This window comes from Diospyros lotus, chromosome 15 (genome assembly GCF_014633365.1).
Source record: "Diospyros lotus cultivar Yz01 chromosome 15, ASM1463336v1, whole genome shotgun sequence".
Taxonomy (NCBI): domain Eukaryota; kingdom Viridiplantae; phylum Streptophyta; class Magnoliopsida; order Ericales; family Ebenaceae; genus Diospyros; species Diospyros lotus.
In genome coordinates this window covers 5428915-5501003 of record NC_068352.1, presented here as the reverse complement: position 1 = coordinate 5501003, position 72089 = coordinate 5428915, and the positions used below count along the sequence as shown (strand labels likewise).

Here is a 72089-nt window from a genome sequence, read left to right as displayed (position 1 = left end):
ATATTTTTACATTTTTTGATTTGATTAAATTTATAATTCATAAGAAATAACAATGGAATGATAATAAAACACAACCAATACATGATTAAGTGTTCTAACTACTAACAACATTGGATTAAATTGATGTAATGATTATAAAATTTACCCAAAAATACAAGTATAAATTTTAAAGAATAATTTATTTTTGGGACTATTGGATAACTTGGAAAAATCCCATGGCCAAGAAAAGAAAAAAAAAAGTATCAAAAAATCCATTTAATAAAAGAAATCGGGCTTTGTGGGGCTATAAAAGCTGATTTTTTAATAAAAATGGATTTTTTGATATTTTTTTTTTGGCCATGGGATTTTTTAAAGTTACCCAATAAAAAATGATGTCTTTTTACATTTTTTGGCTTGATTGAATTTATAATTCACAATAAATAATAATGGAACGATAATAAAACACATACAACTAATACATGCTTAAGTGTTCTAATTACTAACAACATTGGATTAAATTGATGTGGTGATTATAAAATTTATCTAAAAATATAAGTATAATTTTTAAACATTAATTTATTTTTGGGACTGTTGCATAACTTGAAAAAATCCCATGGCCAAGAAAAGAAAAAAATAGATGAAAAAACTATTTTAATAAAAGAAATTAGGCTTTGTGAGGCCACAAAGCTTGACCCAAGTTTTGTAGGGTTACAAAACCTAATTTTTTAATGAAAATTGATTTTTTGATTTTTTTTTTTTTTTGGTCCATGGGATTTTTTATAGTTCCCCAATAAAAAATTATGAATTTTTACATTTTTTGGCTTAATTGGATTTATAATTCACAATAAACAACAATGGAATGATAATAAAACACAACCAATACATGATTAAGTGTTCTAACCACTAATAACATTGGATTAAATTGATATAATGATTATAAAATTTATCCAAAAATACAAGTATAATTTTTAAACAATAATTTATTTTTTGGACTATTGGATAACTTTAAAAAATCCCATGGCCAAGAAAAGAAAAAAAAAGATTAAAAAAATTATTTTAAGAATAATTGAATCACAATTTTTTAATTTTTTGATAATACATATATTTTTTTAATTTTTCAATTATTTTTATTTAATCCATTTTATTTATTGTATATGTAATATTATTACATATATATTTAATAATAAAAAAATAAAGGGAAGGAACTGAGCGTGGGTTAGAGACTCAACTAGTTATTAAATTTTTTAAAAAATAATAATTATTAAAAATAATAGTATTTATTTGAAAATATTAATAATTTAATAGTTGAAAATTTATTATTATAATTAAGATTTGTAATTATTATTACAATTGAAAAATAATATAAGAATCATTTAATAACAATTTTCAGTTATTTATTTAATAATACATATATATATATTTAAAATTTTCAATTATTATTATTTAATTAATTTTATTTATATATAACAATACATATATATTTAATAATAAAAAAGAGATAGGGGACTCACCGTGGGTTCAAAATTCACCCAGTTATTAAATTATTAAAAAATAAGAATTCATGTTGAGAAATAATAATAATATTTTAATAATTAAAATTTTATTATTATAATTATGAGGGGTTTCTCGGGGTAAAATAGAAATTCAATCATTTTGTTTGTTTTGTATTGAGGATAGTTTGGTAATATATTGTCTTTATTTTTATTCTTAATTTTTAATTAAAGTGGGGAGTTGAAAAGTCAAAGATTGGGGTGAAAAGTGATAAAGTGGCTATTTTTTGCAACTATTTGTTTGTAGGGGGTAAAAATGTTTTTTTGTCAAAAAGAGGCTAAAAATGAATTTTCTATTTGTGGAGGAATTATTTTTTCAATTTCCACTTTTAAAAAATCATAGTAAAATTTAAAATTTTTAAATTTTAAAATTAAATTTTACGACGATTTTCCAAAAATCATCGATAAATTTAAAAAATAATTTAAAAATTAAAAATTAAATTAAATTACGACGATTTTGAAGAATCACAGCTAAATTCATTTAAAAATTAAATTTGCGATTGATATTTTACTCTTGGTAATAAAATAGTTTTGACAATAACTATATGAAAATCAATCTCTATGGATTATATGAATGAGAAAACAAATTTGTAATATATGATTTTTGAAGCAAGGTATGAAATCTTATGAAAGAAATATTGAGTATGGTTGAGTGAGGTTTTATTTCAAAATATACTTTTGATAATCTCAACTTGCTTTCAAAAGATCAAAATGAGGATTTATTAAGTTTTCAATGTTTTCAAAAGAATAGTCGACTATGTGGTTTAATGTTGTTGACTATGCCTAAAAATAGTCGACTATGTTATAAGGATAGTCGACTATGCATAAGGATAGTCGACTATGCTGATTTGATCTGTCGACTATTTAAGGCATCTGTCGACTATTTTTGAATCTATCGACTATCATATAAGGATAATAGATTATGGCTTTTCATCTGTCAACTATTTTTGTTCATAAAATTTAAAATTTTCTTCACATTTTTACAATAGTCGACTGTGCATATGTTCTGTCGACTATGGGATTTTTTGTGTTAGAAATAGTTGACTATCACTTTCTGTCTGTCGACTATGTGGCACCGTATTTTAATGGCTCTTATTATGATTTTTGGAGAAAAAGAATTTGTATTTTCATGACATCCATCGACTGTTATTTGTGGCATATTGTGGAAAATGGTTTTGTTTCAAAACTAAAGATGGAATGGGATGATCGTGATAAAATGATTTTTTCGTTAAATATTAGAGCTATGCATATTTTACAGCATGCCCTAAGTGATGATATTTATGTTAAAGTTTCTAAGTGTTCAAATGCTAAAGATATTTGAAAACTTTGATTCCGTTTATCTGTCTAACAAATGTTGCAAGCATGTTGATGAAAATGTCCAGGTTGAAAATTTATTGAATCATCAACAAAGAGAGAAGGAAGAAAATTCAAAACCTATCCCGTGCTTCATAGCAAATGAAGAAGATGAGGTAACCTCTACTTCTACTGTTGATTTTGATGATTGTAGTGATAGTGAAAATGATCATGAGTCTAGTTCTTTGAATGCTAAAAATAATGACCATGATCCTTTTACAAATAAAGAGTTGTTGAATGCTTTAAATGAATTATATGTCATTTTTGAAAAACTTTGCTCAAAGAACAAATCTCGTCAAAAGCAATTAGATTTATTGTCAAATGAATTGGAAGTTTTGAGATCAAAGAATGAATATTTGCTTGCTTTCAATAAAGAATTTTCAAAGGAAAAAGTTTTGGAAGAGTTTGAATTGAAATCCTCGAATAGTGCTTTAAATGAGAAATTCATTTTAAAAGAAGAGATTTCAAATTCTTGTGATCATGACAAAGGTGTTGAAATTTTTCATTGTTCAAGAGCAAAAGCCAAGAGCTGACATTTACACACCTATCATGAAATTAAATGCTTTTATTGTGGTAAATTAGGTCACATTGCATACAACTGTCCTTTAAAAAGGAAATCATATTTTGGACCTAAAATGAAATGGATTCCTAAGGAAACTAAGCCTTCTAATGTTTTTCATTTTAATCCTCAAGGATCCAAGAATGTTTTGATACTTAAGAATTCTCATTTTAAGAGGAATGTGGATAAGGATAAGAAGGAAACAATTGTCATAAAAAGGAAACAAAAATCCTTTGCTTCACATCCTAACTATTGGTATCATTTTAGAAACAAAGCTTTTGTAAGAAACAATCCACATAAGGTTAAACAAATTTGGGTTCCTAAGAAGGAGCTCTATGCTAACAATGGTAAACCCAAAGTGGTTTGGGCACCAAAAGCTTGTGGATGATTTATTTTTGCAGGTTGCTTGACATCCAAATGAAACTTAAAGTAAAATCTTTGTGGATGAATCAAGCATGAAAGAAAATGGGATGAAAAAGAAATTCAACCCCAAATGATGTATTGCCAACCAAGTGTAAGAAAGATTTTATTAATTAAAATCTTGGTGGTATATTTCTTTCCCTAAACTCTCTGTTTATAAGTTTTGATGATCTTGAGTTATAAGTTTGACTTTATGATTTTGTTAAAAACTTATATTGATTTCTAAAATTAAGGGAGAGTTATAGTGTTTTGATATATGCATTGATTAAGGGGGAGAATAACATTTGTTGATATGTGCTGAAAATTGTGTTTGTGATAAATGGCCTTAAACATAACTTGATTAGTGTTACCGATTATGTGATATGAATCATAATGTATGCTTATTGAGCTAATTAGTATTTACTCTTGTGTATTGCTTGAGTAAGAAATTATTCTAATTCATGCTCTATCTTTAAAAATTAAAGGATCATCTTGCTTCTTCTATACATCTATATGTAATGATCCTATGTTATAATCCTAAGTTTAGGATATGGTTCCTATGGCTTGATCTTTTATAAAGGCATTAAATATATTAAATGTCATACTTTTGGGTACTGTAAATTAAAAATAGAATATTTTGCTACTGTTTTGTGATTACAAGTATGGCTATGATTATCAAAAATTGAACGTATGATCTTAAAGCTTATCTTTAATGTCTTTTGCATGAAATCTGCCATAACTTGTTTAGATTTATATTTTTGGATAACCACTTATTTTTTTTGAATATATGGAAAGTTCATGTGGTTCATTTCTCAAATTTATGGCCATTGATATTTTTGTGAAAATCGTTGAATTGAGTCAATTACTATTTTTTTTGAAAAATGTTTCTATGGCTAAGACCTCCCGTGTGAGTTTAAGGGGGAGTTTTTCAAAGAGAGTCTTTCTATTTGCTTGAAATGATTTATTTCACTCATATATTAATCATTTAATGTATATGCCTCTTATATGATGAATGGCTATGCATTTGATCTAATGCTTTGATTGTTTAAATATGAGTGATTATTTTGAAAGATATAGATCGGCTTTGATGTGATCATGAGTATGCAATATGTATGAAATTTTTTTTGGCATCTCATGAGAAAGGTTTATGTATATGGCATGTGCTCAAATTTTCTTTTATTAATAATGTCATCTTAAGGGGGAGCTATCTTTAGTTCTTAAAATTATCTTTACTTAGTTATGTTTATCTCCAATTTAGTTCTATTGAAAAAATTTGGTTTAAGGGGGTGTTTCTTTTTTATGCTCTCAGTGTATTCCAAAAAGGGGGGGTAGTTAATCTTTTTGATTTTGACAAAAAGGGGGAGATAAAGTGATGAATTCATTGATTTTCATACTTGTTTTGTCATCATCAAAAATGGGGAGATTGATATTTTACTCTTGGATAATAAAATAGTGGTTTTGATAATAACTATATGAAAATCAATCTCTAAATCTTTATGAGTAAATCTTTATGGATAAGTTTATTTTTAATCAATTTACATGAATGTGAAAAACAATTTTTAAATCTCCTTGAAGCAAAGTTATGAAAATTTATATAGGAGAAATGTTGAAGTGTGGTTGAGTGTGTTTAGATTCAAAATAAATATGTTTTTAATAATCTCAACTTGCTTTCAAAAGAATCGAAATAAGGATTTGTTAAGTTTTCATTTTTTTAAAATGGATAGTCGACTATGTGGTTCATTCTGTTGATTATGCCTGAAAATAGTCGACTATGCATAAGGATAGTCGACTATACTGGTTTGATCTGTCAACTATTTTTGCATCTGTCGACTATCAGGTAAGGATAATCGACTATGGCTTTTCATCTGTCGACTATTTTTGTTCATAAAATTCAAAATTCTCTTCATATTTTTACATCTGTCGACTATGTTTATGTGTCTATCAACTATGAAAAATTTGTGTTATAAGATAGTCGACTATGCGTTTTCTTCTGTCAACTATGTCTTGTTTTACTTGTAAAAATAGTCAACTATGCATTTTCTTTTGTCGACTATATCTTTTGCAGAAACTTATAACGACTAGTTTTTGGCGCATTTAATGCTCGCCCAACCACCACAACGGTCAGATTTTTGGATCTATCTACCATCTACTATAAATATGGGTTGGGAGAATCGATTGAAGGCTGTTGGAAAACATTTAATATCTTCAACCACTGAGCTTTCATTTTTACATCGAGCGATCAATATCTTCTCTCACTGTATTTACATTTCTGAGACTTTGTATACACTGTTACATTCATTGTAAGCCTAAATTTATGAGTTGGAGAGAGCTTGTAACTAAGAGTTTGTACTCTTAGACTCTCATTTTCACGATTACTGTAATTGTCCTAGCATAATCTAGAGGGCCCATTATATTGGGAGGTTTGTAAGTTTTTCCTAGTCACGAACTAGAGGACCTACTCAGGTTGAGTAGGGGGTGAGTAGGGGGTTGACAGTGAATTTGCTTCAAAATCCTTAGTGGGTAGCTAAGGTAGTGGACTAGACTTGGAAAGCCGAACCACTATAAATCTTTTATCTTCTGTGCTTCCTGTTTTTATTTGTTCATGTTAGCATTTTTATCCCTACTTAATTCATTCATTTATTCATAAGATTTCATATTTACTTTTTAAAAAACAAGATTGTTTTTTACACGGTTGATATCTCTATTTCTCAAAAGAATTTTTTAATATAACCAATTCACCCCCCCTCTTGGTGTGTGCCATAGCACTTCCCGGTCTAACAATTAGTATCAGAGCCTCAGTGTGTTTCAAAAAAGCGGAGTTTTCATTTTTTTTGATTTTGACAAAAATGGGGAGATAAAATGAATGAATTGATTTTCATATTTGTTTTTGTCATCATCAAAAAGGGGGAGATTGATATTTTACTCTTGGTAATAAAATAATTTTGATAATGATTATATGAAAATCAATCTCTATGGATTATATGAATGAGAAAACAAATTTGTAATATATGATTTTTGAAGCAAGGTATGAAATCCTATGGAAAAAATATTGAGTATGGTTGAGTGAGGTTTTGTTTCAAAAATATACTTTTGATAATCTTAACTTGCTTTCAAAAGATCAAAATGAGGATTTATTAAGTTTTCAATGTTTTCAAAAGAATAGTCGACTATGTAGTTTAATGCTGTTGACTATGCCTAAAAATAGTTGACTATGTTATAAGGATAGTCGACTATGCATAAGGATAGTCGACTATGCTGATTTGATTTGTCGACTATTTAAGGCATCTGTCGACTATTTTTGAATCTGTCGACTATCATATAAGGATAGTTGACTATGGCTTTTCATCTGTCGACTATTTTTGTTCATAAAATTTAAATTTTTCTTCACATTTTTACAATAGTTGACTGTGCATTTGTATCTGTCGACTATGGGATTTTTGTGTTAGAAATAGTCAACTATCACTTTTTGTCTGTCAACTATATTTGGTTTTATTTGATAAAATAGTCGACTAACCTATTTTCTCTGTCGACTATATCTTTTACAGAAAGTTTCCAACGGCTAGTTTTTCAATCCCAACGGTCACAAACGGTTACATTTCTCTTCAATCTCTTGGAAAGTTTATAAATACAAGTCATGGATCATCAAGAGAATGCTAATGGATGGGAACGAGTTGATCTAAAGAGTTCAAATCATATTTACTCTAGCTTATAATATTTGCGCTTTCACTGTTGTATTTTCTCTCCAAGGCTTTGTTGTTCTATCATTGTAAATTTATTATTAAGTCTTGTTTTCATTGTGAGATAGCTTGTAACTAAGAGTGTCAACTCTTAGCTTCTCTCTTTACATTTGTATCATTCTTTTTTTTTTAGCTTTGTGCTAGAGGACTTGCTCGTTGAAGCAAGGGGCTATTTTCCTAGCTTGTGTAGCTAGAGGGCCTACTTGGTTTAAGTAGGAGGTTGTATTTCCTAGCTTGTGTAGCTAGAGGGCCTACTTGTGTAAGTAGGAGATTTTAGTGAATTGGTTTAAAATCCTTAGTAGGAGCTAAGGTAGTAGATTAGGCTTGGTATAAGCCGAACCACTATAAATCCTTTGTCTCATTTATTCTTCTTGCTTTACATTTGTCATTTTATATATTCTATGTTTTAAATCACTAAAACCTCAATTGGGTCAAAAAGTTTTCAAGTTCTATCAAGATTTTTAAAATATCCAATTCACCCCCCTTCTTGGTGTGTGCCATAGCACCTCCCGTTCTAACAGCGATGATTATTGTAAAATCGCGGTAAAATTTAAAAAATAATTTAATAATTAAAAAATTAAATTAAATTAACATTTGTGAAGATTTTGAATAACTGTCACAAAATTTTAAAAAATAAATTAATATTTACATTAAAAATATATAAAATTTTGATAATTTATAAAAAAAATATGTTAACTCTTCTTTTTATTTTTAATCAATTAATTGATTTTAATTTAATTTAATTTAATTAATTTATTCCATTATTCTTTTAAAAAATATATTTTTAATTTAATCAATTAATTTATTTTTAATTTATATTAAAAAAATATAAAATGTAATTTTGAAAAATAGTGATTGGATTAGTATATGATTAATATGTGCAGGTCTATAACAATGAGGCTTTGCAGATCGGATGGCTTAGCGCATGCATACACGTATAGGAGGTCTCGAGTTCAAAACTAGGGAAGGGGAAGGCAGTTGGAATTAAATTCTAGCATTGCCATGTGGCGAGCAAGCATACGACCATGCGGTTAGGCGCGAGCGCGTGCAGCTGAAAGTAATGTGTGCACGGGAAACAGCGGCAGTTTCAGAATCGCTCCTAAAGTTAAATGATTTTAGCATTTTTTAACGATAGTTCTGAAATCTCTACTAAATGTTTTAAAAATCGTTGCAAAATCTATTATTTCGCCACAATGGTTCCTAACCATCGTAAAAATATAATTTGCGACAGTTATTCCAGCAGTTGTTGAAATCGTCGCTAAATGTTCCGTGACGACTGTATCTACGACGATTTTCAAAATCGTCGCTAAATCACTGTGTAGCTATTAACACTGTCGCAAAGTGTAAAAAAAATGACCATTAAATGTCAATTCTTTTGTAGTGTCGCTCCAAAAAAGATTTGAAGGTATTGCTTGAATCAAGGTCCCATGAAAAAAGAGTAAAATGTAATATGCAAACATAACATAAGCATAACCATACCTAACATTTCATGTCTCTAATGGCATTGAAAGGGTCAACTTGGGAGTGATATCTCAAATTCACTGAAGCACCTACATCACAAGCACAAATAGATATGGATATAGGTTTTGAGTGTTTGAATGTCCTTTATGACTTTGAGGATCTCCTTTATATCTTCTTTTTTCTAGGTCATTGATTCTTATCATTTTATTGTTATTATTATTATTTTCAATTAATTCCTTCCTAAATTATGGAAGTACGCCTTGTATGCTAATATATATTATAATTCCTTAATCCCAGCCTAATTATTTTGAATTAATTGTTATAGCCTAATTTTCAATTATTTCAAATTAAACCCTACGACTATTTTTTTGCCTTCCAATGTGAACATGTCTCTTCATATTTATTATCCCTTTTGCACACGAGTACATAAAGTTTCTTGTGATCTATGGTTTACTTTATTTGAATGATCGTCTTTACATGACTCCTGGTACTCGTGCATTCGATTACGTTAGAGGAGGTAAATCACAGATTGAGTTTTTAGTCCTTGCGTAGAGCGATGAACAAACTTGCAACCCACCGAATTGGCACAGACCAGGGTTGCAATCGAGTCGAGCCGAGTTTTGGAAAGCTCAGACTTGGCTCATTTATAAACGAGCATGTTCATTTATAATCAAGTCGAGTATCTTGTGGATCGCATTAAGGTTACAAGTCTAAATGAGTCTTATCGATCTTTAATTTTATTTAATAAATTAAACTAACAATAAATTTATTCAAGAATTTCAATATTTAGTATATAATTATATAAATTCATGAAGTATTATAATTTTTTTATACATATTTTTCAATAAAATTACTTAAAATATATGATTTTGTAAATATTCTAAATAAATATATAAAAAATTCAAAATACATATTAAATTATTCATGAATTTTTATACAAACTAACTCACGAACCTATAATCGAGTAGCTCACGAGCCTTATTGAGCCGAACTTTGCCTAACTCAAGCTTGGCTTATTTATTAAATGAGCTCAAACAAACTTTTATTAAGTCAAGTCTCGAGTAGCTCACAAGTGACTTGGTTCATTTACAGTCTTAGCACTGACATATTGCTCATCCAACCACTCAAGTTATGCCTTGAGCCATGGTTTTCACTTCCTTCCTTGTTACTCTTGTGTTTTCTTTAAATTTCTACTTTCTGTTATACTTTTAAATCACTTTTAGAGCACTCGTGGCCTCTTTTGAAACTAACCCTACCCTTGGCTCCTAGATCGACTTTCCCAATCATCTTGCCAATGCCACTGCTCCACGCTCCCATTTGGCTGAGGGATGCAAGAAATTTCTCATACATTATTACATACCCAATGAGTAGGTTACTAATTTCGATTCTTCGAACCCTCTCCTTGTAGTTCAATTATCGAATACTTTGGATATTCCATTGTGTAATGCCCCAAGTTCTAGTGCATTATTTTTGAAAGATTTATAAAAAAATTGTATTACCATGATGAAATAACAATACTTTCTATGATTTTTCTCAAAATTAAAATAAATAATTAAATGATATGGATCAAACCTAAATTAAATATTTATTGGAAAAATAAAGCAAATAATATCGTTCAAATACAATTAGGGATGTGCAATTAGTTATAACCGAACCGAATCGAACCATATGTAATAACCGAACGATTAACCCTAACAATCTGAACTGATCAAAATCGAACTAACCGACACCTAAACTATGATAACCGAACCGAACCAAAAATCGAACTGAAACACAAAATAACCAAGAGATAGAACATTAGTCTGGCCTTGTTGTTGCTATCGGCCACCTAACCGGTCTGTTATTCCGATGATCGGAATCAATCATCGGATTTTTTCAACCACAGTGACCCACATACCCAAAAATGAAAAGCATATAATGGTTGAATTTTAGTAGATCTAGATTTTAATGTAAAATAAAATTACCCAGAAAACTTACCGAATGGGCCATCGACGTTGTCTTCATTTTTTTTTCATCTCTGGCCTTTGTCTTTGTCATCGGTAAGGGATGGTGCAGGGAAAAAGAAGGGACAAAGAGATGAGGAGGTAATCAACACCGTCAGAAAAGGCGAAGAGAAGAGTTGGCAGATATACATCGCATTATCGCAGGGAGGCAAGGGATGGAGATTGGAAAAGGCTATCGGGATTCGAGTTCAGCGTGGGGGGGGGGGGAAGTGCACGGTTTGGTTAGGGTGCAGTGCCCACGTGGGGGGGTCGATTCGATTCGGTTGGGGGGTTATGACTATATGGTTTGGTTTGATTTTTCGGTTATTTATACCAAAATAATCGAATCGAATCGAATCGAACCGAATAATCGATTTTTAGGGAAAGAGAAAATCGAACCGAACCTTTCATTTTGAACAACCGAATTGAACTGACCGAACTTGTTGGTTCGGTTTACTCGAACTCTTGCTCACCCCTAAATATAATACCCTTAAACATGGACTCACAATGTTATTTTGTTTACACACATACGAGTGAATAATCATAAATAAACGTTCAAATCTCTACTAGTCATTCATATTCTCTTTTCCTTTTTAAAGAGCTCGGATCACCTATCACCTATTGGCACATTAGAATATGTTGAATAGGTGATAAACACCCAGTGACACCTTAAAAATATTTTATACATATGAACAACAACCAATATGAAAATACATTATGATAATTAACCCATAATGACTAACAAGAGAATAATCACCAACTATTGAAATACCAACTAAACCCATACTATGAATCAGGACAAAAACACCAATCACACATTCTTTAACCTATCCATCCACTTGTTGTCCACCAAGTTCTATGGGTGCTCAATGCAAAAGTGTCATGACTTTTGGTTTCAAATATAATAAATCAAACATTTCAACATGTGCGTATTTCATTACCAAAGTGCATATTATGCAAAATAGCTCAAGATATTTGCAATAATAATTAACTTCTAAGGGGCACATGAAATTTTATTGAAATCAAAATTTAAAATGTATATTTTTCATAAAATCATGGATCCAAGTCCAATAACCCAAAAAATCTAGGTAAAAAGGTCACCTTGGTAAAAAGTCTAACTTTTTAGAAATTTCACGTAGGCCCGTTATCCTCTCCAAGCTTTCTTCCCAGGGATCCCCCAGTGTTGATAATGATCTTCTTAACATATTGTTCGAATAGTTTGTTGATAGGTTCTCCCATCTTCATGGCTAAGAAATATGTTGATTTCATTAATTGATCCACAACTACCCATATTACATCATTGTCGTTAGAGCTTTTAAGAAGAGCTGTTATGATATCCTTTGCTAGATGTTCTCATTTCTATTCAGGAATGTTTAATGGTTGTAAGCTTCATATAAGTCTCTAAATGTTCAATCTTGCCTCTCTAAAAAGTGTCACACATGTCCATGTATCCAGCCACATTTTTCTTCATTCCTTGCCACTAATATACTTCCTTAAGATCCTTATATATCTTTGTAGCTCCAGGGTGTATTGTATATTTAGTTTTGTGTGCCTCATTTAAAATTTTCTATATGAGATTCCCCTTGTTTGGCACATACACTTAGTTATGAAAAATGAAGTATTCCATCCTAAAATTTAAAATCGGGTCTCTCTGCCTGCCTTTACTCATCAACCCATCAACTGTATCTTGGATCTTTTGCAAAAGCTTGTCTAATTTGTTCCCTTAATTTTAGTTGAATTGTTATAGCAACGACATAGACAATCGTTCTATTTAGAGCTACTCCTATAGTCAACAAACTAAAGGCTTCTACTACTTTCCACTTATTGCTTACCATTCTAGCCATTAGAGCAAGCTACCTTTTAATCAAAGCATCTGCCACGATGTTAGCCCGCTTTGGGTGATATTGTATAATCATAGTCCTTTAAGAACTCCACCATTGTTATTGCCTCATATTCATCTCCTTATAAGAAAATCCCAAACTTTTTCCTATATAAATAGTGTTGTTATAGTTTCAAAGCATGTATCACTATTGCTAACTCCAAATCCTATGTCAAGCAATGTTGTCCGTGCCGCTTTAGCTATTGAGATCCATATGCTATCATTCTTCTATTTTGCATTAGCATGCATCCGAAACTAACTCCCAACGCATTATTGTACACCACAAATTCCCTTGAGCCATTAAACGTGGCTAAAATATGTACAGAGGTCAACCTATGCTTAAGTTCCTAGAAACTCTTCTTGTACTTGTTACTCCATTCAAACTTAACTCATTTTTATGATAGTTGAGTTAAGGGAGCTACAATTTTGGAGAAGCCCTCCATGAACCTTCAATAGTACCCTACCAATTCGAGGAAACTTTGGACTTCAATCATCGATTTAGGTTGTCACCAATTCGTCATATTTTCAACTTTAGCCGGATCTATCGCCACTCCTCCGCTAATATAACACGCCCTAAGAACGTCACTTAGGTAAGGTAAAACTCTCACTTTGAAAATTTTGCATATAACTCATGCTCGATGAGGGTTTGTAGGAGCATATAACTCTCATTAGGATCAACACATGCTATAGCTCAAAATATTAAGGGGTTTTGTTTTTGATAATGCTCAACAATGTCCGATCTCTAGTTTAGAGGTTGGAGTCCATGCATATCCCCCAACATGTTTCCATTAACACTTCCATGCCATCCATTCTCCTTCCTTTGTTGTTGAGATTACTCTGCACGAGTTATCTTCATGTTCAAACCATTTGTGGTTATTACGATTATGTCAAGTATACTCATAGTGCAATTTCAAATGAACATTTGTACATAAGGGATTATTTTCTTTCCTTGAGTATACCATAAGTTATACTAATTGATCACAAAATGATTCTTGGTTTTTAAAGGTCAAAATTCCATTCTTGATCATTCTCCATACTATTCTCAAGATTTTTTTCCCTCGAAGCCCTTACCAATATACTTTTTAGGTTTTCCATTGAGTGGCTTCTTAGGGTTTAACTAATCTATATTGTCAGTTTAGAAGTCCATCTAATTCTCCCTATTCCTTGAGTTCAACTCGATTCGATTATTTCTCAACCAATCTCTTACAGGTTTTTAACCGAACAAGTATAAAATTTCTCGAATTTGGGTTTGCTTCTATCCATGATATGACCTTTAAGGTTTCACTTTTAGATAATCCTTCATTTTTTATAAATTCACTCTAATACCAACTATATTGCCCCATTTCTCCGGTTCATTATTTTCTTAGAAATTCAAAAAAAAAAAAAAGTTCCATTCCATTCATTTTTTAATTACCTTTACACCCAATAATTATCATGAATTCCCCTTTTAGTCATTTAATCATTATTCTACACAAAACATAATCTAAATCAAACATAAATAATATGTGAACATTAAACAATTTCATTGAAATAGAATTTATTACATGCCCAAATTGAGTTCTTACTGTTTAGGAAAATTTAATAAAATTTATAAGAGGTACAATATCCCAACAAAAATAAGATAATAATCTCCTCTACCCCATCTTTTGTTTTCCCTCCAACACCTTCGGATTATCTATTGACACATGAGAATATGTTCATTAAGTAATGAACCACCTACTGACATCTCTAAAATATTTTTATAAAGGAAAGAAAATTCAAATCCTGCTTTCTTGCTCCTAACGCCAGGGAGAAAATTGAGGCAACTTCAGGAGGTGACATCATATTTGTATGAATGGTACCATCATACCATGTCTATTGTTTTCTCCAAATCTACTAAGATAGATTAAGATATTTTATTAAAGCTAACTCCATGTATGTGCATTTTGGGGGCAATTTGACTATTGTATTTTAAAAAATAGTCAAATAAATTACTATAGTTTCAAACTCAAGATCAATTTAATTATTATATTTAAAAAATGTTAATTAAACAATTATACTTTCAAACACAAAATCATATTAGTGTTTATGGTAAATGTCTTCTTAATGTTCTTTGATAATATTTTAATTTTATTAATAATATTAATTTTATCCTCATCTAAAATAATACCCACACAATCACAAGTGAACAAGTCGGGTTTGACTCAAGTTATTATCAAACCACAATCTGTTAAAGTTCAAGCTGAATCTAATATGTTAATTTATTGGGTAAAAAACCCTTAACTCTGTTAAAGTTTAATCTATTTAACTACCTATTTAAATTTAAATACTAATCAAAATATTAAAAATAAAAATAAAATAACCAACAAATTAATAATTAAGTGAATAAATTTATATTAATTTTTCTAAATAATCCAAAATAATTAAGACATAAATCATAAATAGTACATCATCCATCCATTATACAACTTGATAAATAATTAAAATCCTGCCTTATTAATTTTTTTTTTTTTCAAATTAACCTGCTATTAACTCAAATCCATTAAACTATTATTGAATTGATTTAACAATAGGCTAAACCTATTAAAAGTCAACCTAAACACACCAATTTCGTGTCAAGCTCCAGTTAAATCATCACATCAGCTAATAATTTATTAACAACTCTTAATATGATAGCCAATTACAATTTTGACCATTTTTATAGTATTACATAGGCTTATTTGACACTTAGCCAATAAAAATAATATAATTTAATTATAATTAATTAATTTAATTTTAATTTAGTTAAAATCCTTAATAATAGGAGCTGTGTCCAAGAATTAAAAAAAAAAAAAAAAGGAACTAAGCTTTCTTAAATCCATGGGTCTCAATGTAAATTTAGGTGCATTTTATCGTATATTGTAAAATTGAAACCAAATCACAAAATTTGATAAATGGCCAAAACCCATATTTTTTTTTTTTTCAAAACTTTACATTAAATGCTTATCACCTCCCTAAACTTTAAATTTAATATATTAAATACTTAACATTTATAATTTACACCTATTGATTACTAATCTAATTTAAAATAATATGCGAGTTACACGCGAGGTAAACTAATGTAAAAGAGAAAAACAAGAGAAAGAAAGAACAAAAGAATAATTGACCAATCCAATCCTTTCTTCTGCTTTTTCTTTTACCTTCAACCATCGTCTTTGCCCTCGTCTCTTGTCGACCCAAACGGAAGAATTGAGTCTCCCGCTGGCCGTTGTTGTCTCGATCGATCAATGAGAAAGCAATGAGTATGTACTAAGTTTTTAAAAAAATCTTTATTGTAGTAAGTATGTACTATGTAAGTCTTTGAAAAAATCTTCATATTCTATTGATCGCTCGATATATGGCCTTAACTTCAAACATACTGGTAGCTTTGCATGAGGGTATGCATCATGTAAGTCTTTGAAAAAATCTTCATGTTCTAGAGGTCGCTCTATGGCCTTGACCTTCAAACGTAGTGATAGCTTTGCTAATCATGCAAAAAGGTACATATTAATTAGAACAACATGAAATGGAACTTCAATAGAAAACCAAAATAGGATCCAGAAATGGTTACATAAAAGGCTCAAATAACCAACACCGACCAGCTGCATATCTGTGCCCCATCATACATTTGCATCATAGTTGACAACGGCTTGCAGAAGCGCAAAGGGTATTTGGAGCCGTCGCTCAAGGCTCAAGGTGCAGGTGCATGCCTCATGGACAGTATTGCAAGGTGATCTCTGAGGTTCGTAACCCTAATTGGTAAATTTTATCCAAAAGATCTTTGGAATCATATATACTAGTGTCTCCCCATCTCAACAAGAACATCACTCAAACATTAAGCAACAGGAAGGGAACATTTCCTCTTGAACCTAGCAGTAATACCATTACATTGCAAATACATGCCCACAGCTTTATTTTCCACTTAATGGTAAGGGAACTTATTCCCCAATAGGAAAGGTGAATGAGCCCATCAACTAGAAAAGGAAGAATTGATGGGGTGATACTCTTTAGGCCCTTAGATTCCGTGTTCGAATCTTAATTAGAGGAGAAAACTCAGCAGTCAAGAACTATCTTAAAAATTGAAAAAATGTCAGACCGCCCTCATATTAGCGGAGAGAAGCTAGAGATAGAAATTGGCTGTTGGGTTTCTTGATTTACATTTCTTGCTAAAATCGTGGGATCGAGTAGCAAGGGTGCTCATTATGGTACATTAACCAAAAAAAAAATAAAAATGAATGAGATAAGAATTACATAATATGCTTTTACATTTTGAGTCCCACGTGCCTACCATTTCACTACTAAGGTATCTTGAAAATGAATCATATTTCATAAATATAATATCTATCTAGTGTGATGTATAGAATAGATGATAAAGGTAAGGTGTATTGCTATTGATTGGTCACATATTGCTTTGATTTAAATTATCTGGAGGATGCCTTATGTATAAAAAAGATGAACAATCAAATCGATTTCTCAATTTAATAGAAGCCAAAAGAGGTGAATAAGGTCTCCAATAAGGAGAGATATGTAAAAGGTAAGTTTGATTACGTATACTCTTAATCTTAAATGGAATCTAAAGATTCATGAAAACAAAATATCTATTTAGATACACTCAAATAATGTCTTCTCATAATGAGAATGTATATCCCTATTTCGATCTGATTCGGTATGAAATGAACTTATAATCATGAAATTCTTTTCAACAGGGGAAATGAGATGGGAAATCGATAAACGACTTTTAAAATTAAGGAAAAATTAGTAATATAATTTTTAATTATATATATATTTTTTCTTGGGCAAGTGAGATGAAGTGAGAAACTGGTATGTAATTTTTAAAAATAAAGAACAAACCAGTAACATGGTATTTAAAAAAAAATAAAATAATGAAATCCTAGGAGTTAAAATAATAAATATTTTGATTGTAGTCTTAAGTTGATAAATTTTGTTAAGAGAGTTTAAAAAGTTAAAAAACTCCTTCGACGGTTGTAACTAAAAATGAATATGAATATATTCTGGGCCATGGCCCATGGGCCCATTTTTGCAACTTGCTACTAATGGGCCACCTAATGTAAACCATGTCAATTTACTAACTCACCCCCGAGATCCAGGGCAATTTGGTCATTTAATATACAACAGTGGACTTGTCACGCTACAATCGATTAGCGTGGGGGAGGGGGAGGAAATCATTCTAGGGTTAGGGTTTTTCAGAGTCCGTTCGTTTTGGGAAATTTCCAGCCTAAAAGCTATAGCTTTTCGATTCAACCGGTCGATTCATTTATTTTGGAGTTTGAGGCGGTTTTGGCAGTGGCGTAGACTCGTCTGAGCAGCGGGCTATTACTGCCCTGTGGCCATTCAAATCCATGATCAACTGCATTCGATGGACCCTTCTTCAGTGCAAGCCGCTTCTTCCGTCGTTGAAGAAGACGAGTGGGGTAAGCCATTTTATCATCTCATTCATCTCTCTATTTCATTGCCCGGAAAATTGCATAAAATCGATTCCTGTTGGTTTATGCGTCGAAGGATGGATGAATGTCGATTTTCGCATCCTGAAGTGCTTCACTGTTTGGAACAGCTTCTTATCTAGTTTTTCAACTAGTGGTTTTTGGTCATTTTTACTAGTTTCCACTAATTCAGGTTTGGCTCTGGCCAGAAACTCGTCGGATAACTGGAAGTTCTGAAAAATTGGAAATTGGTTCATCAAAAGCAATATAGATGAATTAATCTACTGAAAGAGCTGATAAATATGCTGCATCCAAAGTTCCTAGAAAAACCCGAGGCCACTCTTCATCTTAATGAAGGGCAAATATTATGTTCTGCTGCTTCTTTGATCGCTAACTTCACATGGAGAACTTTATGGTATCTCATTACTGGTTCCATGAACCCTATTCTGAGAACCATTGGTTTCCAGGTTGTTCTTTCATTATTAAATTGCGCAACAGCCAATATATTGGTCCAGTGATGTTCCTTTCTGTTTGAGTTTTATCCTTGAAATGACACACACACACACAGATATTACCTTGATACCTTGATTTTGCAGAATGGTTCACATCATTCTGAGTATCATTTTTCTTTATTCAATTATGCCTGTTCTATGGGTATGATTTGCATGATGCTTTTTTAATGATAATTATCAGAATTGGACCAGACAATGGGCTTGTGAGACTGCTAGTTCACAGTTCACTGGTTCAACCGTATTATAAACACATTGATACTTAATTTATTTCACATTTGTTTGTTTGTTACTTGTAATCCTTAGGCTTTAATTGGATAAGGGGTGGGGTCGGGGATGGAACAATACATAATGAAATGGGATGCAAGAGTAAGGGATAACATAAAGGTTGTTAATTTGCACTTGTTTGGAAAGAATGGAGCATAACTTATTGTAATATAATTTTAATTTTTTTGGATGGAGAATAGAAAGTGACAAAATGGTGAAGTAATAGCAAATACCTGTCATTTTGGAAATAAGTTACAAGCTAAAAATATTTTTTTTTTCTTTTTTTGTGGGCACTGCATGGGGACAACTTAAATTTAGATGAGTTTTGGATTGTGTTATTATCTATGAAGCATGTACACAGACATGAGGGACGAGGGACATGCCATTTTGCAAAAAAGTAGGACATGACATGATTGGGATACGTTAATTAATAAACAAAATATAGATTGGTTGAAGAATCCATCTCCAAGTAATCTATACAAAATACAAAATATATATCAAGCAATCTATATAAAATATTTTTTAGATATCAAGAAGAATCATGACTAGCAACTCACTGGGCGGCAACCAAAACGTCCAGTTGTCTAGTTGCAAGTCACCACTCGCCACTCGCCGCTTGCCAAACCTAAGCAGCAGTAATTGCAGTTGCAGGTTCCCCATCGCAGTCATTCCAATCCTCGTTGTCATTGCAGTCGCTGCTTGCCAACAGGATTTTGATGTGAAGACTGAAGGTGAAGAGTCATGCAACTCACCTACAGGGTTTCAACATTCAAAGAGGAGAGACCTAAAGATTCAAGCAACCAAAATGCTGAAACCCTAGTCTCTTGTGAGGAAATTGAAATGGCGAAGTTCCCTAGAGGGGACACATTTCTCATGTTGATTTAAAACAAAATAAAAGTTGCCATATTTGACACGTGTCACCATGTCAGATGGGCTGACGACATCGGCACAACAACCCTAGGGGTGCATTTGTGCTTTATAGGTTATTAGGGGTATGCTCAGTCCAGTTTGGAAGAATCTGGAAACCAAATTACGGTTTGATATTGGGTTAGACTGCAATTTGTACAATATAAGAGTTATATGTATATATTATAACTAGGGATGGCAATGGGTCTGGTATAAGGGTTAATTGCATTAACTCAACCTAACCGAATTAAAAAGCCCTCATTCTATAAGCCACACCCACCTACCTACTAACCCACTTACCCACCCCCATATATACCCCCTGCTCTCATATATTCATTTACCCCTAATTACCCATTTACGCCTCCTATTAAGATGAATCAGAATGTCTTGAGCACTAATCACTCATTACAAAATGAAAATACGTACACGTACATGAATGATACGTATACGTCTATAAACATATATGTATATATATATATGTATAGCAGTGTTATTAAAAGCTCAAGGCACACTAAGGCGCAAAAGCGTGTTGGAGCCTGAGACGCAAGGCGTAAGGTGAGGCGCCCGCCTGATAAAACTAGGCGCATGCTTACTAAAAATATATATATATATATATCCTACTTGAAAAATAATGTATAAAATAAGTCATAACTCCTAATGATATATTTACAAGTATGTTATCAAGGAAATTAAAAAATTCAAGATATACTAATGAAAAGAACAATAAAAAATGCCAAAAGATATAATCTAAAAGTCTTTAAATCAACTTAAATTAAATCTTGAAAAAATTTATAGGTCTTAAATCTTAATCAAGATTAACTAATTATGCATTTTAAATAATCTAAAAATCATCCTCATCATCAAGATCAAATATTTCTATATTTTCATCATTAGAAGCATCATCTCTAATATCTTCTTCCACGTCATCTACTCCTCTTGTTGGATGATTTCTATGGTTTAGAAGCGTGATGATAGTTTCATACATTTTTTTGGTAGGTAATATATTAGACTTGAATTTGCATCTTTCTTTTTTTTGGTGACTTAATGTTGCATTTTGTTATTGCATGCCTTGAATTTGTTCAATTCTCCCTATCCATCTTCATCTAGTTCAAATTCAATTGGAGCATTTGAAGTAGTGACCTTTTTACTTATTGTCAAATTTGTAGTTGAAGCAATAAATTTAAACCCTAAACAATCAAAAATTAAATAAAGTAACAAAATAGTGAAATAAAAACCTTGAAAAACAGTTAAAAAGCCCGAGGCGCACGCCTTTGCCTAAGGCGCCTTGGGCTGAGGCGCACCTTGCCGCGTCTTTTGGTTTGCGTCCGCCTGGAATGTTTTCAAGTGCCCAGGGTGTGCCTTGTGCCTAGGTACGCCTTTAATAACACTGATGTATAGGTATACATATAATACACAAATGTATAAAACATATGCATGTATATGTATACACACATGCATAATACATAATATGTATATTATGTATATACATATACATACATATGTAAACATATATATTCACGTATATATCTGTAAATATGTGCCTATAGTCTTCAGGGAAAAATGTGCGCACGTGCTTATATAAATGTATACCTACATACATATGTAAATATATAAAGATTGAATGTATACATATACACATGTACGTACATGTATTTATATGTACAACATATGCATACAGATATACTGTATATGTGTATACATATTTGCATGTATGCTTATATGTACATATATGTAATTCGGATATGTGTATATACATGTATACATATGTGTTAATATTTCAACAAATGTATGTATATAAATATTTGTTATTAATGAATGAAAATAAAATATTTTAAAGCTAATATGTAATTGAATATTTTAAGGGTAGAGTGGGCAATACCCATTTACCCACTAGCATTAATGGGTGACCCATTTAGTATGCTTAAATGGGTGGTGTAGGTTGGGTCGGATTGGATCGGGCCAACTTGACCCAAATTGCCATCTCTAATTATAAACAACATACTTTATTAATAATAATCCTATTGCAATATTTTTTTTGTGTGAAAGGCGTGCAACAATTTTATTAATTAATGTGGATGAAACCAATTATATATGGTATCGAAAAACTATGCAAAGGGGTGGGTTTTAGTTTGGATTTGTTACGGATAAAGAAGCCTATCATCTAGAAGATAAGGAGTGGCAGTTAATGATAAGAAGATAAGGAAGCATGAAGCCTAAGAAGATAAATCAAGTTTAAGTTTTAATATTTTGTATAAATCTGTAAATTATAAAAGATTATTGTTCCTACTTATTAGGTTGTTATCCATTCCTAGTTTTTTGGAGATTTATTAGCATACTTCTTATATATATAGGGTTTCATACGCATGGAATATATATGAGAGAATTTCTATTCTACCTAAACTCTCTCAACATGGTATCAAAGCCTGGTTTCTAGGGAATTCTGTTTAGGCCTTCATTGCCCTTTTTTCCTTTTTGGTTTCTTGAAGTGATCAAAGTCAGTTGTGACTTTCTTCTTCACCCGATATTCTCTCATCGGTTTTTCCCTTCATCTGTTTGGTTCATCACTCGATAAGTGAGTCCAAGTTTTTCCTAAGATGTCTATCGTCTCCAACATCAATCCTACATCAGAGGCGGTTGAAACAAGCAGCCCGCCAGAAGCTCCATTCACTGGACCTAGCAACTCAAGTAATGGAGGAGAACTACAAAATCTCCAGGCGGCCTACTGGTTGAATGGGAGAAACTACCTAAAGTGGTCCCAGCTTATTCGGACCTTTCTCAAAGGTAAAGGTAAGATAAGTCATCTCTTAGGGACCGGTTCTAAAGAAGGAGATCCCATGTTTGCTGCATGGGATGAGGAGGACTCTTTAGTTATGTCTTCGCTTTGGAATTCGATGATGCCCGAGATAAGTGATACGGTGATGTTTTTAACAACTGCTAAGGATATATGGGAGGCTATCAACCTCACCTATTCTAAAGTCTTATTCTAAAGTGAAGGATGCAGCACAAATATATGGAGTCCAAACTAAGATTGCAGAAACCAAACAAGGGGTAAGATCTGTTACTGAGTACTCTAATGTGCTGCAAACCTATGGCAAGAATTAGATCATTATCAATGCCTAAAGATGAAATGTAGTGAAGATGCAGCCTTACATAAAAGATTTGTGGAAAATGAGAGAACTTATGACTTCTTGGCAAGTCTTAATATGGAGTTTGATGCAGTCAGGGTTCAAATACTTGGCAAAGATGATATATCTTCCCTAAATGAGGTAATTTCTCTAATCCGGGCTGAAGAAGGGAGAAGAGGAGTAATGCTAGACATTGCTCCTATAGAAAAGTCAGCATTAATAGCATTGAGAGGTCCTAACCAGGGTCCTAAGGAGGAAAGGAAGGCTGCTGGAGATAAAACTTCCAGCGATAAAGATTCTCGAGACTCTCCATGGTGTACCTTTTGCAAGAAACCAAGGCATACCATAGAGAGATGTTGGAAGTTACATGGAAAACCATCTAAATGAGGACAACTTGGGGTAAAAAATCAAGCCTATATGGCCAGCAGTCAACAACAAGCAGAGCACAAGCAAGGGGAACAAAAGGAGCAGGCAGATGGCTTGGATTTCAACCGGGCAGAAATTGAAAAGCTAAGAAACTTTCTAGACTCTCTTGAAAAGAAAGAAAAAGGTACTTGTTCTCTTGCACTTACAGGTATGTCCTCTCATTCTCTTATCCCCACATGCTTCGAAAATAACCCAATCGAATTCTTGGATTCTTGATCCCGGGGCAACAGATCACATGCCCCCTTTATCCCATTGTTTGATTACCTATAGCCCTTGTTCAAGCTCTAAAAAGATAACCTTGGCAGATGGCTCCTTGACCACTGTTGTTGGCCAAGGAAATATTATCCTTAATAACCATCTAACTCTCAAGGATGTTCTCCATGTCCCTAAACTCTTCACCAACCTCATCTCCATTTAAAAGCTTACCCCAGACAACAATTGCAGTGTTAATTTTTTTTCTACTTGCTGTGAAATTTAGGGACAGGGGTTGAAGAAGAGGATTGGGCTTGCTAAAGCTAGGACTGGCCTATACTACTTTGATGGATCAAATGGGAAAGAAAACAAGGTGAATCTTGTGTCTTGTTTGGTGCAATCTAATAAGGACCAAATCTGGTTACATCACCATCGTTTTGGTCATCCTTCATTTTTTACTCTTAGAGTTATGTTTCCAGCTTTGTTTAGGAGTTGTGATATTCAAAACTTTCATTGCCCTATTTGTGAATTCGCTAAACATAAAAGGGTGTCTTACCCTTCATCCAATAAAAGAACCTCTAGTCCATTTTCTCTTCTTCATAGTGATGTTTGGGGCCCTACAATTGTTCCCAATCTTTCTGGGGCACGGTGGTTCATAATATTTGTAGATGATTGCGCTAGGGTAATGTGGTTCTTTCTTATGAAAAACAAATCTGAAGTAAGCTCTATTTTTCCTAACTTCTATAACATGATTAGTACTCAATTTGGAGTGCCAATCAAGAGGCTAAGGACTGATAATGCCAAAGATTTTTTCAATCAATCCCTCGCACAATTTTTCCAACAAAAAGGAATTATTCATGAATCATCTTGTCCATATACACCCCAACAAAATGGGGTGGCTAAGAGGAAAAATGGGCATCTATTGGCTGTGACTAGGGCACTACTTTTCCACCATAATGTTCCAAAAAGTTATTGGGGAAAGGCTGTCCTAACAACCACTACCCTTATTAATAGACTGTCATCTCAAACTCTTGGATCCTATAGCCCTTTTCAACTCTTAAGCAATCATTGTTTTGATTTACAAATATCTAGCTGCTGAAAACCAAAAATATTTGAGTGTGTATCCTTTGTGCATGTTCACAACCCTAATAGAGGCAAATTAAATCCCTGCGCTTTGAAATGCATTTTTATTGGATATTCCTCCAGCCAAAAGGGCTATAAGTGTTACCACCCTCCTTCCAAAAGATTCTTTGTCTCGGCTGATGTTACTTTTGTGGAAAATTCTCCCTATTTTGATCACTCTCATGATAGTAAAAAAACTGTTGAGGGAAATCCAGTCATATCTCTACCTCAAACTACCTCCTCACCAGATCCGATTACTATAGAGGACACACCAGACAAGGCTCTAGAGGAAACCTCACCAAGTACTCCTCCCCTACAGGTCTACTCAAGGTGGCATAAGCTAGCTACTAGCCCAGTGCAGATCCAAGAATCTAATTCCTCCCCCGCACCTGTTACCAGCACTAACACCAGCAGCTCTCTTGTGACACTAGCAGGTAGCAATTCTATCACTTCTATTGACTCCACTGCATCTATAACTGAACATCATACACCTCAAAGTACTCATACTTTTTCCCCCAGTGATCTGGAATGGCCTATAGCCCTCAGAAAAAGTACCAGGACCTGCACTCAGCATCCTTTACACTTGGTCCTATCCTAGTCCAAACTATCTACCCAACACAAAACCTTCCTAACCAGCCTACATACCATTCCAATTCCTCACCATTTTTCTGAAGCAATAAGGCATGAGAATTGGAGGACTACTATGGAAGTCGAGATGGCAACCCTTGAAAAAAACAACACTTGGGAGTTGGTTCAATTACCCAAAGGAAAACAACCGGTAGGATGCAAGTGGGTGTATACAATCAAATACAAATCCGATGGGACCCTAGACCAGTATAAGGCAAGGCTAGTAGCAAAGGGATACATCCAAGTATATGGTGTCAACTATTTAGACATCTTTACCCCAGTTGCAAAGCTAAATACAGTGAGAGTTCTCCTATCCCCTGCTGCTAACCTAGGCTGGCCATTAATGCAATATGATGTAAAAAATGCCTTCTTGCATGGAGACCTAGAGGAGGAAGTTTACATGGACTTATCACCGGGCTATAGTACAGATACTCACGAGAAGGTAGTGTGGAGACTAAAAAAAGCATTGTATGGTCTTAAACAGTCTCTTAGGGCCTGGTTTGGCCAGTTTACCCATGTGATGCTTACCTTAGGGTATAAACAAGGTCAAGGAGACCATACCCTCTTCATCCATCACTCGGCCATAGGGGGAGTAATAGTCCTACTAGTATATGTGGATGATATTGTTGTGACCGGAAATGATGAAGAAGGTATGACTAGATTAAAAGAATGCCTAATTAAAGAGTTTGAAATTAAAGACTTGTGGAGGTTGAAATACTTCTTGGGCATAGAAGTTGCACACTCAAAAGAGGGCATCTTTATTTCTCAACAAAAGTATATTGTGGACTTGCTAACAGAAACCGGGCTGCTAGGTTGTAAGGCTACTACTACTCCAATCGAATTCAACCACAAATTGAGAGAGGTTCTAAAAGATAAAGAAGTGAATAAAGAATCCTACCAAAGGCTAGCAGGGAAACTAATTTATCTAGCTCACACTTGGTCAGATATTGCATATGCAGTGGGGGTGGTCAGTCAATTGATGCATAGTCCAAAAGAAACTCACCTTAGAGCAGTTTTTAGAATGCTCCATTACTTGAAAGGGACACTAGGGAAAGGCATTATGTTCAAAATGGGACAGAGTATGATATTTGAAGCTTATACTGATGCAGATTATGCAGGGTCAATGGTGGCCCGGTCAAGTGTAGAGGTAGAGTTCAGATCCATGGCGTTAGGGGTATGTGAGTTACTTTGGTTGAAAATTTTGTTAGATGATTTGAAGATCACTTTGGTAGAACCTATGAGACTTTATTGTGACAACAAATCAGTAATCAGTATTGCTCACAATCCGGTACAACAAGATAAAACCAAGCATGTTGAGGTAGACTGATACTTCATTAAGAAAAAATTGGATAGTGGTCTAATATGTATTCCATATATATTATCTTGTGAACAACTTGCAGATATTCTCACTAAAGGGTTGCCTACAATTGTGCATCAAAAGTTGACTAGCAAGTTTGGAATGGATGATATCCATTCTCAATCTTGAGGGGGAGTGTTACGGATAAAGAAGCTTATCATCTAGAAGATAAGGAGTGACGGTTAATGATAAGAAGATAAGGAAGCATGAAGCTTAAGAAGATAAATCAAGTTTAAGTTTTAATATTTTGTATAAATCTATAAATTATAGAAGATTATTGTTCCTATTTATTAGGCTGTTATCCATTTCTAGTTTTTAGGAGATTTATTAGCATACTTCTTGTATATACAGGGTTTCATACGCATGGAATATATATGAGAGAATTTCTATTCTACCTAAACTCTCTCAACATGATTTTTACTTAATTTGACTTTTTGCCCTTACTATTTTTTTGCTTAATACTTTTTACTTGTAGTTAGTAATTAGGTTGTTGATTTGTTTAGATTAGTTTTTTTATATAAATTTATATGAAAAGTTATTTTTATAATTTATTCATATAAATTTTATACAAAAAATTTTACGCAAATAAATTGGTTAAACATTTTGTTATTAAAATAATTTTTGGTACAAGATATATTTTTAAGTAAATATTATATGGTAATATAAGATATAAAACTGTTTACAGTTTGGTTTGGTTTGCTTTGTTTTGTGACACAAAGTGAAATTGAACTGCAAGATGTTTTTCTCAAAAATTCTAAACCAAATTGTTTAGTGAAAAAAGTTTAAACCAAAGCAAACCAACTGGTTTGGTTTCATTTAACAGTTTGGACCAAATTATTGACATTCCTAGCAGTGTTCGAAAAATCGTCCTAGGCGTCGTGATTTTGGCCTAGTCGGTCCCCCTAGGCGCCGGTCTGCCTAACCGGCCTTCGGTAGCGCCTAGGCGTCCCAGGCGGCCCCTAACTGCCTGGGCCACCTAATTTTAAATTTTTAGGGTTTTAAAGAGAGGAGACAAAACAGAATAGCCTCTCCTCGCCTGCCCCGATTGCTCTCTCCCAATTGCAACCGCCTCTCTCTTTGAAAGCTCATTCTCATCGCTGTCGCTGCCACCGCCGCCGACCATTGTCTCTCTTGGCCTCAATTTTTCGATTTCCTTTGGCCTCCACCAGTCATCTCTCTCGCTCGCTGACGTTGCTCTTCCTTCGGCCACTGGTATCTCTCTCTCTCTTGCCGTTCTTCCTGATTTGCAGTAGCCATCTTGCACTCGTATTTCTATTTGCTATATAGTATATATATAATATATATTATTACAATATTACTCAGTCACAGACTCACACAGTCACAAAATGCTATTGCTATATGTATTGCTATATAGTATATATATAATATAATATGCTATTGCTATGTATATACATATATTACTAACAGTTATAGATTATATATATACTATAAAGCAGTATGCTACAGCAGCATGCTGTTAATATTGCTATATAGCATATATAGATATAGATTATACTGTTATTGTTAAACAACCATATATATGTAGTATATATACACACGTGCAAGCTGCAACAGTCCATCTGATTTGTTTATGTTGCAGGATTCTTCGATTAAATTAAAAGTGTCGGATGGGACTAAGAGTACGGGAGCATCGTTCGATGCCGTCTCAATTTTTAAAAGGAAGTCAAATGATATCGGATGGGAGTGTGGAATGTTTGTTGATCCAAAGAATATGGACAAAGTTAAATGTAAGCTGTGTGGCAAATTTATGTTTGGAGGAGTTTATAGAGTTAAAGAACGCATCGGCCACATTTTCGAAAATGTTTCTGTATGTCCAAAATCTTCTCCGGATGATAAAACCAAATGTAAGAATGCTATTGTCGAGGTAAAGAGTAAGAAGAAGAATAAGAGGAAAGAGGAAGATTTGATGAGATCCTCTGTTAATATTTTTGAAAGGGAGGAAGGGGATGCTGAAGATGAATTGCTAGAGTTAGGGAGCAAAAAAGCACCCCGTACACTTGGCCCTATGGATAAGTTTACAAGCTCCATCACCCCTGAAACGAGTGCAAGAATGACACAAAGGCAACAAAATATTAGCGAAACACTCTTTAAAGAGAGAACACAGTCTGTTCGTCAATATTGTGCTAGATGGCTATACGAAGCCGGCATTCCTTTCAACGCTATTGATAATGATAGGTTCAAATTGTTTGTTGAGGCCGTTGGTCAATTTGGGCCGGGCTTCAAACCTCCTAGTCAATACCAGTTGAGGGAAGCATTGTTAAGGGGAGAAGTTGACAGAACTAAAGAGTTATTGAAAAAGCATGAAGAAGAGCGGGCACGAAATGGATGCTCCATTATGATAGATGTTTGGACAGATAGAAAAAGGAGGAGTATCATGAATTTATGTGTTAATTCTAACGCAGGTACTGTTTTTCTTTCTTCCACAGAGTCTTCAAATGAAGCACATACCAGTGAACTAATTTTTGAATATGTGGACAAATGCATTGAGCAAGTTGGGCCACAAAATGTCATTCAAGTAGTAAATGACAATGCTGCTAACAATATGGGAGCGGCAAAATTATTGAAGTTGAAGAGGCCAAATATATTTTGGACATCATGTGCTACTCACACTATCAATTTGATACTAGAAAGTATTGGAAAATTGCCAAGATATAAGAAAGTTATTGATCAGGCCAAGAATTTGACAATCTTCATTTATGCACACCATAAGACATTGTCCTTAATGAGATCATTTACGAAGAAGAGGGATATTATGAGATCGAGAGCTAGTAAACATTGTCCTCAATTGGGCTTTTTCCTGTCCTCAATTGGGCTTTTTCCTCCATCAAACTTTGCAAAGTAAGGAAAGAAGCGAATCTAGTGACTCCCAATCTCATAATATCCCTCTTCTTCGTAAATGATCTCATTAAGGACAATGTCTTATGGTATGCACAAATGAAGATTGTCAAATTCTTGGCTTGATCAATGACTTTCTTATATCTTGGCAATTTTTCAATACTTTCTAGCATCAAATTGATAGTGTGAGTAGCACATGATGTCCAAAATATATTTGGCCTCTTCAACTTCAATAATTTTGTCGCTCCCATATTGTTAGCAGCATTGTCAGTTACTACTTGAATGACATTTTGTGGCCCAACTTGCTCAATGCACTTGTCCACATATTCAAAAATTAGTTCACTGGTATGTGCTTCATTTGAAGACTCTGTGGAAGAAAGAAAAGTAGTACCTGTGTTAGAATTAACACATAGGTTCATGATATTCCTCCTTTTTCTATCTGTCCAAACATCTGTCATAATGGAGCATCCATTTCGTGCCCACTCTTTTTCATGCTTTTTCAATAACTCTTTAGTTCTGTCAACTTCTCCCTTTAACAATGCTTCCCTCAACTGGTATTGACTGGGAGGTTTGAAGCTCGGCCCAAATTAACCAACTGCCTCAACAAACAATTTGAAGCTATCATTATCAATAGCGTTAAAAGGAATGCCGGCTTCGTACAGCCATCTAGCACAATATTGACGAACAGACTGTGTTCTCTCTTTAAAGAGTGCTTCGCTAATATTTTGTTGCCTTTGTGTCGTTCCTGCACTCGTTTCAGGGGTGATGGAGCTTGTAAATTTATCCATAGGGCCAAGTGTACGGGGTGCTTTTTTGCTCCCTAACTCTTGTAATTCATCTTCAGCATCCCCTTCCTCCCTTTCAAAAATATTAACAGAGGATCTCATCAAATCTTCCTCTTCTTCTTATACTTTGCCTCGGCAATAGCATTCTTACATTTGGCTTTATCATCTGGAGAAGATTTTTGGACATGTAGAAACATTTTCGGAAATGTGGCCGATGTGTTCTTTAACTCTATAAACTCCTCCAGACATAACTTTGCCACACAACTTACATTTAACTTTGTCCATATTCTTTGGATCAACAAACATTCCATACTCCCATCCGATATCATTTGACTTCCTTTCAAAAACTGAGACGGCATCGGACGATGCTCCCATACTCTTAGTCCCATTCGACACTTTTAATTTAATTGAAAAAGCCCGCAACATAAACAAATTAGATGGACTGTTGCAGCTTGCACGTGTGTGTATATATACTACATATATATGGCTGTTTAACACTAACAGTATAATCTATATCTATATATGCTATATAGCAATATTAAATGCATACTACTATATAGTATATATATAACCGTTAGTAATATATGCATATACATATTATATTATATATGTACTATATAGCAATAGCATTCTGACTGTGAGTAATATTGTAATAATATATATTATATATATACTATATAGCAAATAGAAATACGAGTGCAAGATGGCTACTGCAAATCGGGAAGAACAGCAAGAGAGAGATATTGGTGGCCAGAGGAAGAATAACATCAGCGAACGAGAGAGACGACTGGTGGAGGCTTAGGGAAATCGGGGCCAAGAGAGTCGGCGGCGATGAGGATGAGCTTTTGAAGAGAGAGGCGAATGCGGTTGGGAGAGAGCAATCGGGGCAGACGAGGAGAGGCCGTTTTGTTTTGTCTCCTTTCTTTAAAACCCTAAAAATTTAGAAGTAGGCGGTTAGGCGCCGTCGACGGCTGGTTAGGCGGACTGGCGCCTAGGGGGCCGACTAGGCCAAAATCGCGGTGGCCAGCTGCCGCCTAATGCCTCGGCGGCTGTCTAGGCCGATTTTTCGAACACTGGTTATAGATATATTTACATATTATTTTGAACATTTTAGGTAACATATATCATGTTAAATTATAAAAGGGTAATTATAGGTTTTTTTTTTTTTTTAAAGTTAAGGATGATATGGACCTTTACAAAAATAATAATGGTAAAATAGTGTAAACAATAAAAACATTTATTAATGCGTTTCCTTGTCTCTCCTTACACCCAAATAATGAAAATTGGGTTATGGGAGGGGATGGCATCCTCCCATTTCTATTCCGTTGTGAAACTCTTCCAAATAAGGGAAAGAACAATTAGTCCCATTTCCCTCCATACAAACAAAGGGTTATGGTAATAAGTTCTACAAAAAAGTAAGGGGTGCAATAGTTAGTTGAACTCATTAATAGGAAAGAAGTTCAACTTCAAGCCTTGGATAGAAGATCTAATGGTTTGTGTTTCTTATTTTTTTTGGGGAGGAGACTATTGGTTGTATTTCTAATTTATCTTGATTGTACTCAACAGTTTTTCACATACCTGAGCAAATGATGTGAACTTGACTAGAGAACTTGTTGGTTCCCAGTTGCAACACCCAGTCTGGATGTTTTTATCTGTACTACTTTTTTATGTGCAGACTGCAGATCAATCTTAATTTCTCTTTAGTAATCTGATTATCTCGCTTCTTCTTTTTCTTTTCTTTTTTTAAATCTAATATCTTTTTTCTTTGTTCAATCATTATTACTATATTGGAGAAGGAATGACTGGCAGGTTGTTTATCTTGCAGCACCCAGTCTGTTTGCTATAACCATCTATATAGCTTAGGCTGATTTAACTATATTTGTTTCCCTGGCTGATTATAGTGTTGCTCTAAAATGTATATGCTCACAAATAGTTTATATGCTCAACAAAAGGAGTTTATTTCATTTTATTATACTCTTATCTTAATTTGTTGTATTGTCAAAATGTATCTACTCAACCCTGCATTCTTCTGTTTCAGGTTCCCCTTTTACTCTTATTCCTTTGCATTCTAATTTATGACGCGTAAGGAAACTTATTTTGTTTTTGGTTTAGCAAGTTATATAAACTTTAAGTAGGAAGAAATCAATCAGAAGCATTCTTTCCATTTGAAATTATATGGTATGAGTATCATTAATAATGTATGGCATAAAACCGTCAACATATTTTATTAGAATTGATGGCAGAAATGATTAAGCTGTTTGGTAGAACTACCATTCTTTTAAATTCAAAGGTTTTGTTTTTTGGTGCTGAAATTACATGGCAAAAATAAGTAGGTGCATTAAAAAGATGAATTGTGCACAAAGTCAATATGCAAGATGGGAAAAATGCACAAGAATGGTAAACTAGCCTGTTACAGCTAGTATCTTTCTGAAAATAAGGATGTCGGAGTTGTTATACCATATTCCTTGCTTAAACTAATAGATAGTGATGTAAGCAGAAATTAAACTGCATTTATCATTGCTTATAAGTTGTTCATATAAGTTAAACTGCCACATTGTTGATGCATCTCTCCCTGCATGAATGGACACATTTATATGTGTTTATAGATATGTACTTATGGCTATTTACAGCCATTATTTCCTCGCTTAACTATTAGTAAAACAGCTTACCTTACGTCATTCAAACTTATAACTTTTGATGGATCTCTCCTATGGATATTTTGTAGGTACATATGGGCATTCAGCCCTTGATTCCTCCGCCCTTATCTCTCTCTTGATTAATAAAACAAAGTACTGTATGTCAAAGAAATTTTAATAACTTTTGATGGTCAAATCTTGTAAGCCCCCATCAACCCTAATCCTTGAAAGAAAAAAAGATCTTATCTCATTCTCTGTTAAGTGTTCACATGTGGCCATGGCAAATCATAATGTCTGAATAAAGATGCTTATTCTTGAGATTGGCAAAATTTCGTAGATAGAAAGAGAATAGGGAGAAAAGTAAGGAAGAAGATGCTTTAATGTTCGTTCACAGTAAATGTAACTACATCTCTATGCGTGCACTGTAATTTTGTTTGAGGGCTTTGTATATGCTCTTCTTGTTAGCAGTTTTAGTCAACAGATGTAAGAATTATTATTTTTTCAATTCTGAAAATCTCATTGAAATTTAGCTATAGGTTAATTGGTGTGGTACTTGGGAGGCATTTTTTGATTTTCTGGAAGTTTTTTTTTTTTGTTGAAATCAATCATATTGCCTATCACAATCAGTCTTAACGGATTTTATTAATTTTGTCAGATGTGTGTGCATGCATATTGATATAATTGTCTTTGATGTTTTTCGTTCAGACACTGATGGGTTTGTGATTCCAAGCTTGGGAATTGGGGACTCTGATTCAAGTAAAACTAGTGCTCCTCAAGTAGATTTGAAAACTGCCTCCCCGAAGGTGAGATGAGGACTAACTGGTTTGGCATGACCATTCCTTTACCCGGGTGGCACATTCATTTTAGGTTATACTGTTTACCGTTCTTGGACAGGCTAAGAAGGAAGAGAATATATACCTGGGACCCCATGGAGCTCCTCCTTCACAATCGAAGCAGCAAGAGCTGAGCTCCTCTGGCCGGAAGCAGAAGTTCAAACAGAAACTGAAGGAAGCAGACCGGAGAATCAGTGGGACTGGGCGAGAAAATAAGGTGGAGAATCTGCAGGAGCTTGTTGGTGGAGTAACTGTCAGCGTGCCAAAGGGTTCCGGCAGAGATTGGCTCGATCCACATTGCCATGAATCGCAATTTGAGAGGCGACATCGTCAGTAATTGTGAGTTAAATCTTATAGTTTTAAGATAAAGTTTTACCCCCAGAACTTGTTTCTAGGAACTGGTACCAACCATCTCAGTGTGAGAGAAACTGGGCATGTCATCTTAGTTTCTGCATTTAAAAATAATTCCCTGGTGGGATTCATTGTGGAAGCTATTACTGGAGATGTTATATTAATGAAGAAATCAAGGGTTTGCTTCTCTAGGTTTCTTCTTGTTTTTTGGCTAGGATGTGTCAAATGTTTCTTGTTTCTTTTGTTTTGTTTTCTTGGAACGTGGTTGTTAGAAGGATTCCAACTTATGGTATACAAAATCTTCACGAAAAACATAGCAAAGAAATATGTTGATGATATAACAAAATGGTATTAAGTACAATTTAATCTTCTCCAACTCAATATCATGTGTTGTCTCACTATTCTAAACTAATTCTAAGTTTGGGAAGTACTACAAAATGAAAGTGCAGGCCACTGCCCTCCTCAATGCCTCGGCAGTAAAGCCCTACTAACTAGCTACAAATGCAATACTCACTCCTCAATTGGGGAATCTCTCCAACCTAACAAAAGTTCCCCAAGAATTAGACGGGATCAGCAAGCAATATATCATCATCATCATCATCATCATAGGGGGGGCAGAGATCCTCCTCTGCCAGACGAGATCTCATTTGAGACCCAGAAATTCTAGTCCAGTAGCTGAGGATGTAAGTTCATGCTGAGACAGATATTGAGTGTCATAAAACTTACTCAGATGCCTCATCCCGCTATCACAAAGAATTGTTACAATCGTGTGACCGGGGCCTATCAGTTGTGCCACTCTGACAGCTCCAACGCAATTCATCGCAGAGCTACTCCCGAGAAATAGCCCGTCATTCTTCAACAGAAACCTGATGAATGAACCAACTGTTATTGCTTACTGGCTAAATGAATGAACATGCATAGTTACACTCAAGGATATGCTAAGGCAACTACATTTTATGCCGACCCAAGATAATTAAGGACAAAAATCTTCTCTTCGGGGTGAAACCAACACCACTCAACAATTCCCAACTTCCCATTTCACTTAGCAGCAATGTGATGCCTCAAGGAAAGGAATAGATGATTGAAAGGTTTGCGCATACTGACCTAGACATTTCAACAGCTTCCAAGTCAGTACCTCGGAAAGCCCCGTCAAGTTCTGCCATCATAAAATTTTGGGTTAATCTGTTAATTCCAATCCCTTCAGTTATGGTATCAAACGGGTTCTTCAGCCTCCGCCCTTCAGCCTCTTCCTTGGTGTACATCACTCCCCTTGTAACCTTGTTGAACAAACCAGAACCTGGAGGATCAATGAGGAAACACTTGATGTATGGATTCTTTTCCTGTCAAGAATCAGCCAAGGAACATGTATGAAAATACCTAAGTAACGCTAAAACAAACATGACTTAGCACGGGAAAGAAAATAACCTTGAGAAATCGGGAAATACCAGCAACAGTACCTCCTGTGCCTGCAGCTGCAATGAACGCATGCAGATTACCACCAGTCTGCTGCCATATCTCGGGCCCGGTACCCTCATAGTGGGCCCTATAGTTTGCCAAGTTTTCGAATTGATCTGCAAAGAAACCACCTTTGCAATCACTTGAGAAGACTGAACTATGTGTCTCACCCTCGTATGCATAACCCTTAATTTTCTCTACATCCTTGGCATCTATTAAGGTAGAATTTCTATGCTTTGCAGCCACTTCATTAGCTTCTAGTGCCCTTCTCCTTGCAATATTGACGTAGTGGTCTCTGTGCGTAATTGAGACTGGTCTAACCCTTTCGACAGTAGCTCCAAGTGCTTCAAGTATTTGAGACTGGACAAGTTGCAAGTAGAAGGAAATATTAAAGATAAAATCTGATCTGGAAATGCAAAAGGATATCCGTACACAAGCAGGGCTTATGATCCTAAGTGAACAAGAAGAAGATAAATTTTAAAGCTGCCTATTTGTAATTTTCCCAAGTCATTTCTAATCACAGTCTAAGCCACCTGACTGTGGAGACCAACTTTTTCCCAACATTCCTTGGGTTGTGAAAAGAAACAGTGAGAACATAGTATTTGCTTTAGTCCACAAATGGGCACTACTGTTGGTTAAGAAGAGTTCTCAATAAATCCATCTTTGGTGTCCACGATGTTCTTCCTCGTATAAGGAAAACATAAAAAGAATAATTAAAATCTAACCGTTGGAACACAATTCTTTCTTCAGTTGTATCAAGCTTGCCTACAACCTTCTAAGTTGTTTACCATGCATAAGCTACAAAGCCACATCAGGACAAGTCAAAAGCAACAAGCGGCATCAAATGTAGAATAAATTCGTACTTTCTCAATTGCAACATCATCTGGGATAACCACATGACATTTGCATCCATAAGCAGGAGCTACCGTTGCAAGACTGATGGCAGTGCTTCCAGCACTCCCCTCTGTAACTACTCCACCTTGAGCTAGCTTGCCAGACTCCAAAGCCTACATATAAAGTTATATAGGGAAAATAATGATCAGTAAAATATTTTTTATTCATAGAATACTTCTGAAACAATTTATTGATTTATATGAAACTGACTTCAAGAATATATTTCATATGAATACACACAGATATATACATATACATATATGTGCATAAATATTTCCAGGAATGGAAATAAACTTTGGCAAAAAAAAAAAAGAGCAATAGAATATCAATGAAGCATAATCAAGGTAAATTGCTACAAAGAAGAAATCAGAAAGTGATGAAGGGGTCATGAAGACAAGACATTCAAACACTAGTATCACATTTTCTCAAATTGATCCTTTGTAAGAGTAGGATTTTGATTCTTATAAAAGAAGCTCATAATGGGGAGACTGGAGAGGAGATTGCCAATTGGATTACAGAATGTTGAATTAACATAGCTGGTAATCTTTTATTCCCAGCTAGAAATCATGCAGTTAGTGGCATTTTGGTTGCTGTCTCGAATACCTCAATTGTTAAGCTGTTGAGTTTGACTATCTAGTGGTGATTTAACTTGGCTATTGGTCCTTGCGTAGTTGTGACTTTGTAATTATTGGACTTTCACAGAGAAGTATCAAAAGTAATGCATTCTGATGTTCAATTTATCTCCTTTTGCTTAACAAAAGAAAAAGAAATAATCTTCATTTGAAAATTTCCTTGATTTATTAAAGAGCTAAAACAAAATAGCTTACTGACAACAGAAAACATACCCTTGGCGCAAAAAAAAAAAAAAAATAATAATAAATTGCTCAAAGGCAATCCGGGCATCTTATAAAGATTACAGACAAGAGCTTATTTTACCAATGAATGACAGGCAAAGGAAATGGATTGCAGATCAATATAGCAGATTTTTCTGCTCAAGTTTGGAAGTTCTTAACAGAGAGGGTTCAACAGAAACAGCCAGATGGAATTTGGTTATAGTTTAGGGGGAAATGAAATTAGATAAGCTGAAAAGGAATGTGTTCTGAGGCTACCAAACAAGATCAGAAGATGCCAAAATTAGTTACGGTAGTAAATAGAGGAACATAATCAATGGAGAACTCATCTAAAGCAGAGACGGTCTAATCTGAATAGGAGGATCATCCAGAATGATAGCGTATGTAATTCATGTCCAACACATAAAAACCCTAGATTAGTTTGGAGGCTGAATTTCAGTAGATAATACAGGTACGAAAGGAAAATTTTCACACCCTGCCTGTAGCAATACCCTGTTTATAATTTTGTTGAGATGTGAGAATCCTCAATCTAACAGTAGAAATAAACAACATATCAAGCCTTTATCCAAGTATGTGGGGTCAGATACGTAAATTATAGACTTCCGTTTGTTTCTATCCATTGCCATATCTTCGTTAAGGCAATCTAACAGTACAAATAAAGATAATTAATGAGAAATCATAACTAGTCCCCTACATATAAATTAATTGAGCATCTATGTCTCATTAGCATAGTTGAGGAGAGTTTTACTGTTGCTCCAAGAAGCAAATCAACTTACACAATGTTTGGAGTTGAACAATTTCTTCATTTTCTTGTCCAGGTTTCTCAGTAACCAAACAGAAAGATAAAAGGATAAACTAACCCACCTCTTCAATAATTTTCACGGCAACCCTATCTTTAACGCTCCCTCCAGGGTTCAAGAACTCCGCTTTTCCAAGAATCTGAAACCATGACCCAGAAGGAACAACCCAATAAATCACCAAAACAAGAAGACCTAAATCACAAAATAACACAAAAACAAAGAAGACCCTGCTGAAGAAAGCAAATACTTCACATCCAGTGGCGTCAGAGAGGCTGTTGATTCTGATCAAAGGGGTGTTGCCAATTGCCTGAACGAGCCCCTTTCTGGGCTGCTTCTTCGTTTTCCTTCTTCTGGGTGAAGCTTCTTTAGAGCGACTGTCATTCCGGAGAAAGTAGGAGAGAAGGGTGGCTATGGAGATCGCTGCGACTATGGCGGCTGTGCTCCTCGCAACCGCCATTTTTGGTTGCTCCAACTCGTCGGCGCTGCTCCCCCTAAATCTAACTCCTCTTTTTTTTATTTATTTATATCGCTTTTAAATTACACCAAACACTCTCAAATAGATGAAATCCATATAAACACCCCCCTCACGCATAAAAATGATAGAAATCTCTCAAAATCTTTGTTAATTAAGATATAAATTAAAAATATATATATAAAAAATATTTTTTATTAAATTTATTTAATAACTTACTAAAAATTCTTATATAGAATTGTTCAAATAAATTTATTTAGAATCTTATAGATAAGAAAAAATGACTCATATGTCTTCTAATGTATTTTAAAAAAATTAACAGATAATTTGATATAAATTTTAGAATACATTTCAATCTTATTTTGTATATTTTATATTTTGATCTTGAAAACATTCTAACCTTGTAGTGATACAAATTTATTTTGCTCATCTTAATAAACACTACTTATGTAAATTGGTTCCCTTGAAGATGTTATGTCATTTAGCAAACCTCAAAGGTGTTTGGTATAATTTAATTACTAAATTTGCTTAAAAATTAAAACACATCTAATTATATTTTAAGATAAATACATGATCTTTTGTAAATAACTAAAACTATTTATGAAAAGTTAAGATTATTTAAACTCTTGACCTCTAGAAAGAAAAAAAAAAAATGAGATGCAAGAATTCAATGGGAAATCATTCATGTGAGCTTCAAGTGTTTTCCTTATCAATCTTAGAACATCATTTTGTAAATATATCCTTGAGAGAATTTGTTGTAAACCTTGTGAGCTAAACTTTTATGATTATATTGAATGTGGTGTTAAAAAGAGCTTAAAGTATAGCTCTTGGTTATTAGGTTTGTTAGTTCCCATTGAGAGAAAAATTAATGGGTTAAAGGTTGTGATTTTTTATTTAGAAAAAGAATTAAGTTGTGATCTTAAGCTCGAAAAAGGATCATTGTAAAGGTTTGGTCTTCACCTGTGAAGATGATTAAAATCTCAAGTGGAGCTTCAAGAGTTAACATAGGTTCAAAGAGGAACTGAACCACTATACATCTTTCAGTTTGTTTCTCTCTTTCCTTACTCTTTAAATTCTAGCACTTGATTTATATTTACTTATATTGGGTTGGAATTGATAAACATATTCATTTGTGTTTACATTGCATATACTTCATTTAATTGAGTTAAGTTGTGTAATTGTTAAACTTAAGTTCTTAATTATGTGTGATTGATATTATTACTTTCGTATTTTATTCACCACACACATAAATTACATTGCTAGTTGAGAGAAAAGTAAAAATTTTCAAACACCCAATTCACTTCTTCTCTTAGGTTGTCTCATTACTTAGCCTAACATTAACCTTATAAATAATCGATGTCACTCATTAGAAATAAATGCAAAGTTTGACAAGCATAGACCGAAAAAATTTGCTCTTAAAGATTCTATCAAAAGTCAAGGAGATTGTAACGCCCCGCTTTTCCAAGCGTTAAATAACTTAGGAATTTCGAGATTTTTTTTTTTTTAAATCATCTCCCGACAATCCTATTTTACCTTGTCAACACACTAAATAATAATCAATAAGTTAAGACAAGTAATTATCATAAATGCAGAAACTTAAAATCGAAACATGATATGGTACAGAATCGTAATCCACTTTAATAATAAAATAAGAATTCGTACCATTACATTTTTAAATACTTAATTACATAGAGACTTATCATCAAGAGATAACAACTAAGTACCTCAATTGATACAATTTAAAAATACCTCAAAAATACATTAAACCATAACAATTATACATGATCATCAATATAATAATACATCCTAACTCCTCATGAAGAAGTAAATACAAGGACAACTCGCCAAACTCATCAGCCACGTCATCACGTGCCGTTACGTCTCAATCATCTCCCTACCATATCTACAAGTCCTAATTGGAATGTGGAATGTTCCAAGGGCATAACCCATTAGAAGATGAAACTTCTAGTGAGAGTTTAAAAACATGATACGTGAATGCAGGATACAAATACATGAATAAACATTTGCCCTAGTATAACTTCTCAGGCTCAGCCTGGCACGGAATCCTAGGCAAATCCCGAACCTCTACAGGACAAGCCTAATGTTATTCTATTATTGCCCTAGGGGAATTACGGCTACACTCTGAGGCGACATCCCGTTCCCATACACAAATATCAATGTGACAATAATATCGTGCCATGCAATTATCACGACTTTCCATGTAATATGGCAAAATAAATCATATCTTCCGTAAATATTATGTATATATAAGCAATCATATCTTTCATAAATATCATGCATAATAAACAATCATATCATGTAAGATAGGAAAAACTCACCTTTGCTCAAAAGATCAAAACACCTCGAAAAGTGCGCATCGCCTCGGTATGCATGCCCGACCTCGATTTTTGTGTCAACTCTCAAAAGTTACACCAATCACATCATCTCGATCACCTCAATCATCAAAATGATATTTCATCACTAAATATCCTCAATATTCCATTTATTTCATTTTTCCTTTATTTTCTCTCATTTTTCCTTTCCAAATATCCCAATAAATAACTTGGGACTATTTTCTCAAATCTAATTTCACAACAATTCATTATAGACTATGAAATTCAAGAAAAAAATACTAGACTTACCCGAATATTGCATTTTCACGCAAAACGAGGCTCTTTGATGCTAAAATCAAGATATCGAAAAGTCCAAATCCAAATATTTTTGCATAGGCCTCTAGAGCTTGATTTTAGAGGAATTTAAAAAAAAAATTCAGAATTTTTGGAGCCTGGACGCGCCCCTAGAATTTGGCTTACGTGCGCCCACTCGCGGGGCCCAGCTGGCGCATGTGCCCTACCCGCCGATTGTCTTCTTCCTCCAAATTTCGGCCAGCTCGCGATACCTCTGGTTTAATGGCCATATCTCCTTCATCCGACCTCCGGTTGACCCCCCGATTGAACCTATGGTTTCGTCTTTTCGCCCTCTACAAGATGATACCAAACAATCCCACAAATGGAACCATTTTTAGACTGCTCAAGCACGTTTTCCGACGAAACTCGTCTTTCCGACGAGCCTTCAGATCTCACTCATCTCTAAACCAAAATGGCTCAAATTGCACAGAAATGAAACTTAAGACATGGGAAACAAAAGCCCTTTATCCGCTACTCTCAATTTTTGCCCAAACTCTCAAATCTGAGAGTTTAATTTTTCACTTCATTCAGCCAATTCAAAAACCTCTATTTATAGGCAACCCCGAGCCTCCAAATGCCCATGGTTGGTAGATCCAACCTCCTTGAGGCTTCTACCTGCCCTAGATTAGTCCAAAAAAGCCACCAAACACGGATTCAACGTATTGGAATTTCGACCACAAAACGACCGAAAATCATGCAAAATTGGTCATCATCTTAGCTAATGTCGCCCTAAGCTCGACCCAAGAGCATCCTAGGCCACTTTTCTCGAGTCTCTTACCACCGAATTCGGTGATGGGAGGTGGTAGAGAAAGCTTGGTCGGCCATGACAAATTTGCTCCATCTTTAACTTTTGAAAATTGCACTTTGACCCCTATCTTTTCTTATTTTGAACTTTTGGTCCTTTCCTTGAAGCCCCTGAGCTTCCCAATACTGCCATTGCGACCTATAAGTTCTATACTTTTCATTGCATCCCCGAAGATTCTGAAAAAATATCATTTCGACCTCTCTCCGGCAAAATTAAGAAATTGCACTTAGGCCTGAATCTTCGTTTTGACCCTAAACCTCTTCGTTTTTTTCCTAAAACCACTTAAGGGTTGTTCCTTATGAAAAATCGAAGCTCTCTCAAGCTTCCGTTGACTTCTCGGAAGTCGTCTATCATAATTCGATATTGCAGCCTAATTGACAACTGTATTTTAGTTGTACCGAAAATCGTTCTCAATCTCATTTCTTTCGATGCCATAAATTATGCCTTGAAATACTCATCACGATCATATCATTTTCCTTTGGCATCTCGGCTTCAGGGCACTCCCTGCAGTCGATTCGATCATTCATACGGTAATAAATTATCCTTATACCCTCAATTTATCCTTAAATTCTATTTTTGCCCCAAGATAATTTACCCTTGAGTCATTTTAGAATTTCTCGAGTATTACAGAGATCATTTTAGAAAATCTTTGGCGAAGCAAGCTTTTCAAATATGGCTAAAGGCATTTTTTTAACCTACATTTATTCTCTGATTTATGATTCAAATTCTAACATTTTATACATTAACTCTTCTTATTTTTTTGCCCTCTAAGCTGCTGTATTCGTTTTGCCAAATTTGTACTAAAGTGATTTGCCTATAATCTATCTTTTTTTTTTAGATTTCTTAGGTAAATCTCACGGGTAAGGATTCTTTTAGTGGGTGATTAGCAACAACGGCCACTTTTGAAGGTGCATGATATCCTTTGAATTGATTGGTTGTTATGGTTAGTGTGAACCTCTTGAAAGTGTGTTTGTGTGCAAGTGCAAGTGCATCTCAATGGAGGTTTATCCTTAATGATGCCATTGCCAAACCATGAACTTGCTACCATACCAGATAACCCACACTTTTCATTGTCGATGTGATCTGTTATGGGAAGTTAATGCTTTCTATACAATCATTAAAGTTGGTTGCACTCTACGTAAAGCGGTATAACATAAAAGGTTTATGCTACTTTGTTAGGCTATCTCCAACGAGATTGTTGTTTCTGCTCGTCATGCCAAATATAGCGAGCCAAATGCAAAGTGATGCCTTAAATGCTATCATTCGCCAAAAAATTGGCAAAACTCAAAACCAAAGCCAGGTGTGGCGATCGAAATCAGCCAAGTTATCCTCGCTATCTCTCCTCCACAACGGTAATCAATGTCGGAAGAGGCTTGACCAAACGCAACGAAGACGAAATCAACCAAAAAATAGAAGTTGCAGACACAGCGATAACAGATCCGAAGAAGACAAGTTGCAAGTGTAGCGAAAGATGAAATCGGGGGGACGACCACCAGATTCGACAGTTGCGACGACGACAAGAAGAACGAGCAGCGGTAGGTGCTTGCGCGGCTTGCTATTCATTGTCTTGCACAGATTTGGGTTTGTGATTTTTTTTGAATTTTTTATTTATTTGTGTATTGGATGAATAATATTATATATTTGATTATTGATTTTGTGTATCTACATATTTGATTATTGATTTTGTGTATATGTGTATCGGATTATTTTGTATATTTAGTTATTGATTTGTGTATTTAATTATTAATTTTGTGTATGTGTGAAAATTATAAGTAAAGTAAAATAAATAAAATTGAAGTTTATTAATAAATAAATGAAATAATGAGTGAAATAGAGAAAGTAGTTGGAGCAATCACAATTTTTTAGATAAAATTGGAATAATGAATAAATTATTTATAATATAATAAAGAGTAAAATAGGAAACAACGTTAAAGATAGCCTATGTGGATCTAGGAGGTCACATAGTGTGATGTTTTAGTGAAAGAATTTGAGTTGTATATATAGGCAAAGCTAGCTTGCCATTTGCTTCCATCCTATTCAAGTGCCTTCAAAGTAGTTCCCTCTTACAATACCATGCCTTTAGATCCTCAAGAAAGCAATAACCATGTTAACCATGAGTTTCTCATGGATTAGACAATTGACTAAAGCTCAAAAAACACTTGGTTGGAATATTTGAGGCCCGTGGCTAAAAATGGTATAGCCTATCGTGACGCACAATGAGTGAAAATAAGTACCCATATGCAATTGCTAATTATATTCCCTCAAATGTCAAGGGTGATTATAGTCACTATTCCTTGGTGATTAGGCTCTTATGAACTTCATGAGAGTAAGAGTAGTAATTAATGCTTATTGCTTTCTTTGCTTCAACTCATTTTCTTAACTTTATAAAGGAGTAGATAGTTTCTAAAACCTTCCTATTGAGTTGAGGAGGTAGGCTAATGTGGTTAAAACTTAGGTGTTGGGGCTTGAGGCTTAAGAGAGCTAGAAGTTTGTCTTAGCTAGGCTCAAGAAGAAGGGAGCTTTAAAGCCAACTGAATGATGGGACATTCATTGTGGTTACCAACTCCATTAATTGGTTGAGAATAATTGAGGTGTGCTATCTCATCTAGAGGCTAACTTTGAGGAACTTCCTTTGGGATGCAGTAACATCGGCACAAAACCTCTTGAACAAGTAACGAGTAAGTTGTTTTCTTTAAGTTTATACAAGGAGGATATGTTGATAGTCAAATGAGCTCGCTTTGAAGTTTTCAACGAGGCCATATGTAACACTTTTGTTTTTATTTGAATTTTGATGAGGAATGTTAAATGAAAAAAAAAATAGAAGTTCTTGAGATTAATTAGAAAGTAGTGTTTTTATTTGAATTTTGATGAGGAATGTTAAATGAAAGAAAATAGAAGTTATTGAGATTAATTAGAAAGTATAAAAAGGGGTTGAAGTGTAATTTGCAAGAACTTACAGACCAAATGTGTAAAACATGAAGTTTTATGAAATCTTATGGTGGAATCACTTTTTTAGTTTCAACGTGGAAGATTGAATTCCAAATTAAATGTACAAGAAAATAGAATCTCAAGAAACAAACCATGGATTCAATATGTAAGAACAATTTTATTGGTATATAGCTCGATAAGGCTTAGAAAAATGGCTATAGCGAAAGTCCTAACATGTGAGACAAAAAAATTAATATCAAGAATTAAATGAATATCTATAGTTGGAATACTAGAGTACAAACTAATAAGTATAGTACTAGTGGTGCATGTACATATATATACAAAGAAAATAATAAAATGCAATTTGAGCTTAATTGAGGATGTGTAACTCAAATTGACACACTAGCTATGTTTGAGATTTCATGATAAGCTCATTAGTATGGTTAAAATTTGAGAAATGTATAACCCAAGTGCAAATCTTCAAATTCTAAGGATAGTACAAAATTACAAAAATTTACAATGTAAACTTGTGATTCATCATTGAGGAGTTGAGAAATGACTATGGTTCATTTAGACATAGTTACTTGGGTGATCTAAGATGTCTCAAGACCATCATTTTGTTTAGAATTAAATAATGGAAGAAGAACAATAAAATATAATTTGGATTTAGTAAGTAATGGCAATTCATTTTATGAAATTTGTTAGCATTTGGTTGAGTGCCAAATTTTTTTGTCCACATGAAATAAGATATCTGTTATCTTGTGTAATACAATTTATCTTATATCTAGATTTAATTGTAGATCGTATTCAAAGTATTGCATTTATCAATTGTGATAAGTACTTTTTTGTATTCCTAAAAGTAGTACTTTGGTTAGAGATGGACTCTTCCTCCATAAATACATGTAGAAACATATTCATAAGGGGTCTCTTTCTCTAGCTACCTCTTTGGGGCTGATCATCATAACACTATAAAAGTTTCGAGTTTTAGTGGCGAAAATATTTTGTTGCTAAAGTAAAAAATTCATCGCTAAAGTCTTCGTCGTTAAATTTTTTGGTAACGAATCCATCGCCAATTTAGTACCAAATTAGCAACAAAAATATTTCAATCACTAAATATAATTTTTTTAAATTTAGAGACGAAAATTTTCGTCACAATTCCATCTCTAATTCAATCATCCAATATGGCGATCAAACAAAACAATGATGGATTAGCGATGAAAATTCTCATCACTATATTTAGTGACAAAATATTCCATGACTATTTTTTTAATTTTTTGTAAAAAAATAAAAATTTATTTTAGCGATAAATTTTTTATCACTAAAATAAATTAATAGAATTGAAAAATATATAAAAAAAATTAATATAGCGACAAAAAATTTCATTGCTATATTATAAAAAAATTAAAAAAAATTATTTTTCCTGTTGCTAATTCCGTCACTAAAATAAATATATTTTTTTATTTTTAATTATTAAATCAACTTAATTAATCTAAAATAATTTTAATTTTAATATTAATTAAAACAAAATTTATATAAAAATTACAAAATTTATATTTATAATATGAAAATTAATATTCAAATAAAATACTAATAATTGTTTGAATCGTCTATTACATACTAACTGTTGAATAAAAATAGCTACGAAAACTAATCGTCTAGATCGTCACTAGCATTAGGCGAGTCAAGCTGGTGAGTCAACTATGGCTACAAAGAAGAAAAAAAGGAAACATGCCACGAGTAAATACAGTAAGCTGTTCAATCAGAGCTCCCATCTCAGACATCTGTTGTCTAACGTCGTCCAGCTCTTGAGCTTGTGAATTTATCTTCTCCACCTATGAGTTTTTCTTTTTTGCCTGTGAGTTTATCTTCTCCATCATTTCTTGTATTATCGAATTTTCATTGAAGCCAGATGAGACAGTGGATGAGCTGCCGATGTTGGAAAACTTTGATTGGAATAAGGATCTCGTGTCGTAAATCCTCTTCTTCTTGTTTTTTTTGCCGACAGCTTAGAGAAATATTTGGTCACAATCTGGCTGGTGAGACTCCTCGAACCCCTCATTCGGTTGAGTTGCCTACTCCAGCAATTATCCGTTCGTTTCTTACAACAATGTAACGGAAAAGAAAAAAATAAATTAATTATGTAACGCCCCGCTTTTCCAGACGCGTTTTATAAATTGGAACAATTCCAGGACAATAAATTTTTTTTCTTTCAAACTAATGCTAAACCACATTATTCCTCGAATCCGTCCCAGAATTCTCATTCATTTATTTCGAAAGAGAATTATTATACACATTAAATGCGAAAGCAATGATCGAAACCTGATATTTTAATATTGATCATAAATCAATTCTTACATTATCGTTCCTTAACATAACTCAACACAAAGCATAAGTTCTCAACTAACATTAACCCTAAATAAGGTTATACATCAATATTCCTCAAAACGATCAGAATTCAAAATAGCAGAACATAAATTCATGGGCTACATAACATACATTTCATTTATCATGCACTCTGCTAAGTGCCCTTTCATGCCTTATTCATCCTCGTATCTGTTACAATCTCCATTTGAAACGTTTGAATATTCTAAGAACAAAGCCCAAATTAGATGATGAATCATCTAAATAAGGGTACATAATGCTATATCATGTGTGTATGCAAAGCTTTTCATCGTAGGTGTCAACTGCACCCCTCATGCTACATACCGTTCTTACGACCACCTCTTTCAAAGTCGGGGTGTCTGGAGACACCCTTGGTAAAGTAGCGGTGCTAGTTCGTACTCCCTACGGCCTCAATACGCGTGATCAATGATATCAACGTGTATTCATGCATTTCATAGTCACGTCATGTATGCAGTCTACGTGATAAGTACATATCAGAGTATGTCAATATGATGAAAACATTTTCGAGAAACATAAATCACTTACAAACCAAATATTTTCCATAAAACTAACTTTAATTGGGGAGTACCACTTACCTTCTCAAGCTTATCGAGCTACCTCGATATTCGTGTCTTGCCTAGAAATTCATACATCTCCTTAATTTGCGTGCTAACCTCAAAATTTGCACAAATCACTTCAACTTAAGCCTCAAAGCATCCTAATCACCACATTTATTTAAATAAACATTAAAACCTATTTTTCTATAATTTCTGGTATTTTCTTTAATTTTCTTTTTATTTCTTCCTAATTTTCCTCAATAAATCCAAACTAAATATTTCTCAAATATTTCACTACGACAATTCATAAAATAATATTTCTAAATTTCTAGAATTTTTTAGAAAATTTTACTTACCTTAACTTGACTTCTCTGGCTTCCTCGGTATGCGTGCTGAACTATTTTCTTACCCAAAATCTCCAAAATATTAGTAAATATCCAAATCCCATTTTTCTAGGATTTTTTGACATTTTTTCTCTATTTTTTCCCCTTTTCTTTTCTTTTTCTTTTCCCTTCTCTTTTTTTTCTTTCCTCCTCCTTCCTGTTCACCTTCTTCCCTGCTTCTTCAACCTATGAACCAACCATGCCATTCTTCCTTCTTTCTTCTTTTTCTTTTCTTCTTCTTCTTCTTCCTTCTTTTTTTTCTCCTTCTCTTCCACCTCATTCTTCACTGTGCAACCTACGAACCAACTTCCCCCAGCCGCCGCACCGGCTACTGTCGTCGCCCTCAACCGCAACGGGCCATCGCCGAGGTGCACACCACACCCGCTGGCAACCTCCCTTGCCTCGTGCCCGGCCACGAGCTCACGGCCATGGCTGCCATGGTCGCGAGTTTGCCACTTCCGGTCACCTCTCTTGCTCTCGCTAGCCATCGCAAACCTTGTTAGGCCACCCTCCGCTTGCTAAAAGCTAGTCGCGACCACTGTCGGCCATGGCTGCCGCTTGCTGTTGCGGCCTGCTTCGGCCCTTCTCGTGGCTGCCTTTAGCCACCAACAGCTCTCTCTCGATCTCCTTCCAGCTTCTCCTCGATCACCTTGGCCATTGCTCTGCAACTCTCTGTTCCTTCCCCATTTGCTTCCATTTATCCCTATTTATAGGCCCATGCCATTGCCTTACGCCATGCCTCAAGCCATCCCTCAATGTGTATAGTACACTCAAATTGCAGCCACACGTCACCTATTGCGTGCAAATCCATCCAATGTTGCAGGTCATGGGGTTGCAAGACATGGTGGAATTACAGGGGCTACGCTCACAGCATGCGTATATATATGTAATACATATATATATATATATTACACTAAAATAATTATAAAAAAATACATATTAAATCTTCAATTTTATCATAATATCACTTGGGTAATTCTCTTATTCTAACTATGCCCTTAAACTTCAACTTAATTTGCATTAAAATACCAAAAACACAAAATTAATAATTTCAAAACTTAGTCGAAAAGGATGATTCGTCCAAGTGTCCTTACCGGACTGTTGTTTCATCCCAAAACCACTGAAAGATTGCTCATTACGCAAAATCGAAGCCCCCTTAGGGTTTTGTTAATTTTTCGAGAGCCTCCTACAATTATTCAATTTTGCAGCCTAAATGACAGCTGCATTTTAGCTGTACCGAAAATCATTCCCGATTCAATTTCTTTCGATACCATAAATCTTATCTCGAAACGCTCATCGAGACCATATAATTTTTCTTAGATAATTTCACTTCGAAACATTCCCTGTAATCGATTTGACAACTTAATTTATCGTTAAACTAATCTTTCGATATTTCAAACTTATCAAAATTACGTGGCAACCTTATACAAACCTGGGGTATTACAAATTACGAATATTAAAATTTACATTAATTATAAAAATAATATTATTTACAATTAAAAGAAACTTACAGTGAGGTTCGCAGAACGTCTATCGACATACGTCCTATCCATAGTCTCATATGCATTGCTTGGCTCTGTTTTAAGTGTCGATGTTGAGTACAATATATCAGCCGAATCGACCGTAACTTTTGATTCTCCATGAAGTGTCCACTCGTAATACCTCGATATAAAACCTTTGGTGAGCAAATGACTTGTCACGGTTTCCTTGTCACGAAAAGCAATGTTCCTACACTTTCGTTGATTATAAGGACATTTAATCTTATTCCCGTCCATCCACTCTCGTTGACTCTTAGCAAAGTTAACAAACTCCTCAACACCCTTGATAAATTCTATAGAAACATAACTATCTTCCTTACGTCTGATATACATTCATTGACGATCTGGTCTCATTTTTATCTTGTAGTAATTAAATAACAAAAAATTACTTAATTATAATTACAACAATTACGTAATCCGACAATCTCCCCTCTAACTGATCTACACCTCCTGTAAGGAAAAAAAAAAACAACAATATAACATTTCAATATATACAACATCATTAATTCTCAACACATCATATACATCATAAAATCACAACAAAATTCATCTCATATATCTCAACAAATCATCATACTATAATTTTAACAAACAAAAAATGACATTTTTTATTGATATTATAACAAAAAAAGGCCCATCAAATGCCCTCCAAATTATTACCCATTATACTGGTGAAAAGTGTTGACGTCAGTGACATGAAGAAGTTCGGAGGCGAGGGGAGAGAGTAAGAGGTAGTAGTTTTTATTTTTAAATTTCACCTATTTTAATATTTTTAGATAAAAAAATAAAACATACTAAATTAGTTAGTTTCACTAATTTGATTGGCTTTAAACCATTAACACCAATAATTAGTCTTTTATTTCTTAAATTAAATTAGCATGATAATTGATCAAAAATACTATTTAAATACTTAAATTTAACACTTTATATTAATATAATACTTAATATAATATATTAATATAAAATATTTATCTTGAATACTAAATTTGGGTTCTAAATAACATTTTTGTTTTAGTAAATATAAGCGTTAATCCTATATTTTTGCCTTTATATTTTCACTTTTTGTTTTCATAGAACTTTTCGTTATTTTCAATTATATTTTTAGACTTACAATTTGGAGTAAATTTAACCTATACTTTAATTTTTTTTCGCATGATAACTCAAAGCTAGGTTGAACCCATCATTGCTTGGTATGAGTCCTGTCTTGTGAGCCCCCAAACCAGCTCCAGTTTGGTTCCACTTAAGAGCCTTGTATAGTTTACAAATGAATTAAGCATATATATATATATATATAAATTACTCAATAAAATACAACAAATCCCAAATTATCGTTTCAAATTCTTTTATTTCTTGGGTGGGTTCAGAATTATTTTAGATTTGAACTCAAATCCAAATACATCAAACAAATATATAACCAAACAATAGATTTAAAATTTTAATTTTCAAATGACAAAAACAAATAATTATATCTAAAGGGAATCTAATAGCCCATTTTCATAACAATAAAACCACTTTAGGGGGGATGTTAATGAGTACTTAAGTCCATCTAACATAGAAATGCTAAAAGCATATAATTCTGACCAAATGAGTTCTTATCCCAAAGAATCTAGTCTAGCTAAAAAACAACTCTTAAATCACAAACAACTCTTCTGGTTGTAAATTAATTTGAATTAGGATATTATTTATGACTCATTTGAGGGAGAAATCATTTAATGAAGCTTAAAAGGGGCACCAACTGAAAGCAAAGGAAAGCTCTAGAGCTTTTAGGGTCTGGAAAGTCAGTGTGAAATGTAGCTTAGATTAGGACACCCCACTCTCCCTTTCCTCATCCTCCCAACCCAAACCCAACTTCTTACTGATTGATCCATTAGGCTAAGCCCCGCATCCATCTGTCCATCCATCCATATATCAATCAATCAAACCCTTTCCTTCTTTCACCTCTCCCTCACTCTCTAATTCGAATTCGATACATCCATCGTCCTCAACAACTATCAACAGCAGCCGCCGCCGACATTAATATTCATCTCTGGCTTGCTCCAGATCCAGCACGTAGTCCCTGATCTATCTCCTCCGCCATATATGGCTGAGAAGAAGGTACGTTACCTAGCTAGCTAATTGTGACTTCCTGTTCCACGGCCTCGATCCATTTTCTACCTACTACGCTACGCAGCAGCAGATGCCTGTTTGTTTAATCCTTATGCACTGCACTGCTTCACTTTCAACCACATATTCGTATATATGTTGGTATGCTATCTCTTTCCCTTGGATCCATGTAATTAATATGTACCAAAACCTTTACTTTTCCTCATCCATCATGCAAATCTCTTTCTCCCTCTCTATTATTGCGCGCAACGCAATCTAAAGTTTAATTTCTTTTCTTTAATTCAATGCCCATCACCGTCGTCGTCGTCGTCATGTGTAACAAACAGGTTACGATAATGGTGCTGAAGGTTGATCTTCAGTGCCCCTGCTGCCACAAGAACGTCAAGAAATTGCTCTGCAAATTCCCTCGTGAGTCACACCCTATTCTTAATTAATTTACCTCTTATAGCATCTACTCGATCAAACCCAGAATATATAGAAATCACCATCATTCATCTCCATTAATTAATTAATTAGCTATTAATTAAGTCATCGCCTCAGTTCTACCTATATTTCTGAAAATAGTTGGCTGAAGAAAAGGAAAAAGAAAACAGAGGCTAATTATTTTCCAGTAAAAGTAATACTGTGAGAAAAGAGGCGTCGTACTGTTTTATGAGAAAAGAGGCGCCGGCAGCGTTGAGGGGGCGAGGAGGCGGCGACCAGTAGGCGTGATCTGGAGGCGGACAGCGTAGCGGCAGTGAGGAGGGAGGCGAGGAAGCGGCGGCGTTCAAGCGGCGGAGGCAATGGGATGGAGAAAGCAGGGAGTTACAGTAAGAGGGGGAAGGCAGAGCATTTGAGAGCAAGGTGAATTAAGGAAGGCAGATAAGGATGAGAGGGATTTAGGGATTTGGGATTTGGGGGGTGGGGGAAGAGGCGGGCAGATTCCCGCCTCTTTAATTTACTTTTTTTTTAATATTTAATAATTAAATATAATTTATAAAAATAATATTAATAATTATTTAATTAATAAAATAATATAATTTAAATTATGATAATTATTAAATAATTTAAATAATAATTTATTATAATTACCTAAAATATGATAATAAAATAATTTAAATTATTGCATTTTAAATTAATATTTATTTAAAAATATAATTATATTATAAATTTAATAATTATAATAAATTAGTTTGATATATTGAATTATTTATTATTAATTTATTATTTCAAATAACTAATTTTTTCTATAAATAAAAATTATATTAAACAAAGATAGCAAAACATTTACAAATTATCAAGGTAGAGCTCGAGTTTCACAAAAAAATAATGAAACAAAACTTATAAACAACAAAAGTAAAACTAAATACTGAAAAGAGAATAAATTTTTAAAACTAACGATATACAATTGTCATACAAAGAGGTCAAGCGATGATCAACAAAACAACGAAGAGCCCAATGCACAAAAATGAACATTGAGAAAGTTTAGAAATGATTTTGATAATACTTTTATAAAAAATAAAGAGACATTTTGTGAATTTATTTTAAAAATAATTTTTGTAATACCCCGAGAATCCAATGTCAGATTCAAAAAGAGACTCTAGAAAAGCTAATATATATATTAAGGATAGTAAGGAGAAAACAACACCAGGTGGATATCTTTTGGGCTAAATGTGGATAAAAAATTCACAGGTTAAGCATATTTGAGTTAGAGTAGGTCAATGATAGGTGATTCTTGAGAAATTTGCATTGGCCCATCAAGGTAAGTTGATTCGGTCATTCATATCATTTGATGCGAGATGTTACAGGTGGTATCAGAGTTGACCCTTGGAGAAGGCGATCTAATGAGGGCGGGAATGGCGCTGAGGCGTGAGGGCCTGAACAAATAGCGACTCTTGGCAGACTTTTAGAATGGTAACCCCCAAATAGGAGAAGATCTGGGATCAGTTGTAAGATCACATGATGAGGATGCCATGTGCTTAAGGGGAGAGATTATAATACCCCGAGAGCGTAAGGTTAGGTCTAAGAAGGGACTCTCGAGAAACTAGTATATATATTGAGAATAGTTAAGAAAAAAACAACATTAGCTGGATATCTTTTGGGCTGAATGTGGATAAAGAACTCCCGGTTTAAACATGTTTAAGCTATGATAGCTCAAGAATGGGTGACTCCTAGGAACTTTGCGTAGACTTATTAGGATAAGTTAATCTGGTCCTTGCTATCGCTCGATACGGGATGTTATAATTTCTTTTTAATAAAAATTGCATGTTCAAGTTAAGTTTTAAAAACCATTATTATATGTTAAATTTATATCATTATTGTCGAGATATAATAATAATAATATTTTTTTATACGAGAAAATGTCTCGATCAAGATGTAAGAGAGTATCTCTTAGTGTCTCCGAAAAACTTGTAAAGAAAAAAACAAGTTTAGGGTATGAATGAAAGAGAATGACAAGGTAGCACCTAGACTCTTTTCTATATCATACATTATCTCGATATTGTTTCGTTTTTTGTAATTGCTAAAATTAAAAATAATAAACACTTTAACAATATTATAGTTTTTAATTTTTTTTTATTTTTCAAATGTAGTTTTTGTTTACATTTTGTACATATTTAATAAATATTATCAATAGTTAATTATTATAAATTTAATATATTTTTTATTTTATGCACATGAAATATATTAATTGATATATTTAGAATTTAAATAAACATATTTATTTTATATATTTATATATAAAAATTTAAATATTTATAAATTAACATTTTCAATTCATCTTAACTTAATATATTTATTTAAATTATAAATTATAAATTTTATAAATTAATTTTTCTATAATCATCTCATGTTTAAATGTATATTTAATTTTTTAAATATATTTATAAATTAATATATTTAATTTTTTATAAAATTTAAATATTTATATATTTAAATATTCATCTCAAGTTTAAATATTTATAAATTAATTGACTAAAAAATCAAAAAAATGAAATTAGACATTCAAATTAGCGACGAATGAGACTAAAATAAATTAACTTTTTTTGTTTTTAATTTTTTTATTATTTTAGTGACAAAATATTGTTCCGCCACTAATTTTATAAAATTCTTTTTTCATAATCTGCCTCTGTTTTGTCACAAAATAGGGAAAAAAAAATTTGCCACTAAATTTTGAATTTCTTGTAATGTAAGGGGTCTTAGAACTTGAGATGTAGGCATCAAAGAGGGACCGTGATAGCCTTGATTTGTTTATTGAATATTGTCAAACAAGAAATCACTTTGGCTTGCTTTCTTGGATTTAAGTCCTTAAGGTTATCTCCTAGTGATTTTTCAATAATGGCATTAGATCTATAGTTACTTGTTTGCAATCTTGATCATGATATAGTTCTATGTTTTCGAGCCTCACTTGAATGCACATAATTATGCTTTGTATAAAACTTTTTCACGCTTTGTCCTCTATTATTTTTATATTATTTTATAAAAAAGATTTGAGTTTTCCTTTGCTACGATTTTATAGTGTTCTAATAGTTGTTTTTGTTAATGGCGATCTAAGTCAATGAGCGACCGACATTCTCCAAATCGTCACTTTGACAATTTGGAGAATGTTATTGGTCACTCATTGGCTTGGACTCCCTTTGTCTCATTGCAAAGTTGGAAGATGTTCCACTTAGGGTATGGCACAAATGGTAAAGCTCCCAAGGTTTTTTAGGAGTGACAGGTGATCAACTCTTAGTGGAGATAAAAATACTCTATTTGATGATGATTGATTGAGTGTTCGCTTGAGAGTGTATAAATTTGTAACCGCACTCAATTTACCTGAAGCACGAAATAAGGAGAAAGGCTGATCTCCTTCAAGAGTAGGTGGGCGAAGTCCTAACACTTGTATCATAAAAAAAATAAAATAAATTAGAAGATGTCATTATCACACGAGGCTTTAATCTTAGTGGTGATTAAATATTATGGTCTAAAAGAAAGCGGGGTGGTTTTTGTCCCGATGAGACATCAAATAAGATGATCAAGCGACGACTAATTTGTAGAGATGCAAATCCCCTCGTCTTTGTTAGATCTATTGATAGGTGGTTGTGTTTCTCATTTGGTGATGTCGATTGATTAGTTATCTTGCTACTAAGTTAGAAGCTCTCTGCAATGAGTTACTTCGTCTTCTTGAAGTGGTTAGTGGTGTTGTTGTTGAGCGAGATCAAAGATAGGCCTAAACTCTACTATGTTAGGTTGAGTGAGGAAGTGCCATACATGGAAGAATGAAGAACAATGTATGCCATTATTCATCTCGCTTGTCAAGAAGACAATGGTTGTGCAATGAGGCGATTTCTATACTTGAGTAGGAAGATCTAAGGTTACTATCAAAAGATAATGTAATGTTCAGATAAAGCATGATTAGGGAAGTCTCACCTAGCTAGATCCCTACCATCTTGACCTAGACATCTTAACATTCACCTTTTCATGCACAACATGACATCTAGTCCAAGGACGAATTTGGGGGGGGGGGGGGAGCATGAATTGCAACCCGGGGGAGCATGAATTGCAACCCTCCACTAAATTTAGCCCTTTTCCAAATCTGTCCTGTAGATCTGACCCATTTGGGGGGAGAAGAGTTAAAAAGGAGCTATCCCCTAATCTAGTCTTTATAAACTATTGATGCTCTTAAGGTTGAAGAGATATCTGAATCATTTGTTCTTTCAATTCAATATCATACAAAATTCTTTCTAACTTTGGTATTAAAAGTCTTTTTCATATAGTCATTGAATTATGATTGAACGTTTTATAAAGAGATATCTCAATCATATGAAAGTGATATAATATGTCACCACACCATATATGCACGTCAATTATTGACATATATGACGATTTTATATAGCTGTAATATATAACAATTATGTGGTGTCATAAATTCCTTCATTAATTATAAAATTAACATTTAATTTATGGTTTTATTGTACTGGCTAGTTCTTTATTGGAAAGAGTGGTCTGTTATTGGAGGTGAAGGCCACTGGGATTTAAGGCCTTGTTTGCCTGCCATGGATTTTGTCTTTGGATGAGTTAAACCAATCCACAACTACCTTTGTTTAATTTCTTAAATAATAAACCAACTTACGAGTTCAACCTAACCACCATGTCTGTCTATCCATTCCATCCAAACATCTCTTACGCACTTGCTCTTGAGACCTCCAAAGTGATAACAGAGTCCCAAATGACCGAGAGAGTTATAAATGATCGAGTGAATTCTAAATTACAAAATAGAAATAACATAAATTATATTAATATTTTTTCAATATTATAAAATAGTCTTGAAACATTTTTAAAATTACATAAATAACTTGAAAACATTTTTTTTTGTTGGCATTTTTTGACCTTTCAAGATAAAAAACAAATCAAAAAAGTAAACAGACACTATATCGATAGGGCTGTACAATCAGTTATAATCGAATTGAACTGACCGAAAATCACTAACCGAATCGAGGTATATAATCGAACCAAATTGATCGAGTCATCTAAACTAACCGAACTAACCAAATTTTGAGCCGTTCTAATCGAACCGAAATTCTTACCCAAAAAAATCAAACCGAACATAATAAAAGAGAGTTGAGTTGTCGGTTTGGTTCGGTTAATAATACAAAAAAACCAAACCGAATAACTAAAATTATTAAAAAAAATAATCAAACCGAATTGAAGCTAATAACTGAATCGAATTAAATAACTAAAAATCTTAAAGGAAATAATTGAACTGAATCACTACCAGTGAAAAACTAAACTAAACCGACCAAACTTATCGATTTAATTTGGTTAGTTTGATTTCCCCGAACTCATACTTAGCCCTATATGTCAATAGATGTTGGGATGAATTTAGAAATGTTATATAATGGAAGCCTAATTTATAATTTAACAAATATTCTATTGTTGCAGGAACAACAATGGCTGAGAGTTAGGTCAGAGAAATCAGTTGGGTCGGTGGAATTGTTGGAGACTTTTGCTTCAAAGTGATTTTTTAATTCTTTTTCATAATTTATAATCCGAGGTGTGTGTTGGGTTTATCCAAAATTTTTAGGGTTTAGAGATCCCTAAAACACACAATCTCTCTCTCTCTCTCTCTTCTCTCTCCTGCAAGAACGAGAAGAAAACCATGGAAATTGCATTCTCTCTCCCTGCAAAGCAGCAAATCCTCAACTTCAAATCCGACGTCTTGATCGCAATCGTCTCTTCTCTCGCCATTCTCTCTCTCATCTATTTGTTCCCCAGCCTTCTGCGCGTTGCGGCCTACTTCTGGCCCCTCTTCCTCTCCACCGCCCTGTTTCTAGCCGCCGTCGTCTTCTTCGGCCACATTTCGCTGCCGTCCGCCGAAGCTCCCGGCGAAAAAGCCGCCCGAGGCCTACTGGATTACGTCGCCGCCGCTCAACCTCAATCCATGGAACAGAGTTCCAAATCCCAATGCAAAAGTAACTGATTCCTCTGCTCGCTTAGCTTTTTCTATATCTAATTCTGTTCTTCGTTTCGCATTGGAGTTTTTCTATCAATATCAGACAATGGTACTTGTTTAGTCTATATATGTGCGAGGAGCGTACAAAGAGGAAAGGAAATGACGGGTGTTCCTATTTGAATTTTTTTCCTTGTTTAGAAGTTTAAGTCAGGAAAAAAAATTATAATATTAAATTTTTAATATAATTTTTATTTTTTATATTCTAATTTTTTTTTTTTCTAAATTTTGATTCAAAAAAATCTTAGAATATCTACAATTTTTATTAGAACCTATTTCGAACATAACAATAAAAAAAAGGTGGTACAACGAGGGAATTGGCCCTTTTAATGCCTTTTCTCTATTTTTTTTACGTCATATTATAAATAGGCTTGCAGAGTTCAATTTCAATTATGAATTGAATCTTGATTTAAAAATTATCCTTTCAATTTTGATTAAAAAACAAAAATTATAATCAAAGACTTACAGTTTGGTTCAGATCCAAAAAATAAAGAACTAGAACTAGAATCGGTTTAAATCGTTAAAAAATAAATTAAATAAATATAAAATATATAATACAATACACAATAATTGGTATTTTCAAAAATAATTTCGATTACGATAAGTGGGAGTTACAAATTCAAATGGCTAGTGAATTACATGGACTTTGATTCCTTTAAATCCTAATAAGATATGTTGACAATTTGATTTATATAAATTAAATTTAACATTTTTTTTATTAAATCGATTCGAATTGGAACTAGAATTGTTGGGAATTAGAACCAAATCGTTAGGGATTCGAAACCAAAACCATCTATAGATGATTCGATTTCAATTCTTGTCAAGGCACGCTTCCAGATATGCCCACTAGCATAGGAATATCCAAAAGAGGTCCCTTCAAATGAGATACAAAATAAACATAACAAAAACTTCATAAAACAAATGGGCTCCCTTCAAATAGGAGCGATAATCATTCTTACATTATTAGTTAAGACTTTAAAAACCATATATTTTTCAAAATAAATAAAGGGGCCAATAACATACAAAAAGAAATAACCTCCGACACTGGCCCTCTACACAAATATCAAAATCTTTAGGTCGGGGGAGATTTCTGTACATGTTTAAAATCAACTTTGAGCCCACTAGACTCCCATTTTATCATAGATTTACTCTTTCCTAGAATGACAAAAAGCAAACAAGTGAGCCATAAGACTCAATAAATATATAATAAGCAAGGAAAATGATGAGGAGATCGATATATGAAGGCATGCATAATATAAGAGTCAAGGAAAGAACCACTACCCACATGTATAGAGACCATTAAAATCATGCCTTCTTCATTAGACCATGCTCTTTTATATATATATATATATATCATGCTTTCTTTTCTTACATCATATCACACACTTCACCATGGAAGATAACATTCACATGATTAGACCATAACACAATACCCTTTTATCAACATAGCTATAGTACAAAATATATAATGCACATACAAAAATGCGGACACACTGCCTTTGTGGAATACCCCCCCATTTCTTTCTTCTTTTTATGCGGACACACCGCCCCTTTTTTTATCATCATGGCATGCCTTGGGGATATCCACTTGCTTTCTTTCCATTTAAAACACTAAGTGCGTTAAGGTAGCATAAGTATATGCATACAATACAAGCATCATCATATATCGCACAACAACATGCTTACACTTACCCAATAGAATTCTAGGCCACATTAAATTATAATCATGCATAGAACTCACTTCCATTTATGGCTTATTCAGGAATTTAATATCCTATTACAATAATTGAGACATGTTGACAAGATACTAATAGGGTCAAATCTTATCCAAATTTCTCCCACAATATACCAAATCAAAGATTTTCAAGTTAGGGTAATAATAATAATAATAATAATAATAATAAAAGATCTCAATTTGGACTTCTACATCAAAAGTTATAGCCAAAAGAGTACAAGGTGCACAATGAGTTTTTGTTTAGACATGATTTGAAATATAGAATGCATGTTTCAAAATATAAGTTTTTGTTTGGCCATGTTTCGAAACATAAAGTGCATATTTTGAAATATAAGTTTTTGTTTGGGCCATGAATCGAAATATAAGCTCGAAAAATCAACTGAACTCACATGAAACTGAAAACTTATGAATGACAAACTTTCAAAACACCCACAAACACAACCATAACCCCCAAGTTGTCATTCCTTGAAAAAAAATGGGAAAAACAAGCCCTATAGAAATCAAAACAAAACTCAACGGCATCCTTGAAGGAAATACACAAGGTTTGAGAACAATATGGAACTAATGCATCTAACAACAATATTTGAAAAACCACAATTGAATGAATGATAGCAAGAGTTTTGATTAAGATATACCTTGCACTAAAAGATAGGAGAAAATGAGAAGGATGCTTGCCTTTAAATGGAGAGACAAAGAAGATGAAGAACTTGCCCAAGGTTGAATACCCACTACTTTGAAGCTTGATTCTTCACCAAGAGAAAGAGAAGAATGGATGAAGAAGATGATGAAAAAGAATGAGAAGAAGGAAGAGACTGCTGAGAGAACCAAAGAAAAGAGAGAGAAAATAAGAATGAAGATTGGAGAAAAAGTAAGACGGCATGGCCAACCCTCCCACCTAAACCCACCAACCTTGCCCCCTTCTCTTTCCACATTTGCCCATTACACTCACACACACAACACTTACTTTATTGTGCCCCTTTTGGTCTTTTTGCATTTTCATTTCCTTTTTCCCATTTCTTTATTCATTCATTTTCCACCATATATATATATATATATACATCTCATTGAATAAACCCACATTTATACTTCGCCCAAGTCCATTTAAAAGCCCAATTCATATTAAGCCCATTAGATTATTTTAAATCCACCACTTCAGTGGGCTACAAACCCTTGGTCTTAGCCCACTTCATAAAACCTTTTATGCCTTAAATATTTCACACACACATTAATTTACTTTCAAATAAATTTTAACCAAAAACATTATTTTTAGTTAATTGCATCTTAATCACAAGGAAATATTTTGCATTATTTAACCTCTTAATCACCCATAAATTATTCTCATCATCTAACAATTAAGACCCACATGAAATACATTACACTAAAAATATAATTATCATCTAAGACCCATTAAACGGGTCGTTACAGTTCTGGAACTAGAACTATCGGTTTCAAAATCGTGGTAAGGAATAAATCCAAACATAGCCTTGGATGTTTTTTGAGAAGAATATGTGATGATAATTTAAAATTCGTAATTCTTTTATGAATGAATTCTAGGTAGAATTGGTTTGTTAAAAAATTCTCATATTTGGTATAACACAACTTAATTCAATTGAGTTGCTCAAAGTTCTGTTTGGAATAATCAGAAATTGAAGTTCCATTTGATGTTACTTAATAAAAAAAAAGACTTGTATAATAACTTATTTTATAAAAAGAAAAGTGATTAAGAGGTATTTTTGTTTACAAATTTATTATTTTTTTATTCTTCTATGAAATTGAATATCTAGAATTAAATTGAATATTTTTATTTTTCATTCCGAACATAAAACTTGGAATTAGAAATGATTTCCACAAAATTTTGTGAAATTAGTTCATTCCAAACAGTACACATGAAAAAATAAATAAATAAAAGATTTCAAATGAGGATTCATAACATTTTAGTTGTTACAATTTAGTTTTTAGTTTTTCTGGTGAATTTTGACTGAAGATTAGAATTTTTTTTAACCAATTAAATAAGAAATCTCGTAGAGAAAATCAAAAGGCATCAATAGTTTTATGTTAGGACAAACCTCAACCCTCATAACGAAAACAAAAATGAAAGAGAAAATCTAAACTACTAATATATATGTATAATCAGGGGCGGATGTAGGGGAGTTGGCACCAGCTTCAGCCCGTGCCAGCCCCAATTAAATAGTAAAAATATATATAATAAATAGGAATATATATATAAATATATAAACTCCTAAACATAACTCAGTCCCAAGCCCCCCTCTGCATCCGCCCCTGAGTATAATACTTCTAACATTGAATATATATATATATATATATAAATAAATGTTAGGAGAGATTTTCATTAGTTTCAACTTTGGACTTTAGTGTTAAAATTCGTGATGCTAATCCTACGTTACTCACCATAATAATAACTTAGACGACAAAAAATACACTCATGATTCAAATCACTATTTTACATGAAAATTGGTATTGATGATGTCAATCCCCAATTACTATATGATTCCAATAAGAGGAGTAGATAATGAAAACTATTTGAAAAATCGCTAATTCATATACTTCCCTAAGTGTTATTTGAATTTTTTGACTTGAGTGTTAATATTTATAATAATGTCAACCCCCGCTTACTCACCAAAATAAGTAGTTAAGATGTTAAAATATACTCATAATTTAAATTATCGTTTTACGTGAAAATTAATATTTTTTTATGTCAACCCTCAATTATTAAACTATTTAAATCAGCAGAGTAGTAAAAGAGTTAGCTGGAAGTCACCAATAATGCTGCAAAGCTTGGCTCTGTATGATGAACGAAAATGGTGGCTAACTTTGTCAAGACTGAGGTTATAAGTTTAAATTAAGAAATAATTTTTTTATTTTTATCTAAGAAAAATATATAAAAAGTAATTTACAAAAATTAAAATTTTGACTAAGGCTTCTATCACCAAACTGGTGTTTGTTTTATGATAGAATAGATGTGTATTGATTATAATTTATTTATTAACATTAATAAAAAATATTATTTTGTACATCTTACAAAATTTAAGGAAGTTAAAATAAGATAACAAAATTAAGAATTCAACCTTAAGAAAGAGGTGAATTAAGCTTCACAAAATTTTGTCAGATTAAATAATATAACGAAGATGAATGAGAATAAAGAAAGCAAATAAAAATGACATTGGTATTTATAGTAGTTCGACAACTTGTCAACGTCTACTATTTTGATTGCTCGTCAAGAATTTTGCAAATTCACTATCGAAGTACTTTTGAAGAGGTAAATACTATTCTCTATAAAATCACTTTTTTAGTAATCTTGTGCTTTTTCACGAGCTCAAGCACCTAACTTTTCTAATGCTTTTTCATAGGGTCAAACACCTAACCTTACAAATGTTTTTTTAGAGTTGAAGCAATAATCCCACACATATTACTTTTACATTTTAAGGAAGAAGTTTTGTGAGATACACTCACAATACAAGAAAATCTCACAAATAATAACACACAAGGTGTTTTACAATAAGCACACTAGGAGTATTCTCTAATATGCAACTAAGCTCTATTTTCTAGGTAGTAATGATAATAGAAAAATTGTAAGAGGAGAATGAATGTGAAACCCTTGTTCTTTCAGATTGTTTGGCTCAAGCTTTCCTCATATTTTTCATGTATTTCAGAGAGAAAACTTTCCATTTACAAATATAAGGTTGTGTTCTCTTTACTTTTTAATTTTGAGTTTTGAATTTATTTTTAGTTTTCTATTTGGTAGTTTATTTTTAAAAAATTAAAAACGCGTTCTCTTTGTCATTTTAAAAAACTATTTCTCAAAACAGAAAATTAGAAAATACGTTCTCTTTGAAATTTTGAAAATTATTTTTTAATGATATTTTATTCAATAAATTTGATTATTCAGTAAATTATAAATATTTAGTGTTAATATATTATTAAAAAAATATATACATTTTAAAGTTAATGAATTTTGTAATATTGTTTCCACTATAATAATAAAATATGAATAAATAAATATATTTTGAGATTAGAGTTTGTTTTGGATGAAAACACTCAAAACAACTTTTTGTTGTTTTGAGTTTTCTTTATAATTTTTTTTTGTTTTCAAAAATACATTTTTAAAAATAGTAAAGAGAACACGTTTTCATTATTTTAGAAAATTGAAAACTAAAAATAACTTGAAAACAACAAAAAGAATGCAACCTAATATGTTAATACTTATAATCTCAAAGAAATCAAAGATATATTTAAGAGAAATATACCAGAGATCTGTTCAGAGAACATTAAATGTTGTTTCATGATAGATTTGAAATGCTATGGCACACATCCAAAAGAGGGGGTGAATTGGGTAATTTAAAAAATATGATAGAACTTGAAATATTTTTGATCCAATTAAGGTTTTAGTGATTTAAAATATAAAACATATAAAAGGACAAATGTAAAGTTTAAAGAATGTAATGCAAGAAAGATAAATGACACAAGATTTATAGTGGTTCGGTTTAAATCAAACCTAATCTATTACTCCCTTAGCTTCCCACTAAGGATTTGAAAATAATCCACTAAAAATCCTTCTATCACTCCAGATATGCCCTCTAACAACAATATAGGAAAATACAAGCCTCTTACTTAAACAAATAGGCTTTCTAGCTATCAAAGTTGAAAAATATAAGAAATGCACCATAAGAGAAAATCTAAGAGATGCATTTCTTAGTTACAAGGTCTCTTAAAATGATACAAGTTTTGAAATAAATAAATACAAGTGAAGATTAAAGCTTTTGAGAGAAAATTATGAAATCACAAATATAATTGAGAAGTATGAAAATAATTTGTAAGCTCACTTCACTCCATTCCCATCCATTAGCCTATTCTAGATCATTCTTGATTTGTATTTATAAGTATCCCAAGAGTTTCAAGTGAAAACTAGCCATTTGTAGCCATTGAATTTTGAAAAACTAGCCGTTGAAGACTTTCAGTGACGAATTCCTTAGTCCAATCTCTTAGATGGAGTCGATCATTACTCCATGACAACCACCACGATAAGAAAAAGTGCAACATCACGGGTTTAAAAAGACTCAAGCCCTAAGTGTAACAAACTCTATTTCTTCGCATTCATATTCATACAAATCTTTTTTTCGTCACTAAATCTTTTTTAAGCTCCCTCACTTTAACTTAGGTATCAAAGTGGGGATCTTAGTGAACCTTAAGGCAATCACTTATCAACCTTTGTGGGTGTAGATTTCCAGCCAATTTAGTGCTACAGCTTCCTTGGTAGCAACATAAGCCCCTATTTCATTAAACCTATGGACCATATGGTCAAGGCATCACAAAGCAATAAGAGATAGTGAAGGTAAAGCCCTCAAGATTTGAGAAAGGTAAAAAGTGTGATGGTGAGCATTTTTTATTAGACTTAAACTCAACAATGGTTAAGAGACAACTTATCTAATTAAGGTTTAGCAAACAACCTAGTTTAGATGAGCTTATTAGCAATGCTAAATTTCATGCTAATAGAAAGGATTGAAAAAGAAAGAAAAAAGTTTTGCCTATTTCCCTTTCTTTTTAATTATCTCACTTAGGTAGTGTTCGTTAAAAATGAGTAAAATAAGATTGTATCAAGATAAGATTAGAATACTTTCTGGATCAAAATATGAAAATGCAAAAAATAAGGATGGAAGCATTCTAAATTTTTTATCAAATTGTTTATTATTTTTTTTGGAATGCATTGGGAAGTATATGTGTTATTTTTTCTTATCTATAAGGTGCAAGATAGATTTATCTGAAGAAGAAATAGATAAATTTATCTGAAAAATATCAGATAAGAAATCATGTGACTTCTTTTTCAAGAATTGGTAACAAATTTAACAAATACAATAAAAAACACTTTTGTTCGAAATTCTTTTCATATTTCATTTTTTTAATTCCATATCTTAATTAATAAACACTTCTAAAAAAAAAATCGCATAGCATAATCTATTATCTTCTTCTTCTTCAATTAGCTTATTGTTGTTGGCTTTCATTTGATCTGTATTTGATATATTTTGATGAAGCTTCAATTAATTATATTCGGAATAATTATAATATAATTGATTAATATCATCAAATATCAAATCAACTGTTCATTCTTTTATTTTATATAAAGAATCATATGAAAACTTTATTTCTTCGCTCTCTGACTGAAATTACGTAAGAGAAGACATTCGTCGTAAACTTTTTGCAACACCATTCTTTTTGCATAAATTTATATTGTCAAAAGTGACTTTTAAAAGTAAAATAAATGTTGTGATACCGATCTTAACTTGATTAAGATAAAGTGCAATTGCTGATGACAATGATCATCAAAATTGTATTTGGTATAAAGTCGAACTACTAACATTCATACTCAAATGTATTACTAATTAAACATCATTTTATTTATTTTTTTAGTTAATTAATTTAGTTTCATTGTCTTCTTAAGTCCTGCAAAGGAAGCCGTTCTTGTCAAAACTCCGGCACCAGAGTCACAATAGACATGAAAACAGTCACCAAGTTTTAGACCCATAATTGGCAAAGATAGGTTTAGTAATCATCTGGGCCATGCTATCTCATTTTCAGAAATATATATATATATATATATATCTCGATTGATCGAGAGAGAGACAGAGCTCAGTTTCATTGTGTATATACACAACCATACCTACGTGCAAAGACAATTTTACAAAGATAGACAAAGCAATACAAACAACAATTTTATTGAATTAGGTATAAAAATATGACTTATTTGAGTCTCATAAGACGAAAAACCACTCTTAAAAGTCACATTCCACAGGAGAGTTTTATACATCAATGAAGATTTTTTTGAGTAGATTGGTAAGAAATCGACTCTTCTAGTATTAAAAAGGTGATGTTTCTGACTTCTCCTACTATTAAACTAGTACTTACCCAAAAAAATAGTACTAAACAAACTACCTTAGTGGTAAAAACCCATCAATGTTAATGGCTCATTTTTCTTCTTATAGTTTTTCATTTGATGAATTTCTTTTCTCAGTTCTGTGGTTGGGTAAAGGAATGCAATACGACTCCCTTGCTATTATATTAAGATTAATGAGTAGTGGCATGGCTTCTTCTCTAGAGGTCGAGATTTGAGGTAAGGGGATCCTTTGTCGCCCTTTCTATTTGTTCTGATCATGCAGGTTCTGCAAGGCATTGTGGGTCAGTACACTCAATTTGCTTATTTTCAGTTTCATTGGAAATGTGAACAAATGCATATGGTGATGCTTATGTTCGCATATGATTTGTTATTATTTTCTCACGAGGACTCTTCACCTATTAATATTTTGAAGTCCTACTTGAAGATGTTCTCTTATTTATCAAGTCTTCATGCTAGTCTCTCAAAGAGTGATTATTTTGTATCATGTAGGGATGAGACTTGGAAGGAAGCACTTTATCTTGCTTCGGGTTTCAGAAGGAGTTCATTACCCATGAGATATTTGGGGATTCCTCTTTTGTCCACTAAATTATCATATGGGGATTGTAAGCCTATTATAGATAAGGTGAGAAATAAAGTGTGTTCATGGCATAGTAGGTTGCTGTCATTTGGCGGTCGACTCCAGTTAGCACACTCGATTTTTAGTATCATATATTTATATTGGGCCTTAATCTTCATTATGCCAAAATGAGTAATTAAAGAGCTTGAACAAGTAGTGGGCAACTTTCATTGGAGCGTGACAATGAGGCTAATTCCCATAAGATGAAGGTTGTTTGGAGGGATGTATGTTGCCCAAAGGAGTAGGGGTACATGTTTGGAACCAAGCCCTTGTAGCAAAGTTAATTTAGAGGTCGCTCTCGAGTGACAGTGAGTCTCTTTGGGTAAAATGCATTCACACTTATTGAGTCAAAGATAGGTGCTTTTGGTTGCTCCTAATGCCTTCCTTGTGTCCTTGGTACTAGAGGAAACTATTGTTAGTCCATAGTGTGGTGAGGCATAACTTTGGGTGGAGGATAGGATATGGTAGGAAGGTTTTTATGTGGCATGGCTAGTGACATCCTCTCGGGGTGCTTGTAGATAATTTTTTTTTGCCAATTGCCTCGATTGTTGGGAGTATCTATCAATGATCATGTCTCTGAAATCAATGCCGATGATTCTTGGGTATGGCTAGAAATGGCTTCATTGGCATATTTGGATATTTTTCTAGACCAAATGCCTGACCCTTCTGAGGTTAGGCCCCAATTTGAGTTGAGATGCCTACTAGCTTCGAGTAGGGTGTTTTCTGTACGTTCTACTTTGTAGAGTCTTTTGATGCAACGCCCATGTGTCCCCTGTCATCGTATGGTATGGCATAACAATGATATTTCTGCATATGTTTATTTTTTGATTAGTGATTGGTGATGCGATTATATACTATTGATTGTATTAACCACTTTTTGCCATTTTCGAATAGATACCTTATTTGTAAGGAAGCAACGGAGAATCATAATCATATTTTCTTTGACTGTTGCTATTCCCATCAAGTGTTGTTCTTTTTTCATCATTCAAAGAAATTTAGATGGCCTTGGCAGCAATGAGAGGTGGAATATTATGGCGATAGTAAGGTGGAATTGTAAGAACCCTTGATAGGTTGGTAATCATTTGGTTTTGTAAGCTATGATTTATTTTCTATGGTGAGAGTGCAATAGCAAATGCTTCAGGGAGCAAAAGCGATTTGCATCTCAATTGGTGCATTGAATCCAATGTGCTGTTTGGATGAGATTGGTTACTATTTCTTTCCCTCCTACTTTACAAAGTCGAGCTCTGCAACGCTTTTGTTGACTTTTGACTGATCAATCTTTTTTACTCCACTAATTTAAATCATTTATGGTGGCTTGAATTATGAGTATGCTTATGCACTTTAAGTGATTATTTTAGTGAATATACTGCAGTTGTAAGCACAACTGTTAACCTTGGACGACCAAAGCCAACATAATCCTTAGAGAAGTTCATGAATTGATGGTTCATTCTAATGTTCATTGTCTACTCTGCTAGTTTTGACTTTTTAGTAATTGGGAATTGACATCACAAATACTAACACTAATGCAAAATAATAGCTTGAAGCCATGAGTATGCTTATGTAACTGAAGTGATTATTTTGATGAGTATCTTGGGATTGGCAGTACAATTATTTATCTTAGACGACCAAAACCAACATAATCCTTAAAGAAATTGTTTTATCTGAATATTTTCAAAAGATGACACTGATGATTATTTTTCTTAATAATTATACATTTCTTTTAATGTTAGGAGAATTAAACATTTGTATATTTGTACATTTAAGTTGTTTAGATTTTCTAATGTGATCTTTTGTTTCGGAGCTCGGGTATACCCTAACTTAAAGCTGTAAATGCTTTTAGTTGTTCTCAATGAAATTCTTACTTAAAAAAAAATGTTAATGGCTCATTGTCCAACGTAATTTCATGCCAATGAACAAAAATGATTTGTTTTCCCCTAGGAACGCATTAAAAATGGAACCTCTCAAAATCTGTGTATCTTTATCTTAGTGTTGAACTGATGTACAAACTTTAAGGTGTGACTACAACTACAGGTCTTAATCCCACCCACCAATTTAAGTTGGTCACATAATTTTTAGACTTCCAACCATCTCTATTCGGGACGATATTCAAACTTTAAGGTGTTAAATTCGGGTAAATTCACATTTCTTAGCAAGAGTACAAGTAGATTGATTACAAGATGATGTCTTCCTCAGTTCCCAGGTGGAGATGATTGAGCTATCGTTATATCGGAAACACTGAGTGTCCCAGACTGATCAACATCAAGTTGTTCAAACTCTTCCATCACCAATGCGATATCTTCTTGGCTAATCTTTCCCATCTCTTTTAGCTTATATATGACAAATTCAGCAGCCCTGTTAAAAATAGAAACTAAGCAAGATAAGAAAATTACTTGGAAACAAACTATATCAAATTAAAAGAATGACCATGGTGAAACAGATAGCTCAAGATAACTCTACGTTTAGAAAAGCAGTTTTAGGCTTGGAGAAGGGAATTTCAATTTACCCAACAGATCCATCATTATCAAGATCAGCTGCTTCCAAATCCATGTTTGTGACCTTCCTAGTAAGAACCCTGTCGACGAAAGCCCTTTGTCGGTTTTCGGTGTTAAGCTCAGCAACATAAAGGAAGAATTGAGCTAGGCATATGGTGCTTGCTAGTATCCACAATATTGCAAAAACACGCCCGCTCTTTGATGAGAAACTCTTATCTCCATAACCCAGAGTTGTGATGGTAGAACAGACACAATAGAAAGCATCAACAAGATTGAGTTTCTCAACTGTGACAAGGAAAATTGTCCCAACAAGTATGAGCGCGAACAAAAGAGCAAAGACCATATAACATTTGTATCTTGCTCTGTTAGTTTCAACCTCCTTGAGAATTTCTGCCGGGCCGACTTTTTGACGCCTATGCAATCCTTTAACAAGCAATATTTCCTGCTTCTCTACCAAATAGTCTGCTCCCTTACTAAGAACCAGTCCAACTAAAGCCATACCTGTGAATACAAAAGCACATGCAAGAAGTTTCGTGGGTGCGGTACTGGGCACGAGGTCACCATAACCAACAGTTGTCATGGTCACGATACAGAAATAAACAGCATCGAGAACTCCATCTGTTTTCTTTCCTGTAATCTGGTTCCTAACAAGGTAGAAGCAGACTGTGCCTATACCCAGGTAGACAGCCAAGAATGTTAATACTTTCCGAAAACTAGGATGGACCTTATCCAAAAAGGATTGAGAGCGTGGAATTGAGCTGCTGCCATTTACTTCTCTAGGAACAAAGTCTGCAAGAGGAGCACTTCTACAGCGACGAAATCTTCCTCTCTTGGGAGCATGTTGTTTGCTAGTTTGAGGTGAAGGATCTAACAACCCTGACAACAGGGATTGCTTTGTTGTATCACCATCCATTGGAAAAGACAACAAATGTTGAATATTTTCAAAAAGCCTGCAAATCAATAGCTGAAATGTGATAAAAGCCAGAATATTTGTTCACACCAATAAACTACTAGGGTTATTTTCCTGATGCGTCCTCTCTTTAAGCTCACAAATGACTATTACCTTTAAATTATCAGACCTTACTAGTTCACGGTAAAAGTGATAATCTACCACAGAACTTGCACACAGAACACCATGAAACCAATTCAGAAGTGTAGATTCTAATACAAAACTTCACTTGCAAATATTGCAACTTCTTTACAAATCTAGCTTAGTACTTGCAAACTTCTCTTGAGAATCATAAAAAAGGTGTCAATAGTGCATGAGGCTCTACCCGCTTTGTGACGATTAGGAGAGAGTTATTTTTTTATGTAGTCTTACCCTTATCTTACAAAACCTATAACTTGAATCCGTGATTTTCTAGTTAGAAGCTGGTATGTGTACCAACATCAGCCCAAGGGAAAAGCCCAAAAGTTAAGAGTAAAACATAAGGGCTCAAACAAAAAATAAAGCCACAAAAGGTCTCCAAGAGACTAGAGGAAGACCTTGAGAGAGACTCGAGAGACCCTAAGGGAGAGTTTCTCGTGGGGCATTCCTAGAATGAAAGGGCGCAAACCAACCTTTGAAATCCTATCCAAAAACTGTGTAACTGATAAGGATAAGCTAAATCCTAGTCGATCTTAGATTATTAGGGATGGTTATCACAAATCCCTCAAGCTCCTCTATAAATAGGTGAACCCTCATTC

The 72089-nt window shown here is 33.4% G+C and overlaps 3 protein-coding genes across 6 annotated transcripts in view; 1 reads left to right on the top strand and 2 right to left on the bottom strand.

The window, feature by feature from the left end:
* The first annotated feature begins 18059 nt into the window (after nt 1–18059).
* On the top strand, nt 18060–34520 carry LOC127792186 (uncharacterized). Its single transcript, XM_052322587.1, has 3 exons — nt 18060–18328; nt 33851–33948; nt 34040–34520. The coding sequence occupies exons 1-3, from the start codon at nt 18274–18276 to the stop codon at nt 34313–34315; spliced, it is 429 nt and encodes a 142-aa protein (XP_052178547.1). The 5' UTR covers nt 18060–18273; the 3' UTR covers nt 34316–34520.
* Nucleotides 34521–34630: 110 nt separating this feature from the next.
* On the bottom strand, nt 34631–38859 carry LOC127792185 (cysteine synthase 2). Of its 2 annotated transcripts, none has more exons than XM_052322586.1 (6): nt 38577–38859; nt 38394–38468; nt 36648–36791; nt 35787–36144; nt 35434–35626; nt 34631–35195 (listed from the first exon to the last, which is right to left on the bottom strand). In XM_052322586.1, the coding sequence occupies exons 1-6, from the start codon at nt 38784–38786 to the stop codon at nt 34973–34975; spliced, it is 1203 nt and encodes a 400-aa protein (XP_052178546.1). In that variant the 5' UTR covers nt 38787–38859; the 3' UTR covers nt 34631–34972. The 2 variants fall into 2 exon arrangements, with proteins under 2 accessions (XP_052178546.1, XP_052178544.1); XM_052322584.1 differs by having other exon boundaries at nt 35434–35669; nt 35755–36144; nt 38577–38858.
* Nucleotides 38860–69833: 30974 nt separating this feature from the next.
* The window catches only part of LOC127791422 (two-pore potassium channel 1), a 9444-nt gene continuing 7188 nt past the window's right edge, over nt 69834–72089 (bottom strand). Inside the window, exons 2-3 of one of the 3 annotated variants that reach the window (XM_052321295.1) lie at nt 70415–71353; nt 69834–70263 (exon numbers count right to left, since the gene is read on the bottom strand). In XM_052321295.1, the coding sequence (XP_052177255.1) occupies nt 70101–70263; nt 70415–71316 (1065 nt within the window). In that variant the 5' untranslated portion in view covers nt 71317–71353 and the 3' untranslated portion in view covers nt 69834–70100. The remainder of the gene's footprint in view (nt 70264–70414; nt 71354–72089) is intronic. The other 2 variants (XM_052321294.1, XM_052321292.1) reach the window with 2 other exon arrangements.

Excerpts from the sequence above, each read along its gene's own strand:
- LOC127792186 (XM_052322587.1), top strand. The coding sequence starts at position 18,274 with ATGGACCCTTCTTCAGTGCAAGCCGCTTCTTCCGTCGTTGAAGAAGAC. Across the intron at positions 18,329-33,850 it reads CGTTGAAGAAGACGAGTGGG|ACACTGATGGGTTTGTGATT; the intron begins GTAAGCCATTTT and ends TTTTTCGTTCAG. Across the intron at positions 33,949-34,039 it reads TGAAAACTGCCTCCCCGAAG|GCTAAGAAGGAAGAGAATAT; the intron begins GTGAGATGAGGA and ends GTTCTTGGACAG.
- LOC127792185 (XM_052322584.1), bottom strand. The coding sequence starts at position 38,786 with ATGGCGGTTGCGAGGAGCACAGCCGCCATAGTCGCAGCGATCTCCATA. Across the intron at positions 36,792-38,393 it reads CCGTGAAAATTATTGAAGAG|GCTTTGGAGTCTGGCAAGCT; the intron begins GTGGGTTAGTTT and ends CTTTATATGTAG. Across the intron at positions 35,670-35,754 it reads GTATTTCCCGATTTCTCAAG|GAAAAGAATCCATACATCAA; the intron begins GTTATTTTCTTT and ends GATTCTTGACAG.